Source organism: Zingiber officinale, chromosome 10A, assembly GCF_018446385.1.
Source record: "Zingiber officinale cultivar Zhangliang chromosome 10A, Zo_v1.1, whole genome shotgun sequence".
NCBI lineage: Eukaryota > Viridiplantae > Streptophyta > Magnoliopsida > Zingiberales > Zingiberaceae > Zingiber > Zingiber officinale.
The window spans coordinates 53,323,470-53,395,558 of record NC_056004.1 but is presented as its reverse complement, the minus strand read 5'-3'; positions in this window follow the sequence as shown (position 1 = coordinate 53,395,558).

The following is a 72,089-nucleotide window of genomic DNA, read 5'->3' as shown; positions in this document are numbered from 1 at the left end:
AGAAGGGTCACTTTGCTCTGGAATGTATTAAGCCAAAAAAGGTAGATCCATGTTTATCTTCTTTCCATGAGCATTATATTCCTAGTTCAGTGTTGTTTGCTGTTTTCTTATCCTTTATAGATTATAGATTCAGGAGCAACGAATCATATACCTCATGATCAAGCTATATACATGGAGTACCATCGAGTACTAACTGGTAATAAATAGTTATATGTGGGAAACAATGCAAGGATTGAAATAAAAAAAGTTGACACTTGCAAACTCAGCCTATGTGATAGATATACCTTGTTTCAACATGATGCCCTATGTGCTCCTAAGATTCGACAAAATCTGGATTCTATTACTAGTCTTTTTTATTTAGATTATTGTATAAACTTTTATAGTCTTTATGTAGAACTGAATATTAACTTTGTATTAATAAGATATGGTTATGTATCAAATTATTTCATGGTTCTTGACATAAACCTAGATATTAATTATGGCATTAACGGTTTTTTTTTTCAAATATTGGTCTTACTAGCGATGCTAATGTAAAAGATGAAGTTTGGAATGCTAGATTATGACATATATGACAAGAAAGAATGAATAGATTAGCTAAAGAGGGTACGCTCAACCCTTATGCTAAAGTTAAATTGTTTATATATGAGCATTGTCATTCTAAAAAAGCAATTAAGAAACCATTTGTTAAGGTAATTAGAGATAAATTACCATTGCAATTAATTCATTCAGATATTTGTGGTACAATGAATGTGAAGGCTAGACATGGAAGTTCTTATTTCATTACATTTATTGATGACTTCACTCATTTTGGTTATGTGTATTTGATTCTCATAAATATGAAGCATTAGATGACTTCAATCGTTATTTAAAAAAAGTTAAGAATTAATTAGAACGTAAGGTTAAAATCATACACATTGACTGTGGAGTAAATATTTGTCTGATAATTCAAGATAATATGTAATGAAAAAGAGATTATTAGACAACTAACTATTCCTAAAACTACATAGTAAAATGGAGTTTCTAAAATAAAAATTGAACTTTTTTAGATATGGTTAGGTCTATAATGACTCAAGCTAATGTGTTGTTCTCCTATTGGGGAGATGTATTATTAGCTACTACCTATATACTTAACTGAGTACCTTCTAAATTTATTTCATCTACTCCATATTAACGCTGGATAGGTAGAAATTTAGATTTGAGTAATCTGAGATCTTGAGGGTCAGTTGTTTACATTCATGATAAGACTCACAAATATAAAAAATTAGGACCTAGAGGTAAGAAGTGTATCTTTATAAGATATTCTAATACTTCTAAAGATTATGTCTTCATTGGTCAGCAACAAGATGGTACCATATCTGAAATAGAGTCAAGAGATGCTACTTTTCTCAAAATTGAGTTCCCAACAAGAGGTGAAGTTGATAAGACCATTCCTTTATTTGTAATAGATGCGGAGGATAATGTTCCTTTATTAATGGATGAAGTATCACGATAGATGCCCGAATTTAGACAACCTAGTGAGAGTGATTTACTGATGAATGATTTAGTTTCTCAATAGTCTAACTTTCAAAGAAGTAGTCGTCAGGGTGCCCGGAACGTTCCGCCGAAATACGAAGGGGATTTTGCAACCTGGAAAAAACTGATGCAGGTATTTTTCACAACAAATTTTGAATTAATTTTAACAATGAAACTTGGCTTTGTAGCTCCAGAGGGCAAGGAAAAATGTCAATGGATAAAAAAGGATCAGGCTGAATACGTGGTGAACTGCAAAGCAGAAACAATCTGTTAACCGTTCTTCCGCAACAAGAAGTCAATCGAATCGGCAACTACAACTCAGAAAAGGAACTTTGGGAGAAGTTCCTCGAGCTACATGAAGGAACGTCCGAAGCCAAGCTCGCCAGAAGAGATCTACTTCGCAATCAGCTCACCAGCCTGCGACTTGGGGAAGATGAGACAGTTGCACATCTGCACTCAAGAATCAAAGAGATCATCACCGGACTATCGAATCTTAGAGAAAAGGTAAGTAACCGAGATTCATTAAGGTACACGTTAAATTCATTTCCGAGAAATTCAAAATGGGAATCACTAGTAGATGCCTTTGACATCTCAAAAGACTTAGAAAAAATTTCATTAGAAGAATTTTTCTTGACTTTTGAAATGCACGAATCAAGATGTGTAGGTTCGAAGTAGCCCAAGAACAACGTCGCCCTCAAAGCTTCGAGAGAAGAACCTGAGTCGGAATCTTCTCTCGATGATGAGGAAATGGTAATGATGGTAAGAAGATTCAAGAAACTTTGTAAATCTAGATCTACTAGCCATCCGCAGGGGAAAAAGAAAAGGGTGATCCGTTGCTACCACTGTGACGAAGAATGGCACGTCAAGGAAACTGCCCCAAGCTGAAGAACAAGGACAAGGAGAATAGTAAGAAGCCTATCCAAAAGCGAAAGGCCCTAAAGGCGACGTGGGACGATACGTCGTCGGAGTCGGAAGTCGAGGCATTCTCCGGACTTGCTCTAATGGCAAGCCATCAAGACGATGTCTGCGAGTCAAGCTCTTCTGAAATGAGCATTGAGAGCATTGATGAAGGGGGAGCCACGTCGGAAGAAAGCAGCAGTTCAGGGGGAGAAATGGACAACGAGATCGACAAGGTAAGTGAGGTACGATCACTTCCTCCCGATAAACTCTTTAAGTTTGTTAAACTATTAACAAAAGACTGTTGCAAATTAGAAAAGGAGATTAAAAACTTAAAAATAATTTTGGCAAAATCCTGTCCCTTAGAAGAATTAGACAAATCAAAATTAGAAAATGAGAAATTGAAATAAAAAAATAAAGATCTAAAAATTCAAGTAGATAATTTAAAAAATCATGCATGCTCATCTAATTTTAGAAAATTTTAAAATTTAAATTCGTATTATAGATATCACCAGGGATAAATTAGGAATATTTCAAGAAAATATGTACCTAAGAAATATTTAGTTAAGCCAGTAGGTTGGAAACTATATTGGGTTCCTAAAGCTTACTTAGTCTAAATTTTAAACGAAATTAATGCTTTCAGCGAGAAAATTAAACAATGAATTTCTCTATGAGGCTTTGTCTAAGGAAGTGGTTGTTACTCCAATAACCACGAAGGCCTAGTGTCTCACCACGACCTGGAAGCCAAAATATTGAAATAAATGTTTAATTAACTTTCGGTCAAAGCATTAAAATTAGAATTAATTAATGCTTTTAAAGTTTTTTCAAACATTTTTTTCAAAATATGTTTTCTACTTAGAAAAATACTTATGTGAAATTTTTACTTAGAAAATTTTACCAAAAAAAAAAATCTTAAGTTAGAATTTTTTTTCTTTCAAAAATAATTTTTGCAAAGACTAAATTTTTTTTTTTCAAAATTTTTTTTTACAAAGCTGTCTAAGTTAGAATTTTTTTTAGAAAATTTTTTTACAGAGCCTGTTTATTATTGCAAATTTTTTAAGAATCTCAAAATTTTCTAGGTTTTTACCCTTAGATTTTTTTTCAACCCTATTTTTTATGTGATCCAAGGGGGAAAAGGAAAAGTATAAGTCTAGGGGGAGGTAGACTAAAATATTTAACTTATTTTATTTTTGCACTTAATTGCAAATTTAGTTAAGTTTATTTTATGTATATTTTTACCCTAGCTTAACTTGGGTTGCTCACACCAAAAAGGGGGAGACTGTTGGAACCCCAAGGTTGTTTTGGTGTGATCAACAAGTTAAGTTAGGTCCTATGTGTTTCTAATCTTGTGTCTAAGTGTGCAAGAGCTTAGGAGCACAGGTAGTCGAGTAGAAGATGTAGCTAGCGAGAAGGACGGCACACAGTGCGTCCGAGGGACGAGACGCTGCGGAAGAGTACACTGGCGGACGAGAAGGAAGAGTGCGGTGGTTCCGAAAGACGAAAGCCGGAGTGGAAGACTGCTGAAGGAGCAAGAGACGTAGCTAGCGAGAAGGATGACACGTGGTGCGTTCGAGGGACGAAGACTGCGGATGAGTATGCCGGCGGATGAGAAGGAAACATGCGGCGGTTCCGAGGGACGAGAAGCCGGAGCGGAAGCCCACTCGAGAAGACCGGAAGTTGGGTTCGGGTGAGCCCTTTTCCGGATGTCTGAGATCACCCAAGCGAGCGGATCCGGAGTTAAAGACCTGGACCGAGGTGACCAAAGCCAGAGTAGAGGACCCGGATCGAAAAAGTCAACTGGAGTTGACTTTTGGGTCCGGGGCACCCGGAATGTACCGGGGCGCTCGGAAGTTGATATTTGACCAGATCGAGTTAAAACTCGATCTGAACGTTGGGGGATAAAATTTATCCCCTCAGGGCGCCCAAAACCCTTCAGGCTCGCCGACCAAGGCTATAAATATAGCCTTGGTCCAGAAGCTTTTAAACAACTCAGAGCAATTCATTTCCAACGCTTGTATGCTTCAATTTTAGATTAGCTTTGTTTTGCGCTTTTCACTGTTATAAGAGGCTTCTCCGACCGAAGGAGATACTAGTACGACATTCCTTGGATTAACAACCTCCTTGGTTGTAACCAAGTCAAATCTGGTGCCTCGTTTTTCTGATTTACTTTCTCCTTACTTTAATTTACAAGTGTTAGTTTAAGAGTTCGAGAAGGGTGTTTTTGTTTTTGTTTTATTGGGCTATTCAACCCCCTTCTAGCCGGCCGCAACAATGTTATTCTCTTTACTAAAAAGAGCTCATGTTTTTTCCAATGTTTAACATCGTACAGATTTTGATCTAGACATACCTAATGTCAAATCCTGAATTCAACACATGAATTCCAATCTGGCCTTAAGCAGATTCAGTAAATGGTGGGTGCATTTACTCTGATCATTACATAAATGATCTCATCTTAATACAATTATCAAGGAGACCTTAACTTACGGGTATGTCTCTATTCATAGCTACATAAGCTATCCCATGAGCAACGGTCTTATACCTTTATTCATACTTAACAAATAGAGATGATTGTCCATGTGAGTAGACCAATCTCAATCTGTCAACATGCTTATCGAGACTTTATTCGAATGTAACAAAGACATATACACTGAATAGATCATGACATTTTTCATTTATCAAAATGTCTTTACAATACGTTACATTCTTCAAAGTCCCAAAGACTTCACATATCCATGAAATTACTCTTTAGTCAATGACTTAGTAAAAGGATCAGCAAGCATATTTCATGTAGGGATGCATTGAAGAATTATCTTTTTCTTGTCAACAATATCCCTTACAAAATTATACTTAATTTCTATATACTTGCCTTTGCTATGATATTTGGGATCCTTGGAAAAAGCTATTGCAGCTTGACTATCACAGTAAACTGTAATAGGAATCCCACTATCCTCAGTAATCTTGAGATGCTTCAGGAACCTTCTTAGCCATACAACCTCTTGCATAGCCACTGTACAAGCTACATACTCAGCTTCCATTGTCGACAAGGCTACGCAAGCCTTCTTCTTCTTGTTCCATGAGATGGCGACACCATTCAGCAAGAAGACATAGACAGATGTGGATTTTCTGTCATCAAGGTCCCCTGCCCAATCTGCATCTGTGTAGCCACTTAGGCTCATATCTGATCCTTGGAAACAGAGGCAATAATCCGCTATTCGTTTAAGATATTTGAATATCCTCTTCACCACTTTCCAGTGTCTCGATCCTGGGTTTGATTGAAAATGACTAACTAATCCAACAACATAGCTTATATCAGGACGAGTACACGACATAGGGTACATTAAACTACCAATAGCACTGGCATATGGTGTTTTCTTCATTTCAGCTATTTCCTCAGAAGTCTTGGGATACATACTTTTGCTCAAAATAGTACCTCTTGCTATATGCGTCTGTTCGATATTGCAATCTGACATATTGAAGTGTTGTAGCATCTTAGTGATATAAGTTTCTTGAGACAAACCCAAAAGCCTTTTTGATCGATCTCTAATGATCTTCACTCCTAAGATGTACATTGCTTCTCCCATATCTATTATGTTAAATTGTGATGAAAGCCAACATTTGACATCTATCACACACTTTATGTCACTTCCAACTATTAGCATATCATCAATATATAATGATAAAATGATAAACTTTCCTTTTTTCTTTTTAAGATAAACACAATGATCGTCATTGATCATTTTGAAACCATAAGACAAAATGACTTCATTAAATCTTATGTTCCATTGTCTTGACATTTGCTTTAGCCCATATATAGACTTCTTAAGTCTACATACTCTTTTCTCTTGGCCTTAAGCAACGAAACCTTCTGGTTGTACCATGTAGATTTCTTCGTCAAGATTACCATTAAGGAAAGTCATTTTTACATCTATCTGATGTAATCCATGTCAAATTGTGCTACTATAGCTTGGATGACACGTATTGACACAAACTTCACAATTGGGGAGAATGTCTCTTCAAAGTCAATACCCTCCATTTGAGTATATCCTTTTGCAACTAATCGATCTTTGTATCGATTAATCGATCCATCTGCTTTCCTCTTTATTTTGAGAATCCACTTATTCCCAATAGCCTTTCGACCCGGAGGAAGATCGACTAAATCATAAACTTAATTCTTTCTCATTGACTCCATTTCCTCATCCATTGTAATTTTCTATTTTTCTCTTACTGAGCTTCTCAAAGCTTCCTCAACTATTCGAGGTTCCTCATCATCAACTGGGAGAATCATCAATGTCTCATTCTCAATATCAAACCTTCTCCGAGGAATAATCTGACGACTACTTCTTCGTAGGTTAGATTATTGAGAAACTGGCTCATTCAGTGGTAAATTACTCCCACTAGGTTGACTAGATTCAGGCATCTCCTGATTTGTTTATAAAAGAATATTATCCTCCTCCTCTATCTCATATAGAGGAATTGTTTTATCAACTTCACCTCGTATTGGGAACTCAGCTTCAAGAAAAGTAGCATCACTTGACTTTATTTCAGAGATGGTTTCATCTTATTGCTCACCAATAAAAACATAACCCATAAAAGTCTCAGAATACCTTATAAAGATACACTTCTTACCTCTGGGTCATAATTTTCCATGTTCGTGAGTCTTATCATGAACGTAGGTAGTTGACCCCTAAGGTCTCAGATTACTTAAATCTGACTTTCTACCTGTCCAACGTTTATGTGGGGTAGATGGAACTGACTTTGAATGCACTTTGTTAAGTATATAGGTCGCAACTAATAATACATCTCCCCAATAGGAGATTGGCAAATTAGCATACACTATCATTGACCCAACCATTTCAAGAAGAGTCATATTTCTTCTTTCAGCAACCCTATTTTGCTGTGAAGTTTCAGGGATAGTTAGTTGTCTAATAATCCATTTCTTCTTACACATTATCTTGAACTGATCACACAAATATTCACCTCCACGGTCAGTGCGCAAGGTTTTAACCTTACGTTCCAATTGATTCTCAACTTCGTTTAAGTAACGAATAAAGCAATCTAATGCTTCAGATTTATGAGAAATCAAATATACATGACCAAAACGTATGAAATCATCAATGAATGTAATGAAATAAGAACTCCCATTTCTAGCCTTCATATTCATTGGACCATAAATATCCGAATGAATTAATTGCAATAGTGATTCAACCCTAATAGCCTTACCAAATGGTTTCCTAGTCGTCTTTCTAGCAAGACAATGCTCACATATAAACAAGTCAATCTTAGCATGAGTGCTAAAAGGCCCTCCTTAGCTAATATATTCATTTGTTCTTATCCTATATGTCCTAATCTAGCATGCCAAATTTCATCATTAACATCAACATTACTAGAAAGAGCAATGTTTGAAAAACAACCATCATTATTATTTGGTTCTACATCAAAAATCATAAAATCATTTGTTACATAACCATGCCCAATTAACACAGAGTTAATTCAGAGTTCCACACAATGGCTATAAAAATTTACACAATAACCTAAATCAAGAAGATAAATGATGAAAATCATATTCCATCGAATCTCAGGAGCATACAGGACATTATGTAGAAACAGGGTATGTCCACCACGTAGGTTGAGCTTGCAAGTGTCAATCCTTTGACATCAATTCTTACATTATTTCCTACATATATCCATTTGTTGTCAGCTAGTACCCAATGATACTCCACATATGTAGCTAGATCACGTGCTATGTGGTTCATTGGTCCTGAATATTTTTAGGCTAAGTACAATCCTGAGCAAAGTGGCCCTTCTTGCAACAATTGAAGTAGGTCAACTTTCTCCTAGTTTTTGTCCATACCTCTTTCCTTTCTTCTTGATTTGGTTTTTAATAGCAACAACACTAACCTCCTTTCCTTTTCCCTTTCCTTTCTTAAACCATCTTTTCTTATTCTTGGAACCAGAACCTTCAGCTACAAAAGTTTGTCCAGAAATCCTTACGGATTCAATCCTCTCCGCCTCAAGTTCAACATGGCGTGAGATATCGGTGAAAGTCTTGATACTCTCACTGTGGGTCAGATTCTGTTTCATCATTTTCGAAGAATCGGGAAGGGAACAGATAACTACTCAAACCTGTTGTTCATCGGTCAACGCATGACGAGCAGTCTTAAGCTCTCGAATCATGTTACCCATCTCCCTGAGATGTTGGGCCATGGTAACATTCGAGCATTTTTACAGCTGTCAAACTTAATTGTTAGCTGACGGATCTTACAGAGACTTACTCCACTATACTTCTCTCTAAAGGCTACCCAGATAACATGAGCCAATGGTAATGGCTCATACTCAAATCCAGGTCATCCACCATTGAACTAATCAATATTCCCTTAGCAATGAAGTCCTTCCTTTTCCATGCCTTATAGGCATCAAGGTCACATCTGTGCTATGCTGTAGAACCATCAACCGTTCCTCCATGAATTGATTTATAGCCTCTAGAACTTCTTCATCCTCAAAAACGTATTGTATCTTGAGATGACAGATTTTGTAGTTATCCCCATATAATTTATCACCCTTATTGAGTTCAGCTATGATGTTTTTAGTTGCCATGATCTACATAAATAAATACATTATTTATTATTTCAATGTAATTCATATATGCGTAATTATTTATTGACTTATTGTAAATTAGAATTAGTTTACAAAATCAAGTGATAACATTATTTCCAGTCATCATTTGTATGTTCTAATCAAATCAACATTGATCAATCATATTATGCATATCCCATCTAATGAATGAATCATTATTAAAATGAACTAATCATTTTTCATATGAACTAATCATATGGATATATGAACTAATCATATTCACATGAACTAATCATGAGCAAGTTAGTTAACATATAACATAACTTTTTATTATATAATTCTGTTCGTACATAATGATAGAAATTATTACATGACTCAAAAACTAAATGGGTTAATACTGTTCGTACATAACGAAAGTAAATAGAACACTAATAAATTAGATAGGCCAATACCGCTCCCACTAGGACAAATGCTAGTACAGCGCCCAACATTATCCCTATTAACCTGGACTCATTTGGGATAATCTCATATGGGGTAGCTTTAGGATTATTCATTAGATCCATTTCTGTATCTTCCTCGAACATTCTTGGTTCTCTTCAGACTCTTCAGGCTCTTCTTCACCCATATAGTGAAGTAGTTCCTTACACAGTTTTGAATATGTGACGCGTCCTTCATGACGTCCCAAGATATAGTCTGCTATTACCCTAGGATACTCTGGCAATGATTGCATCAATGCCCAGATTCTATAACTATCTAGGACTGGAAACTCTTCTTGCTCAAGTTTCCAGAATAGTCTATCAAGCCTTCTAACATGTCCGTTGACTCCATAAGGAGACTTATACTCTATCTCCTGAATCTCCTCCCAGAGTTGGTTTTGCCGCACTTCGTAACGAGTCAATGTGGTAATCGTTCGTGCTATCTGAAAAATTGAATATAAATAAGTTAGTACAAAACTAGTTTAATTCAATTTATACAGATATAGAACCATTATTATAAATCAAGAAAAATAAATCTTCTCAATTTTTAGGAGTTTAAATCGATTGACCCATTGGACCGGTCAATTAGGAATCCAGATGTTAAACTTAGTCTATCATCCTCATTAGAACTAATCTAATCTAATTGGACAGAGATTTCTGACCTATATTCTGTTATTGTTTAAGCTCATTTGAGTCAATCTCAAACTTATTGATCAAACTTAGGTCTGTTTGATTCATCCAATGGCTATTGGATTAATTCTGACCCATTAGAACAAATCTATTTTTTTTATGATCAAATTTGACACAACAGAACTAATCTGGTCATATTTGATCAACGCAACTTCTGTAATCAAGATCACCCCAATTAATTCAATAATAAACCAAACTAGCTAAACCAACAAATAATTTGAACCAGATTTAGGTATCATTGAATCAAACTAGTCTGCTTAAATCAACTAATAATTTAAACCATACTTGGGTTTGATTGGATAAGTTGGTCTGGTTCAATTTTTAGTTAATTGAACCATAAATTAATTAAATATCTATTTATTAATTAATAATACATTTCTATATATATTTAATTAATTAATAAATATATTTAATTAAACTTTAAACATGCACTTGTTTATATATGTGAAGGAAAAAAACAAACATACACTGTGCTTCGTCAAAACCTACTGTTCATCTTGTTTTTTTTCTTTCTTCAATCGATTCATGAATCGATTAAGTCATTATGCATCTCGAGTTTTTTTTTTCAATCGATTAAAATCGCATTCAATCGATTGATGAATCGATTAAGTCACTGTGCCGTGAACTTAATCGATTTAATTTCCTTCCCAATCCATTCAAATGCATGAATCGATTGAGTTATCGATTAAAACAAAAAAAAAATATGCACTATTCATCTTCTATCTCGCGACAAACGCGATTCTTCCCACGTCGACTTTCACCGGCATTTAAACAGGGTCGCCAACGCTTCTCTGCCACGACTCTATACCACTAAGGACTACACGATTTCCACGCAGCCGGGTGGAAATCGTGATTCGGGATGCGATTATCGCTGAAATCGCAACGTCGCGATTTCTCCATGCTTTCAAAAAAAAAACTCGCTCTGATACCAATGTTGTTTCTTTTTGACTGCATGGGACAAACACAAAAATAAAGCGGTAACCACTCACAGTGATCTCCCGAAGAAATCGATGAAGTTGTCGTGCTTCGCTGCTGTCCGAAGCATGATCACATGTAATTGGAAAGTGCTTCAAAGTTCACGAACCAAATCCCCACCTCTCGGATGTTCTTCTTTGCTCGACACACACTGATCACCGTCGCCTCTCTTCACCTTATGCTCTTCCCCCGATTGCTCTTGAACGCCATCATAAATAGTAAGCAAAACATCATAAATGAAAGCTAAGTATGTGTCTTGTGCAGCGGTTGTGCAAGAAGTTGTTTGGTTAAGAATATTCCTGATGCATTTGAAGATTGGGACAGCGAGAGTCCTATTACAGTGTACTATGATAGTCAAGCTATTATAGATTTTTCTAAGGATCCCAAATATTACTGCAATGGCAAACATATAGAAATTAAGTATAATTTGTTAGGGATATCATGGACAAGAAAGATATAATTCTTGAGTATATTCCTACACTTGTAGATCTTTTTACTAAGCCATTAACTAAAAAGTTATTTTAAAGACATATAAAGTCTTTGAGACTTCGTAAAAGGTAACACTATTTAAATACATAAAAATTCTTTGATCTATTTAGTGTATATGTTACATTTTGGATAAAAGTCTCGGTGAGCATGTTGGTAGATTGAGATTGGTCTACTCACATGGACAATCATCTCTATTTGCTAAGTATAAATAGAAGTAAGACCATTACTTATGAGACCGTTTATGTAACTATAAATAGAGACATACTCATAAGTTAAGGTCACCTTGATAATTGTGTCAAGATGAGATCATTTATGTGTTAACAATGATTGAAGTAAATGAACCCATCATTTACTCTGAATTTGCTTAAGGCCATATTTGAATTCATATGTTGGACTCAGAATTTGACATTCGGTATGTCTAGATTAAAATTTGTACGATGTTAAATTTTGAGAAAAATATGCACTCTTTTTTGTAAAGAGAAAAATATCGTAACATGTGATTCATACCACATATACTATGATAATAATAAGGATAGTAGAAGAGTGGATTCCTACTTCTCTACTATATAAGACCCTTAAGATTATAAGTTAATCTCAATCTTATCATAAATTACTATTTAGCCATCTACTTGAAGTTCTAATCAGTGTCTATTACTTTATCATATTTCTTATTGGCTATGGATGATTCAGTCTATGAAGCATAACTAGGAAAATGACAGATTAGAATAAATAAATTCTAACTAAAAAGAAATATTAATATTGATTTACATCTTTGACATAATTCACTGGTCGAATAGTTGCATTTTTTTATTAAGTACTTAAAATGTGATTGTAAATAATTGTATTGATTGGAGATCTTGAACATGCTATTGACATAATGGTAATTATGAGGAATTAAAGATGTCATATTAATGTAAATAATGTAATCTAGGTTAAAGGCAAGTTATTGATATCTCTGATTCAGTTGATAGAGTAGCTAAGTTAAGTTTAACAACTTTTTTAGCAGTATTTGCTCAGTGTGTTTGTTACCGCCAAATTATTTTTTCTGAAGTATGAATTGAATATTCTTACATGATCTTTGTGACTAAATAACCTTTATGGATTGACTTAGATGAGCGAGAGATATTGGAATTAAGAAGTTGAAAGAGCACCTCTTCCCCTTCATCTTCTAGCCCTTTCACCTTTCTCCATTAATGGAGGTAGGGGAAAAGTCATCTTCCTCTTATAAAAGGGTGTCCAAGACAATTGGTGAAAGATGTGCGATCAAGAGAGAATATTAAGAGTAAATAGAGGGTTTTGGTTTGTGGAATTTTGAAGATCTTTTTGATTCATTTGTGATTATTCTTCCAATGACATATTCTTCTTCCAATTTTCTTCTTCGAGCACTGTAAGTCTTGTCGTTTCATACGAATTTATCTTACTGTCAACAAGAAGGACTTGCAGCTAGGTTTTGCGGCTGGAGAAAGGAAAAAGTTGAGAAAAAGAGGAAGGTAACCCCAGGTGATGGCATTGGCGTCGACAATTATGGCCCACAGCCCGAGATCAACCCAGGTAGATCAACTTACTCCGCCATTGACTGTATCAAACTAAAAAAACTCACAAGGATCACGCATGTTGAATGCTTACTATAAAGAAATCTTGAAGGGCATAAATTTGTTGCCTTTTCCTTAAGTTAGAGGTATTTATATTATAAAAGGGATGTAGAAGTGTGTGCCTTCTGGTGTGTCTATTGATAAGTTTTGACTCATCAACTTTGTAGTTCTTTCCATCAAGAAATGAAGAGTTTTGAAATTGACCTTACCTTACTAGGCCTGCTAATTAATTATGTGGGAATAACATTTTTTCTATACTTAAAAAGGTTGTCATTTAGATACGATCTCACAGTTTGCTGTAGCTTTGGCCTTGGGTAAATTTGAAGTTTAAACATTAACATTATCTAAGGATGTTAGTAGCTACAAACACCCATCACTATTGTGCACAACAAAGCTTCTCATTTATTATGAAAAGGAGATTGTCATAGATCATGACAATCATTTTCTAATCCACATTTAAAAATAGAGAAGTACACAACACATTTTAGATATGTGGAATGTTAGGTTGGATGTTGATGGGTTGTTCGACATTAGGTCATCCTTGTCTTTTTTGTTGTCCAAATATGTTAGGCATCAAAATCATGAAACTCTATTCATGTAAAGATGATTTTGATCTTAATTTGTATTACAATTCTAAGTCTTGTTTGATGTCGTTGTATCATTGTCATCTTTGTGTAAATGAATGCTTCCTTTGGTCTGATAGTTCAAAAATAATTGTTGACAACAAGCATATGTGATTTCTTATTGATTAATTAATCATGGAAAACCTTATTCTATGGTGTTTGGTGTAGTTGACATCGAACACTTAGCTTAATTTGATAGGCTACTGGTTGAGGCCCACCACAAATAGTTATATATTTTTTTTCAATCCTAGTCTTAATTAGAATGGTGGCTTTAGTTGTTTTAGAGTGTACGTGGAAGTTATAAAAATTACTATAAGAAAGGTGATGAAATATTTACTCTTCTTTTATGATTAGGCCTAATTGTAATAATGCTTTAATAATATGCTTTAAATTAGTCTTTATATTTTCCCACTTTCATAGATTGTGTAGAATCCTTCATTTATTATTTAAATATTCAGGTTATCAAACTTGGATGATGATTCCAAAGGATCAAGTGTGGAGCGAGGTGGAGTTTTTGAAAAATTGTCTTCAAACTTAGAGATGGATAAAAAAATCCACTGTGCTACAATCTTTTAGGTATTTTAGGTAGAATAATTCTAATCATAGGATTTAACTTCTAAGTAGGTTTTCTATTTAGAAAGTTTTATCCTAATACTTAGGTTAGGTAACCTAACACTAACTAGTCTCAACTTGAACTCTAACTTTCAAAATGATGAAGGGTTAGCCGATCCTAATAGTGGAGATGACACCAACCAGAATAATGATTACTTTGGATGCAGAAGTTTAGAGTGGAATTATAGAAATTTGGCAAAGAATTCAGTAAATAAAGAAGAGTCGCCTCTAGGTTTAAAAGAAAAGAATTTTTAAAAAAAAAAAACTCAAAAGAGAATATCTAATATCAATCCAAATGAGTGTTTAAATATACTCAAAATTTTAAGATGCAAAAGATGAAAATAACCCTAATAAAAAAATAAATCTTAATATGAAAGGAAAAAATCTTTGGAATCTTTGAAAATATCTTAAACATTTTTTTTTTGGCTCAAGATTGGGTTGTTATGGATTCCACAATTAAGATTAGGATTTTTTTGCTAAAGGGGGAGGGAGTGAATAACGTACCTACAATTAAGATTTTTTCTCTCTCTTGACTTAGCAAAGTCACACACATATTAAAAGAAAAACATATACAAAGAAAGGATATAAAATTTTAGTTGATTCACTATCCCTCAGGATTTGCCACTCAAGACCTATACACGACATTGGCCGCTAGTTTTCTCTTCTTGGATAAAGGGTCGGAGGTGATGAAACCTCTTATACAATGTTAGAATAATAGGATAAGAAAAAGAGGCTTTAATAATGAAGTAAATAGCAGTTGGTACATGTATTTGAAGTGTGGTACTTTGCCTTCAAGCCTCAAACCTTCTTTTATAACTTCTAATCTCTAAAAGTAGACATGCAGATGTGGCACTACTATGGTCTCTAGAAAGCTCTTTTAGTCACTCAAACCTTGCTTAATTATCACCTCAGCCTCTCAATGAATAGATTGTCCTTTATCTAATCTAGCCAACATGTCACACTTCTAGTTGTCTAAACCATCTCAGGTCATCTAAACATGTAGTCAATGTGGATTTCTGATCGTCTAATGTAGCCCTATTCTCGATGTGTGCTTCTAGTTGCTTTGGCCACCTTAATCAATGGGATATCAAACTTGTTCAAAGAGTAATCGCTACAATGCATAGGGTCTCTTCGACTCTTTTTGATCATCCGAAGTTCAATTGCTCAAAACCCTATTTTGGTTGCCCAACTTTGACTTAGTCCACTATGACTTAGTCCATTTAAATTGAGTTTCTGCCATCATCCCTAGCATAATTTATCATGACTCATGCGAGCTAGAGGGGGATGAATAGCTCTGATCACTTCGTCTCGATTGTGTGATCGTCGTTAAAATGCCAGTCGAATACTTGAATCAAACTTGATGCCACATGCACAACATCTTAGATTTTACTTGGTATAAACCTCTTAAGGTGACTAATCCAAGGCTTTGTTAGTATTAACCCTAGTACCAATTATGAGATGATTGTAAAGGACACATTTTGTATCATATATCACTATTAATAAAAGGCAAAGATTTTAGTTATTATATTTATTTCAATTCAGTGCCAATTGAATAAGTATAATAAAGTTCTTGGGTAATAGGTTCTTATCTATAGTATATCAATTGGTTGAATTGATAGTGAAATATTTTAGAGAACACTACTCTTAACTATTCCTAGTCGAGCATTAATATACAAGGACAATATTAATACGTTGAGACTAGCATGTAGGTTAACGGATGACTTGATCTCACAAGTCATTGATATGAGATATCAGGTTGACACATGGGTATATATTAGAGAATATATACTGAATGACCCGCCATGAGAATGTTTCATGGATCGTCGTATGAGTGTCATAAATATTCTCATGTAACTATTGGTATGAATAGTCCTTAGACCTGAAGTCACTATGGTTCCCTACATAAGGAGTTGTATACTTTGGTATCGTCAAACGTCACCCGTAACAGGGTGGACTATAAAGTCGATCACTGGGTATACAATGAATTATGAGGAGAGATGTGAGTGATGTAGATGGGATCTATCCCTTCCATATGACGGAAGTGATATCTGTGGGTCCCTTGATTAGTAGGATACAAGAAAGCATGACCATGCATAAATAAGTCAATATAAGATATTAAGCTTATTTGATTAAGTGTGTCTACTTGGAGATCAAGAAATACAAAGATTGATAAGAGGATGACATGGTCTATGCCTCATTGATCAATCTAGACATCAAGGATAGAGGGACCAAGCTATACATGATGATAGTCATGTACAGGTTAGGTTGAATCTCGACGTTCTCATCACTTGGATAGCAATGATGTCTTGCTAGATGCCACTCATTGTTTATGTATCGTAAATGTTGATTTGGGTACATTGGCAATGTTATGAGAGCCTATAGGGTCACACACAAAGAACAAGTTGATATGGAGATGGGTTCATGTGATGAATCAATGGATTAACTATAATCCGAATTTGACTCATTGAGTTAGACTCAAAGGGATCCAATTATTAGATTGAGTCGAGTTGCTTGAGAATCAATGGGTTGGACTCATTGGTTGAACTTGAGTTCAGCAAGGAAGTTGAATGGTCAAAATTGAATCATTGGACTGAATGGTTAATTTTGAGCCATTAGATTAGAAGATGAAAGGGTGGAGACTCTTGGTATACCATGGGATGGTTATAAATATCATTTGGATGATAATTTTGAAAAAAAATGAACAAGTGTTGAGACCCTTGGCATTCTTCTTCTTCCTACTTCCCTTTCTTGGCCGAAATCACCATTGTGGATTCTAGCACAACCTTGTGATTTCTTCTCCATCTTGCTTTGTTTGTGAGACAAGCGAAAACAAGGCTTGTTCGTGTGGATACCGTAGAAGCGCGGACGCTTGAACATGCTGAGATCTACATCTAAATAAAGGTTTCTGTCGGGATTGCGAAGGGCACGCAACAAAGGTATAATCCTATCATGTAGGTTAGTATAGATTATGAATAGAAAATGTTTCTTCCCTTCGTATGGATATGCTGGATAAGAGGATCTAGTATTTTTTTCGCTGTGTTTCCGCGTCTTTTGTAACACTCGTTAATATCCATTAGTTTACAAAGCGCAAAAAGAAATAGAAGAAGAGAAAAGAAATAAAAATATATGCATAAATGGCTCAGGCTAAGATTTAAACCCGAGACCTCTTGCTTGAAATTTATTTAAGTTGCCATTATGTGGTGGTAAAGCATCACATGAGAAATATGAAACAATTCCTTATATGTGGGTTATGTGGGAAGAGACGCTCCAATTTTCACTTAGTATAAAAGGAGTTGGATGAGATCAAAAACCTAATCTTCCGCCTCCTTTTTCCTCTCTAGCTGAATCCTCTTCTCCCTCCCTTCAAGTTTCGGCCAAGGAAACCTAGGGCTCCAAGTCTTAAAGCTTTCAAAGGAGGGAATCTAAAGGAGAGTTTCTCCGAAGGAGGTAGGACGCAAAAGGAGGGTGACTCGAAGATTAAGGCACACGAGGGAGGATTTTGAGGTCTTCCTTGCACCTTATAATCGTAAGATCTAGCGAAAGGATGTAAGTACCTCTCACCTACAGTATGAGTAGCTTTGTTAATACATGTTACGATATGTTAAACATGTTGCATGTTAAAGGAGATAGATGCTATGAGATGTAAGGTACCCTGTAAAGTTTTGGGATTAAGAGCATGCTTAGATCGTTTTGGTTTGCTTGCCATTAAGTTTTAGGACTAAGAAGTATAATCAAGTGCCTAAAGTGCTTCCCTATAAGTACGGGGCAACACACATAAGTTTATTGGTTAAATACCAACCAAGTGAAAGTACAAGAAATTAATAGTTAAAAGGAAGTATTTTACTTTAGAAAGACATGTACTGTACACAAGGTCCTTGGGTGGGCTCCTAGATCACCCCTAGGATCCTAGACCGTCTAGTAGTACCTTAATGGGTTCGGGATTAGCTACCTCGGATTTTATTAAGGATGCATGCAAAATGGTACAATGTCGGGCCCAAGCAAGTGAGTATTATTTTCTCTATTACGTAATATAAAGTTTTTAAACTTCATGGTTAGTCTTAGTGGAAGTTTCCTAAGTTGATAATTGAGTTATGTAGTGCAGTAGTGATAAACTCAATAATATGTCATGATGATTGTTTTATTTCGTTACTAGCATGGTTTTCGTGTTGATGGTTTGCATGACAAACTGGTTTGAAAATACATATCATGTGCATATTTTCGAATTACGATTTTAGTGTGAACTACTGGCAAAAATATGTTTACAATGTTGCATTTTTCTTCAAGCAGTTTAAAAAGCATGTCTTCTTTTAATATCTCATTTTGTGAGTAGATGGTACTTACTATGCATCCGCTTATAGATTTGCATTTCCTTGTACTGCAGATAAAGGTAAAGGAAAGCTTGAGTAGGAGGAGGTAGCAGGAGCAGTGCTTGGGGGTGTGTGCGTGTGTGGCGGAACAATGGAAAGAGATCAGAGAGTTTGTTACTTTGGGGAACGTGTAGAACTTTAGTTTGTTTTCTTCTCTCCGTTTTGTATAAGATATTGGCACTAATCGGTTTAGAATGAAATTGATTGCTTGGCAGAATTTGAATGGCAAGTGAAAGTGAAAAAGAGGAGAACAAGCTTTTCCGATAGTGAAGGGGGATCCTCTGCACGGCCCGTGGCACGACCGTGCGGGTTCGCACAGCCTTTCCCTTTCTCCTCTCGGCCAAGGTGACACGGCCGTGTGATTCCACACGGTCGTGCCCTTCTTCCTCTCGGACGAGGTGACATGGACGTGTGGAATCTCACGGCCATGCACCTCCTCCCTTCGGCTAATGTTACACGGTCGTGTGATTCCACACTGCCGTGTCTCTCCTTCTCTCGGCCGAAGTGACACAACCGTGTGGGTTCGCACGGCTATGCCCCTTTCATCCTCTACCAAGGGTCACAACCGTGCGACCCTCGCACGGTCGTGCCCAGTGTCAGTTGGGAGTACAATAGCTGTTAGGGTCACACGGCCCAGACTCACCAGAAGCTTCAAACTCCCTTCAGCCCTACGTTGCTGCAAGTCATGTCCTACCAGTCATAATAGGTTAGAATAGATTTAAGGACAAAGCAGCATGTAACAGGTAAGAATGTCGAAACAATTAGATGTATGAGGAAAGAGTAACGTTTGTCCTGTAGCTTAAGGGTATGAGTAAGGGCGAGCGTTACAGTTTGGTATCAGAGCAAGTTCCATCCTTCCTTCACACACCTCAAGCATTGATCCTGCAGCTTCCAAGAAAGAAATTACCGTTTTCATAACTTTATTCATTTAGTTTTGCTATGATTACTAAGAATATTTGTTAGGATTTAGCATGCTTATACATGGAAGTATTAATAATAGTAGATAAGAATAACGATAGGCTAACTAAATATCTCACTAGTTGGTATATGGATATGTAGAATGGCTAGAGGACGACCGGTTAGACAGCCGAGAGTTAATGAACCTCAACCAGTGGAGAATGAGTCTGCACCCCAGCCCAATTTTCTAGAAGTAGTAGCTCAACTGCAGAGACAATTGGCGGAGCAACAGTAGGTTATTGCCACCCTGACTGCTAATCAGCAAGCTCCTCCTGTTGTCCCACTGGAAGCCATTATAGTGACGCCTACTACAGTCGAAGTTCCATCAGTTACACTTGTAGCACCAGCAAAAGTAGTGAGGCAAGGAGCGTACCTCATCTAGTGGCAGAAACTGAAACCAGAGAATTTCTCTGGCGCCAATGAACCATGGGATGCTCACGCACAGTTCAAAACCCTGGAGAGCATAATGGAGCTACTGGACTGGCCGGAGATAGAAAAGATTAAGTGCGCTTCCTTCTACTTTACTGGTGATGCAAGAATGTGGTGGGAAAGGGTTAAGGCAAAATGAAAAGTGGATCAGATGACCTGGTCCGACTTCGAGACTAAGTTCTTTGAAGAGTTCTTCCATATGCGAGTTACGAATAAACATTATGACGAGTTCATGGAATTTCGACAAGGAAATTTATCGGTGGATGAAGCCGTGAAGAAATTTAATAGACTAGCTCGCTTATGCCCCGAGTTGGTCAGCACGGAATGAGAAAGGGTGAGACTAATGCTTAAGATGTTGAGGCCAGAGATAGCTCTGAATATAGCTAACGGAATAAATAGACCACAGACTACAGAAGATCTGATTAGTAGTGCCCTGATCACGGAGCATTACCTGAACACCATCAAGCAACAGAAGCTAGTACAGATTGAGAACAAAGGTCAAGGGAGTTCTGGCACTCAGAATACTCAGAGCCAAGGTTTATCCTGGAAGGGGAGCTCCAAGAGAAAACAGTGGAGTAATAAGAAGGGAGGATCCGTAAGCAAGTAGCCTAAGTATGCCACGTGTGGAAAGATGCATCCGAGAATCTGTCGCAAGGGCACTAGTGGTTGTTATACGTGTGGTCAAGAGGGGCATATAGCCAAGTATTGTCCGACCACGAGCAACTTACCTCCAGTATAACTTGTTCAGTATGGAGGCAACCAGGCACAGTTACACCAGATGTAGGCCATGTTGGAGGGTCCTCAAATTAGCCAGGGCAAATTGGAAGCTCCACCAAGTGCTACTAATGCTCGAGTCTTCTCCCTTACCAGAGAGGAGGTAGCAAATGCCTCCACGGTTGTCACAGGTCAGATACGCATTTTTAATCTATATGCAACTGTGCTATTTGATACTGTGGCAACCCATTCATTTGTTTTCATAGTATTTGCTGAAAGTATAGGGATACCCCCGGATGTCCTAAGAGGACAGTTCTTAACGACACTACCCTCAGGACAGATAATGACATCTACGCAGTGGCTACATGCTGTGCCAGTCAAAATTTCAAACAGAGAACTGTATAGTGATCTGATAATGCTGAACATGTCTGACTACGATGTTATTTTTGGGATGGACTTTCTGAGTAAGTATGGTGCTTCCATCGAGTGCCATAAGTGAACAGTCCTATTCCAACCTGAGGAAGAACCTAAGTTTGAGTTCATCGGAGAATCCAAGAAGAGGACTCAAAAATTCTTATCGGCCATAAAAGCTGAGAAAATGTTAGCCGATGGATGTGCCAGGTTTCTAGCTCACGTGGTTAATACCCAGCAAGAAAGAGACCAAAAGCTAGAGGAAGTTAGAGTTGTATGTGACTACCCAGAAGTGTTTCCGAATGAGTTGTCAGGCTTGGCTCTGGATAGGGAAGTCAAATTTGAGATTGAACTTATCCTTGGTACCCATCAAATCTCAAAGGCACCCTACCGCATGGCTCCGACAGAATTGAAAGAACTTCAGGGACAACTACAGGAGCTGCTTGACAAGAGTTTCATTCATCCTAATCACTCACCATGGGGAGCTCCAGTGTTATTTGTAAAGAAGAAGGATAGGTCCATGCGAATGTGTGTGGACTATCGAGCGCTGAACAAAGTAACCATTAAGAATAGATATTCCTTGCCTAGAATTGATGATCTGTTTGATCAGTTAAAGGGTGTCACGGTCTTTTCCAAGATAGATTTAAGGTCCAGATATCATCAAGTGAAAGTGAAAGTGAAATCAGATGATGTGTCGAAGACGACATTCTGAACGAGGTATGGGTACTACGAGTTTGTGGTTATGCCTTTTGGAGTGACGAACGCTCCTGCCACTTTTATGGATCTGATGAACAGGGTATTCAAGGCATATCTGGACAAGTTTGTAATTGTCTTCATAGACGATATCCTTATATACTCCAGAACTCAGGAAGAACATGCTGAACATCTAAAGATAGTATTACAGATTCTTCAGCAGAGCCAGTTGTACACAAAGTTCTCCAAGTGCGAGTTCTAGCTCGATCAAGTGTCCTTCCTAGGCCACATTATTTCCAAGGATGAGGTTATGGTAGACCCGACAAAAATAGAAGCTGTGAGTAACTGGAATAGACCTAAGAATGTCAGGGAGATCAGGAGTTTCCTTGGGTTAGCAGGATACTATAGGAAATTTGTAGAAAACTTCTCCAGGATCGCCTCACCACTGAAAGCACTTACCAGAAAGAACCGAAAGTTTGAATGGATAGAGGATTGTGAGAAGAGTTTCACTGAACTAAAAGGGAGACTGACCAGTGCCTCAATCCTGACTCTCTCAGAGAATAATGAAAGCTTCGATATTTACAGTGATGCTTCTAAATTGGGACTCGGGGCTGTACTGATGTAGAATGGCAAGGTCATCGCTTATGCCTTAAGACAACTCAAAGATTATGAGAAGAACTATCCTACTCATGACCTTGATTTAGCAGTGGTAGTCTTCGCTCTCAAGATTTGGAGGCATTACTTATATGGAGCTCAGTGCAAGATTTACACAGATCACCAGAGTCTGAAGTATTTCTTCACTCAAAAAGACCTGAACATGAGATAGCGGAGATGTTTTGAACTGATCAAAGACTATGATTATGAAATCCTCTATCATCTGGGGAAGGCGAACAAAATGGCAGATGTACTAAGTAGGAAAGCTTGTGTCGCTCTATTGTCCTTATCTGCCATGGCCACTCTCCTCCAGAAAGAAATAGAAAATTTTGAGCTTGAAATCATTACTGGGCAACTCTCCACTTTGACATTAGTGTCAACTCTGCTTGATGAGATACAGAAAGGGCAAGATGAAGATTCTAATATTCAGAAGATCAAGCAGAGAATATAGGACGGAGAAAATGGGGAGTTCCGAGTATCAGACGGTGGGATACTATATTATGGTCATCACCTTTGTGTGACCCTAATCAAGAAGAACTACGAAAGAAAATTCTAGACGAAGCCCATGGAGCACCCTATGCAATGCATCTTGGTTCCACCAAGATGTATCAAGATTTAAAGAAACACTTCTGGTGGTCTAGAATGAAAAGAGATATTGCAAGATATATCAGTACCTGCCTGACATGCCAACGGGTTAAAGTAGAACATCAGAGACCGGGCAGAGTTCTGCAGCCTATCCAGATTCCGGAATGGAAGTGGGAGGATATATCGATGGACTTCATAGTAGGACTACCCAGGACTACGAATGGATTCAATGCTATCTGGGTAATAGTGGATAGATTGACTAAGTCCGCTCATTTTCTAGCTATCAGAACATCCTACTCCATAGAACAATTAGCGCAACTGTATGTTAAAAAGGTTATCAAATTGCATGGCGTCCCCAAAATCATAATTTCTGATAGAGATGGTCGCTTCACTTCACACTTCTGGGAGTGTGTTCAGAGAGCTCTTAGCACTAAGCTGCAGTTTAGCACAGCATTTCATCCTCAAACAGATGGGCAAACAGAATGAGTAAATCAAGTGCTGGAGGATATGCTACGGGCCTATGCCTTAAACTTCAAAGGGAGCTAGTGTCGATACCTATGCTTAGCAGAATTTGCATATAATAATAGCTATCAAGCTACTATTGGAATGACACCCTATGAGGCCTTATATGGGAGGAGATGTAGATCTCCTATATGCTGGTACGAAGGCGGTGAAAAGAGAGAAATGGGACTCCAGACAGATTTTATCGAGGATACCACCAAAGCTATTTGGAACATTCGCCAGAGGATAGAAACTGCTCAGAGCCGGCAGAAGAGCTATGCTGCGATGTAGACCACTAGAATTTGATGTGAGGGATTTAGTGTTCCTTAAAGTAGCTCCTATAAAAGGAGTAATGAGGTTTGGAAAGAAGGGAAAGTTGAGTCCACGTTATGTGGGGTCATACCGGATCACCAAAAGGGTTGGCAAGGTAGCGTATGAGCTGGAACTACCTCAAGAAATATCAGCCATTCATAATGTATTTCATATCTCAATGCTAAAAAAGCATGTTCCCGATGCAAATCAAATGATTGAGCCATAGACGGTACAAGTTCAAGAGAACCTCAGTTATGAAAGTCGACCTATTCAGATAATAGATCAAGAAGTTAAGAAGCTGAGGAACAAAGAGAAACTGTTAGTAAAAGTGTTGTGGCAAGGACAACAGTATGAAGAGGCAATTTGGGAACACGAGGATGATATGAGACGGAAGTATCTGTTGGATCGAAGCGCTAGAGGGGGGGTGAATAGAGCTCGTGGCTATTTCGTTTCGGATTCGTAAAAATGTTCGAGTAAATGCAGCGGAATTAGAAAGAGAAGGGAACAACACAAGAACACGATCGTTTATTTGGTTCGGAGCCTGTGGTGACTCCTAATCCAAGGCCCGCGGTCGTTAACCGCTTTTGGTGGGCAACAACTATAAGCTCGAAAGATAGTTACAAGATTATTACAATTAGAACTATAGAAGAAAACAATATCGACAGTAAGAATATCAAAATCTGGAGTTCCGAGTCATCGGTATGTCGTCATAGCACTTCGGGATGAACTCGTTAGCAGTTGAACGCAGAAGAATCGCTTGTGTTTCATTGTTTTAAGCTGCTGCTCGAAGTCCCCTTTTAAATAATGCTGGAGGCGCCTCCAAGCCTGTTCGAGGCGCCTCCAGGCCACCAAGTCGCACGCGTGGATCAGCTCTGATCTGGTCGCGCCTTATCCCTCTGAAGGCGCCTCCAAGCTGCTCCAAGGCGCCTCCAACGCCTGGTCCAAGGCGCCTCCAGTGAGCTCCGAGGCGCCTCCAGCGTCTCTGGACAACTGGCTTCGGCTAGCACCCGAGGCGCCTCCAAGCCCCATGGAGGCGCCTCGGACACTGTTCATCCGAGGTCTAAGTTGCTCTTTTGTTCCTACAAAATGTGTTAGTCCCAAACACAAAACCTGCAAAACAAAGTTAGCACAGAAACAATATGATAGACATACTTGACAGTAGTCGGACTGTCCGGCTCTGAGTTCAGATTTCCAACCGGAAACCCTAGGTTGACCCGACGCCTACTGTTCCCTCTACGGGGAACGCGTCCTCACCTACTCCACTCAGGAGATTTATCTTTTGCTAGTGCGATCCTCCAGATCGACTGAGCTTTTGCTCAACGTTCGAAACTTCCGAACTTTCTGCTGGACTTCCGCTTCCCGGCTGGTCCAGTCTTCCACCTGGTTCGTGGCACCAGGACTTTCCACCTAGGGTTACCCCCCCTTAGGACTTTTCCCTGAAGCTGTCGACCCGCCAAGACTTTCTGCATAGGGTTATCACCCCCTATGACCTGGGGTTACCACCCCCTAGGGTTTTCTACCTGTCTAACCGCAGCTAGGACTTTCCTGAAACACTCAATTAAGTACATTAGATCACAAAACAACTTAACTTTGAATTCTTTTGCCATTATCAAAACAACTGTCGATCGTCGGATGCTTCCCGCACCAACAATCTTCCCCTTTTTTATTATGGCAACTGAAATTCAAAGATAAGTAAAATAGATGCATAAAGTTTAAGTGAGCAAGCTTAATAAATTAGAATGCAACCATGGTTAAGCTAAAACTTAAACTTTGTCAGGCTCCCCCTTAATAAAGGCTAAAATTAACCTTTCTTTTGAATTTCTCTACTCTCCCCCTTTGCCATTCATAAAAAAAATAAGCACGTTTGAAAAAAAAAATCTTGACTTTTTATAAAATAGTTTGAGCTTGAAGTTGGTTTTCTAAAACTTTATCTATTAATTTTGCTAGAAAAAAAAATTCATAGTAAAAATTATAGTTTCAAACATTTTCTTTAAAAATTCCTTAGGACACTTAGCTTCTTATAAGTTATTATAAAAGTCTTAGCTAATAAAAAGTCATTCTAAATAAAAAGTTGACTTTGAAATATATCTTTAGCCAATTTTGAAACCTAGTTGAGGTCTTCGAAGGATATGTTTTTGAAAGTTTTAGCTAAATTTTGTGAATATGTTAGAAAATACTTAGCTAAATATTCAAAAATACTTAGTTAAGGGAAAGTGTGTTTTGAAGAGATTTGAAAGACTTAGACAAATTTGAAAAGCTTTGTTAACAATTATTTCAAAAAGACTTTTAAAACCGGCTAAGGCTAAAGCAGACCAAAATAACTTTTGAAAAGATTTTGCGATGACTTGGCCAGAATTTTGAAAGCTTAGTACAAAAATGACTTTTTGAAAGTTAAAGTTTTGAGGGCAAGGGAGGAGCTTAAATCCTTAATGTCCAAGCATGAGTTGAGTTAGATTGATTAGTTAATTTTTCTTTAAGTAAGGTATCAGAGCCCTAATGTTCATGCCTAAGTAAACAAAAAAATTTAAAAGTCAATCACTTAGGTTTTGGCCACATGTCTAACCATCTAGCTACTGGCTAATTACCTAAAGGGCAACAACTTTCACTTGGTTAGTCAAGTTAAGTCAATAAGTCCAGTTAGATTTGACTATGGCTGGATGACTTGACTTGATTACTGTTAATTATGTGTTTAACGCCTAGACTCATATTGATGCATAGATATAAGCATTCTTGAGTCCAGGCTGTACCCTATGCATCTCACGCCATTCTATGTTTTTCAAACACAAGCAAGGTAAGCCTAGGTGTTTGTGAGATGCTCTGGCTGAATTCTAGGGGAGCATGATTTCTAAGGTAGAGCCTAAGCTAATTTCATATTTTGAAAATCTAGTAAAATGGAATTTTGAAAAGAATATTTTCCTAGAATTTTAAACCATAAGATGATTTTCAAAACAAGTAAGAGAGTGTAGGAAACTGATCAAAAACTATTCTACCCAACATGTTATCACTAAAAGTAGTAAACATAAATAAGTAGAGGTCAACCAAATACTAGTACAATCAGAGAAGACAAATAGGTGTCTATCCAAGATACATCAAGTGATAGTGTCAAAAGGCAGGATCATCGAGAGCAGGATCATTAGCTGGATGGTCGTCAACTGGAGGTGGTGCAAGAGGCTGCTCGGGTGCAGGCTTAGGCTGTCCCTAGCGCCGTATCTCTCGCCTCGGAGAGACGCGAACCCTGCAGCTATCTCGGATCGAAGAGATTGAAGGAAGCGATGGCAATCTAGCACAGCCCGTTGCATCTGAATGGACTGGATCTCGAGCCGAGCGAGTCTGCCCTCGACGGAAGGAGGTGCCGAAGTCGAAGGCCCGGCTGATGTGGAGGGCCCGGCAGAGGTGGAAGGATCTGCGAAAAACTCCTCGGCTAAGAAGTCTGGCCACTCCTCACCCTCGCTTGGTACGTCCTCGGCCTCTGGAGCACCAGGAGCAGCGACTGGTGGTGGCCGGCCCTTCCAGGCCAGAGTCCCCTCGGCAGTGACCTCTACACCCGCTAATCTAAGACTACGCTGACATAACTCATCATATATGGTAAGTGTGATGAGTGTCCCTCTGGTAGTGTCTATCCTAGAGGTGGAGAAAATATGGGTCAGGATATGGCAGTAGGGCATATGGATCACTCCAGACGTGACTGTACTAGATGAATGAATGATGTTATGAAACATATGCAGTGCAATGTCTATATCTAGGCTCTGGCTAAGAGCGTACAAAAAGAATGAGTGGGATGGTCGCATCTTCGAGACGTCTCGAGATGTGATGGGCAGAATGCAGGCTGTCAGGACTCTGTACATAACATAGTCCTGAACTCTAAGAAGGGTCGACCTGAACTCAATCAGTCCAAGAGGTCTCTCCTCCCCAAAAAAGTGCATATAGATGTCATCTAAGGTAATATGGGAATAGGGATCACCGAATGGTAGATCCCTACTCAGGTAACATAAAAATGTACACTGAGACTCCCTAAGTTCTAAGCTAGTGCGAAGCAGGGAGGGAGTAAACTGAATGTCAGTTCCACCAACTCTGGTGGAATAGGTACTATCATCAACCTTTTCAAGGTTGTGATAGAACTGGGCACACAAGTCTTGATTTACTGTGGTGTTGCAGTCAACTAGTTTTCTTAGGTGATAGAAATCTATCATCTGGACTGCAGGGAGACAAAATTGGGCAAAAAATACCCTACCTATATACCTAGGTTTAATGGACTCAAAGGTAAACCTAGCAAAATCTATCCTATGCTATTCCAAGGGGAATCTAGGGTCCGTAGAAGGGGCCCTAGCCGGTGTAGGATCAAGAATACGATGTTTCCTATTTTTGACAATATATATAAAAAGATGCAGAATAACTGCAAATAAGGACAACAGGGAGGTTTGAGATATACCTAGGAGGCATTGCTAGGAGTAGAGAAGAAAGAGGTGCGTCGAAGGGGCCTTTGAGTACGAAATCGCATGTTTTGGAGAGGAAATCACGGAGAAAAAGAACGAACAGAAAAGCTTCTGTTCGTTTATGAAATCTTGGGTTGGAGGCGCCTTATACGGTGCTTAAGGCGCCTCCGGGGGGAAGTTAGAGGCGCCTCGGAGACCATCCGAGGCGCCTTTGGTTAAGGTGGCGGGAAATTTCCCGCCGTGATTAAGGGCGCCTCCCTCGTGTGGGAGGCGCCTCCACTAGGCGCCTACATGTCCCCTTTTTAAGTGAATTTTATTTAAAAGTTAGGTTTAATTAAGAAAAAAAATAAGTTAATTAATTTTAAGTTAATTAAATTTTTGAAAAATAACTTCAGGTTAGTTAAATTTTGAAAAAAATATTTTAAGTTAAATTACTTTTGAAAAAAAATATTTAAAGTTAAATTAATTTTGAAAAATTATTTTAAGTTAAATTAATTTTGAAAAAATATTTTAAGTTAAATTAATTTGAAAAAATTATTTTAAGTTAAATTACTTTTGAAAAAAATTATTTTAAGTTAAATTAATTTTGAAAAAATTATTTTAAGTTAAGTTAAATTTGAAAAAATAATTTTAAGTTAACTAAATTTTTAAAAAAATATTTTAAGTTAAATTAATTTTGAAAAAATTATTTTAAGTTAAATTTCTTTTGAAAAAAATATTTTAAGTTAAATTAATTTTGAAAAATTAATTTAAGTTAATTTAATTTTGAAAAAATATTTTAAGTTAAATTAATTTTGAAAAAATATTTTAATTTAAATTAATTTTGAAAAAATTATTTTAAGTTAAATTACTTTTGAAAAAAAATATATTTTAATTTAAATTAATTTTGAAAAAATTATTTTAAGTTAAATTAATTTTGAAAAAATTATTTTAAGTTAATTTAATTTTGAAAAATAATTTTAAGTTAATTAAATTTTTGAAAAAATATTTTAAGTTAAATTAATTTTGAAAAAATTATTTTAAGTTAATTTAATTTTGAAAAAATTATTTTAAGTTAATTTAATTTTGAAAAAATATTTTAAGTTAAATTAATTTTGAAATTTTATTTTAAATTAATTAAATTTTTGAAAAATATTTTTAAGTTAATTAAATTACGAATTTTAATTTCAAATTTTAATTATGAATTTTAATTTCGAATTTTAATTATGAATTTTAATTTTGAATTTTAATTACGAATTTTAATTTCGAATTTTAATTTTGAATTTTAATTATGAATTTTAATTACGAATTTTAATTTCAAATTTTAATTACGAATTTTAATTTTGAATTTTGAATTTTAATTTAAAATTTTAATTCGAATTTCGAATTTGAATCTTAATTTAATTTTGATTAGGAATTTTAATTTCGAATTTCAAATTTTAATTCGAATTCCGAATTTCAATCTTGAGTTAGAATTAATTATATTCCTTAGTCATCTCACTCGATCTAAATGTTCAATCAGGTAATCCTACAATTTTTGTGAGATGAATTAAGTTCAATTTTTAGGTTTAGTTTAACTTTATGTTAGATTCAAGTTTAGCTTTGGGTTTAACAAGTAGGCGTTCTTTGTGTTGATACAGTCTGACCTGGATGTTGTTTTGCTGTTGACACTGATTTAAGTTTGTATCAGATATTTAACTCAGATTAATTACTAATCTAGGTTGACCTGATTGAGAAAGTCCTAACTGAGATGTTAGGCAGTTGGAAAGTCCTGGTGAGTGAAGCCAGGCAGATTGGAAATCCTGGTGAGTGAAGCCAGGTGAAAACCCTAGTGAGTAAAGCTAGGTGCAAGTCCTGGTGAGTGAAGCCAGGCAAGGGAAAATCCAGATGGATCAAAGGTGATCGGACATCTGGTGTTGAAAAGTCCAAGAAGGAAGCTTGGCATGCGAAGTCAGAGAGGGCTCGGTAGCTCGTTCTCTAGGACCAGATGAAGTCAGAGAGAGCTAGGGAGCTCGTTTCTCCGGACTAGGTCAGAGAGGGCTCGACCGGATCGAAGTCAGAGGTGGATCGGTCGCAGACCGATCCGGTGAAACTGGACACTGGATCGGTGCGGACCGATCCGGTGGGCTTTATACCGATCGGTGCCGACCGATCGAGGTGTCGATAGCTACCGAGCGCGATCGACGTGCGGACCGATCGAAATCGATCGCAGCCTCTCATGATATTCGATCGGTCGAGACCGATCGAAGTATAAACATTTGGGAAGAACGCTATCTGATCGTCTGGGGACCGATCAGATTAGTTCTGATCGGTCCGTAGACCGATCGGGGCTATCGCGTATTCAAACACGCTATCGATCGATGCGGGGACCGATCAGATTAGTTCTGATCGGTCCGCAGGATCGAGATGAAGCATGGATCGGTCTGCAGACCGATCCACAGTATTGTTTGTTTTGCATGTACTTTTTGTGATTGCCGTATTTGTCTTCACCATCTGTTTTTAACCATCTGCTGTGAGTCTTTCTAGCTTGCAGGTTGCAGGTCACATTCGCATGTTTGGATTCAAATTAAGCTTCATTAATAGAAGGAGACAAGTACCCTTTTCACTGTAATTTGCTGCAACAGATACGTTTGGGGCATCAACGTTCACTGGCGAAATCCGATTACGATTGGGCTGCTCAGTTTGACTTCTACCCATTGGTTGGTATCCAGAGACGCCAGTGATTTCCATTGGCATGTGTTCAGAGAATCAGAAGAGGAGGAGAGGTGATTGGCTACGCCTTGCTGGCAGCAGCGATTCTGCAGACGGCGGTGATACGAGCAGAGAGACATAAGTAGGAAGAAGAGGAGTTCAGAAAGTTAATTCTGAATGCTCTGTCTTTTGTGATCAAGCCTTCGAGAAAGCAAGTTGGTGAAGCTGTGAGCTTTTTGCTGAGAAGGTTGATTGTGCGCTCTCTGCTCTGTTCTCTTCTCCGCGTGGCTGTAAGCTCATCTTAATATTTTTCTCAGCCACTGTAAGTCTTGTGCTTAAATCTATAATCATCTGAGACTTTGTTGAGAGGTTGCTCCACCGAGAAGGAGACATCTTTAGCCGGATCTTGTCCGGGGTGTGATCTACCGAAAGATCAAGGAGTCGTCCTCCTTACGGACACGCCGAGGAGTAGGGGCAAGTTATCCCCGAACCTCGTATATCCTTGTGTCTGCTGTGTTTGTTTTCTTTCGTTTTAGTTTTTCTATTTCCGCTGTGCTGTGCTAACAAAGTTCTTGAAGAAATTTCTGTTTAGTGTTTTTCAAAGAGGCTATTCACCCCCCTCTAGCCATCTAAGATCCCAACAAGTGGTATCAGAGCAAGGGGCTCTTTGATTCGGATTAACACCCAAAAGAGCAAACAAGGATGGCTATGAAGGAAGGCTTTAGCACAAATCGACCACCCTACTTCGAAGGAGCAGATTTTCAATATTGGAAGGGCCGCATGGAGTATTACCTCAAGACCGACATTGCCATGTGGTTCTCAGTCAAGGAAGGTTTCACACCACCAAAAGATGAAGAAGGTAAGGAACTCAACTCATCAAGGTGGTCTACCGAACAACTCCGCAAAGCACAAGCCGATGCCAAGGCTATGGTCACCTTGCAATGTGGAATCGCCAAGGACCAACTCATCAAGGTAGGTCCGTTCTCGAGTGCAAGAGACCTATGGAACAAACTCATCGAGCTCCAAGAGGGAACTCGAGATTCTCGGATTGCCAAGAGGGATCTATTCTTGAATCAGCTCCAAAATCTAACCATGAAGGACAATGAAACGGTAAGTGAACTTCATGGGAGATTCAAGGAAATCATCAACGGTCTACACTCTATGGACGAACGAGTGGAGAATCGCGATCTAGTAAGGTACGCTCTTAAATCTTTTCCTAGGAATGCCTTGTGGTCATCTATGGTAGATGCCTACAAGGTATCCAAGGATCTTTCCATTGTTAAATTAGATGAATTTTTCTGTGAGATGGAACTTCATGAGCTTGCTAACAAAGGTCAAAAAGAGAAGGGTATTGCTTTATTTGCAGGACCAAAGAGCAAGGATGGAAGAAGGAAGAAGGAAAAGAAGAAGGAAAGGGAGATTTCCTCATCCACCTCTTCTTCTGAATCTGATGATGAAAGTGGGTCATCGTCAAGTGAGATGGCGAACTTCGTAAGAAGGATTATGAGAAGAAGCCGAAGATACAAAGGAAAAGGTAAAACTAATGATCAAAATTTTGATAAATCTAATGTTACATGTTATGAGTGTAGCAAGAAAGGACACATTCGGAGCGAGTGTCCGAAGTTAAAGAGGAAGGAGGAACGAACCAAAAAGAAGGAGGAAAGAGCCAAGAAGAAGAAGGCTCTCAAGGCCACTTGGGATGAGTCCTCATCAAGCTCATCGGAGGAAGAAGAGAAGATGGAAAAGAGCACACGACAACTAGCACTCATGGCAAGGGAGGTTTCGGACTCCGAAAGTGAGGGAGATTCGAGTGACGCTTCAACCGCGGCTTCATCATCGTCGGATGATGAAGAGGTAACCTCCTCTCATATAGAAAAGTGTTATAAGACTATCACTCAATTATCTACATTGCTTAAAAAGTCAAAAACAGAAAATAAATTGTTAAAAGAAGAAGTAAAAACCTTAAGGACCCTTAGGGAAGATGAGGTCGATGACCTACATCTAGAAGTCCTTGAGGATGAGAACAAGGCTTTAAAGGGTGAGGTTGAGAAACTCAAGAAAATGCTTGAGAAGTTCTCAACTAGCTCTAAGACTCTAGACATGATTCTAAAGGCCCAAAGGGCAGTCTACAACAAGGCCGGGCTAGGGTATCAACCCAAGGAGTCGAGTTTCATTTCCCTAATGTCTAGAACTCAAAATAGTAGATCACATGTTTCTAGAGCTCATGGAACTAGGAAAGGTATGACCAAGGCATGGGTTCCTAGGTCTTTCGTTGTAGAAGCATTAGGTCCCAAGATTTGGGTACCTAAAACCTCTATCTTCCGTGTCTTGTAGGCATTGGTCGAGGGGGAGCATCTATCAACTTGGTTTGTTGATAGTGGATGCTCCAAGCACATGACCGGGGACAAATCACTGTTTACAACCATTCAAAACAAAAGTAGAGGTAATGTGTCTTTTGGTAATAATGGTAGCCTTAAGGTTGTAGGAGTTGGAGACATTCATATATCCGAATATCTCCATATCAAGAATGTCCTTCTAGTCAAGGGGATGACTTTTAATCTCCTAAGTGTCAGTCAATTGTGTGATACGGGTTACACAATTGAATTTCATTCAAGTCAATGTTTGGTTAAACACATTGACACACTTGACACAGTACTAGTAGGCACAAGGGTTGATAATATTTATCAAGTATCATTTAAAAGTGCTACTAATGCTTTGATTAAGTGTTTCATGTCAAAAGAAGAAGAGTCTTGGCTATGGCATAGAAGGTTGGCACATGTCAATATGAAGAACATCCGGAAGTTGGCCAACCAAGGATTAGTGCGAGACTTACCCAGCATCAAGTACCACAAGACCAAACTATGTGATGCATGTCAAAAGGGTAAGCAAACAAAAGGTGTTCATAAAGGTAAAAGCATTGTAAGTACATCTCGCTTTAGATTTATTGCACATGGACCTATTTGATTGCAGTAGTGTAATATCATTGAATGGAAGTAGATATTGCTTGGTAATCGTTGATGATTTTACTAGATACACATGGACTTTCTTTTTGAAACATAAGGACCAAACTATAGATATTTTTATTTCCTTTTGTAGAAGAACTGAAAATGAAAAATCAACAACAATTAAAACCATTAGAAGTGATCATGGTGGTGAATTTCAAAACCATAGGTTTTTAGAATTTTGTCAAGAAAAAGGGTATAGACATGAGTTCTCAACTCCAAGGACCCCACAGTAAAATGGGGTTGTGGAGAGAAAGAATCGAGTCTTACAAGAGGCTGCACGAAGCATGCTCAATGAGTACTCACTACCGAGTTACTTGTGGGCTGAAGCTGTGAATACAGCTTGCTATGTGCAAAACCGAATCCTGATACATAGGTTTTTAGGAAAGACTCCCCATGAACTTTGGTTTGGGAAACCACCTACAATTAAACATCTTAGGATGTTTGGTTGTAAGGTGTTTATTTTAAATACCAAGGACCATCTTGGAAAATTTTCGGCCAAGGCTGATGAAGGGATACTGGTCGGGTACTCGCTCACCAGCAAAGCCTATCGAGTCTACAACAATAGGACTAAATTGATTGAAGAGTCCTCTGATGTAGCTTTTGAAGAAATCCCTAAATCAAATGAACAATAAAGGGATGTAGGAGAAATTCAACTTGAACTTAGAAATCTAAGTTTGAATGATCAAAATGAAGAAAGAGTCGAGGTTGACTCTGATGACGATGAGCAAAGGCAACAAAGGGCTCCGGTTGATCCCTTGCCCGATATTGAGTCCTTGCACGTGCCTAGTGAGACCATTCATGAGGCACCACCAACACCAAGACAATCTAGGATAACCACTAGTCATCCCCAAGACCAAATTGTGGGAGATATCCAACAAGGGGTTAGGACTAGGTCATTCTTTAGAAATGAGTCTAATGAAGTTGCATTGATTTCAGAGATTGAACCAAGACTAGTTGATGAAGCATTGCATGATCCTGATTGGATCATAGCTATGCAAGACGAATTAGGTCAATTTGAAAGGAGCCAAGTGTGGGACTTAGTTCCTAGACCTAAGAAGACCACCATTATTGGAACTAAATGGGTCTTCAAAAATAAGTTAAATCAAAAAGGAGAAGTTGTAAGAAACAAGGCAAGACTTGTAGCCAAGGGCTATAGTCAAGTCGAAGGTCTCGATTATGATGAGACTTATGCTCCCGTGGCCCGATTAGAGTCCATTCGTTTGATGCTAGCTTTTGCTGCACATAGAGGTTTCAAGCTCTATCAAATGGATGTTAAATCTGCCTTCTTAAATGGTTTCATTAAAGAAGAGGTCTACGTTGAACAACCACCGGGGTTTGTGAGTACCGAAGCTCCAAACCACGTATACAAGCTCAAGAAAGCACTTTATGGGCTTAAACAAGCACCACGAGCTTGGTACGAAAGGTTGTCAACATATTTACTAGAAAAGGGTTTTGTGAGAGGCCAAATAGACCCAACACTATTTCTGCGTAGAGATGGTGAAAATATTTTTGTAGCCCAAGTATATGTCGATGACATAATTTGTGGCTCAAATAACAAGGGCTATTTGAATGAATTTATTTCTCACATGGAAAGTGAGTTTGAGATGAGTCTAGTAGGAGAATTGACATTCTTCCTTGGACTTGAAATCAAACAAACTCGAGATGGAATTTATGTCCATCAGGCAAAATACACTCAAGAGATGCTTAGAAAATTCAATATGAGTGATTCTAAGGAAGTGTCCACTCCAATGGCGACAAGCACTCGCCTTGACAATGATGAGAGTGGAAAACCAATTGATCTAACGCAATATAGAAGCATGATTGGTAGTCTTCTATATCTCACAGCTAGTCGACCGGACATACTCTTTGTTGTGGGCATGTGCGCTAGGTATCAAGTCTGTGCCAAGGAATCTCATTTAATTGCAGTTAAGAGAATATTGAGATACCTTAAGGGCACAATTCGAGTTGGTCTATGGTACCCTCGTACAGAGTCTTTTGACTTGATAGGCTATACCGATTCCGATTATGCTGGGTGCAAATTGGATCGGAAAAGCACTAGTGGGGGTTGCCAATTCTTAGGTTCATCATTAGTTAGTTGGTCAAGTCGGAAGCAACATTGTGTTGCTCTCTCCACGACCGAGGCCGAATATATTGCCATGGGAGAGAGTGTATCACAATTGTTGTGGATGATACACACCCTAGAGGATTATGGACTTTCTTATAAGGGTGTACAAGTGCTATGTGACAACATTAGCACGATCAACCTAACTAAAAATCCAGTCCATCATTCAAGGACCAAGCACATTGAAGTGCGTCATCACTTCATTAGAGATCACGTAGCTAGGGGTGACATTGTGCTCACATATGTGGAGTCAAAGTCAAACCTAGCCGACATTTTCACCAAACCCCTTCCGGAGAATGAATTTAGTCATTTAAGGAGGGAGTTGGGAATGTGTTTGGCTCTTTAGGTCATTAGAACTTCACCATGATCAATAAGGACTATTAAAATGACAAGAGTAATTGGGACAATAATTTGGGCAACTTGGGAACATCTCACACAAACTATAAGGTTTAACAAAATATTTTTGTTTGCTAGAAATGGGGTGAGATGCTAGGATCAACCTAATTATTCAAAATGTATCATGCATCCCTTGAATAATTAGGTTGAAGAGACATTAATGGAGTATGGGGAAGGCCATTACATAATTCATGTGTATTTGGCTCCTAGATCTTACTCATATATTCCAACCAAGGAATCTTGGTTGGACTTTTGCCTAGAAATTTTTCTAATCATGGTTGATGGTTGATGTGTTGATTGGTATTGTTGTTTGGTTCATGTCATGACTTTTGATTGATAAAACGATAGGTTATTAAAGGAAATAATAATAAATTGGATATATTTTGACAAACTTGAAACTAAACATAACAAGAATCAAGAATTTCAGCTTTCATGCCTTGATTGCAAATTAGGACAAGTTGTCTATTTTGACAAACTGGAAACTTGTCTGAAATCTCAGTGGTTGTAGTCGAATTTGAAAGTCTCAAATTATAAACAAATTCACACCATAAGAGCCCATCGTTAGGACATAGTTATGCTTGTAGATTCTCAGGGTTCTAGATATTGATTTTGAAAGTTTTACTGGAGAAACTTCTACGAACTATCAAACATATCTAGGGATTTCGGTTACTGAAATCACTGAAAATTTCAGTATCAGACACTGATCGGGCTACAGCCCGATCAGGAGAAGATGGATCGGTCGACAGACCGATCCAAAAACTTCCCAACCTTTCTGTCTGTAATCTGATCGGTCCAGGGACCGATCAGGTTATTTTTGTGCGGCTCACTGATCGGTCCAGGGACCGATCAGGATAATCTGATACGCATAAGGCTCTTCTGATCGGTCCATAGACCGATCAGTGGTTCCATTGGTTAAGGCTGTGACTTAGGGGCTTACTGTTCGATCTCTGATCGGTCTACGGACCGATCAGGAAGTTCCCTGATCGGTCTGGTGACCGATCAGGGGGCTTCGCTGAATGCTACTGATCACCTTCTGATCGGTCCACAGACCGGTCAGGAGGTTCCCTGATCGGTCTGGTGACCGATCAGGGGCTTCGGATACCTTCTGATCGGACAACCGTCCGATCATTTCTTCACTGTACACCCATCTTAACCCTTAAAACCTCCCGATCCCTTCTTTCCCTCATTCACGCGAACCCTAGCCGACTCTTCCCACCAGCCCACCCTTTCTCTTCTCCTTGCACGCCGAAGCTCCAGCCCTCGGAAGCCCTAGCCGAGAGTTCCATGGCTCCAAGGTAACTCCTACCTCTATAGAACTTGGCATTGTGTTTTCATTTCTCATCTTCTGTTGTTGTGTTTGTCTCGGTTCTTATTTGTTGGTGGCTCCGGTGCTCACTCATTGCCCCATCTTACCCCATTGTGTCCCCTTAGGAAGAAACCAGTAGGAGAGGGTACTTCCAAGTCCAAAGATAAATCCAAAGCTACTGCTGCTCCCTCTCGACCCCAACCAGCTAGTTCCAGTAGATTCCCAAACCGTCAGACTGAGCAAGCTTTTCAACAAAGGACATTCAAATTACTTCCTTGTAGGTCCGTGGATAGAAAATTCATGGACGAATTTTGCCCACAAGTGTCCGAAATCATAGCATACTACAAACTCGATTCACTAGTCTACTTGGAACGGGATATCAACTATGACTTGGTCTCTGAGTTCTATAATAACCTTCATGAGACTAATGATCAAGGTTTTAAAACAAGAGTTGCTAAGCGGACCCTTGATTTCAGTATCTCATCTTTCTTTGAGTATCTCGATTGTCGGAGGTGTTCCGGTGATGTCTTTTCAATATTTCCTGACTTACCAGATCAGTTACTTCCACCGTTTGATATCTCATCTGACGATATATATGAGTACTTCTTCAGACAGCCTCGACAAGGGCTAGATGAGCTAGATGTTGACTTCCCTACTTTTCCAGCCTTGAGATTATCTCCTCAAGATTACATTCTTTTTAAAATTGTCACGAACTGCCTTCTACCTATCACATCTAAACCATTATCTGAGATCCGATCATATCATTGTCTTATGCTTTATGGTTTGCGTCGGCGTCTCGATTTTGATATCATGTCGAACATCTACTCCTCGATCGTATCATATTCTCAGCCTAGCGGCTTCACTATTTATATGCCTTATGGGCATATAATTACTGATTGGCTTGAGACCCTTCAGGTTGATGTCTCTAAGGGTAGAATAATCAAAATGGTCAGGCAGGATTGCCGACTTGGGAAACGGGCATTTTCCAAGTCTGGAATCATAGGGCGAAATGGGGATGTTCAGTGGAAGGATGGGAGAGCTTTAGGTGAGTTACCACGACAGGCTGCAGCTGCTCCTCCTGCTGACATTGGCGAGGCGGATCCAGACCTGCGCTGGCAGATCGCTGAGTTGGAGAGCCGATTTGATCGTCACGAGGAGATGGTGGCTGCTGAGTTCGAAGGACTACGCATACGGATTGACCGACGCTACGATGACCTGTGCGGGCATATTGACCAGCGCTTCGATGATATGCGCAGTCATCAGGTGGTGACACAGCAGTTGCTACTCGGATGGATGGCACGCTACCCGCCTCCGCAGTCTTACCCAGGCTATTCATCCTCCAGCGTGCCGCCTCAGGATTTCACCCTTCCCGCCGATGATGATGATGCTCCTCATGTTGAGGACGTTGATTGATATACCTTGTCTGTATGTATTTTGGATGTTATTTGTTAGTCTGATCTGGATGTTTGCACTTCTGATGCTACTCATATATTTATGCTACTCAGTTTTATATTTGCTTGCTCCTTATTATGCTTCATTTTCTATTTTTTTTTAATAATATGCTGTTCCTATGCCATGATTTGATTGTATCTTTTGTCTTTCTTACTGTCGTATTGTGACCTTAGAGGGAACTCTAGGTTAGTTAAAAGAAGGCAGTATGGATTAAGGGGAAGTCTTTTGAGTTTTTGTCACCTCATTTGCACCTTTTCGGTGTTTGACAAAGGGGGAGAGGATACCTAAGTTTAGAAATGTATGAAAGCTTGATTTTAGGGGAGAGGATAACGGGAAGGATCTTGATTCCCGTCATTGACTTGGTGGTGTATCCGTCTTAGGGGGAGGATCCCGATTTCCCTAAAATTATGGGTAAATGAACATTTCTGATCTAAACTTAAATCGTGTTGTCAAACAACAAAAAGGGGGAGATTGTTGATACAGTCTGACCTGGATGTTGTTTTGCTGTTGACACTGATTTAAGTTTGTATCAGATATTTAACTCAGATTAATTACTAATCTAGGTTGACCTGATTGAGAAAGTCCTAACTGAGATGTTAGGCAGTTGGAAAGTCCTGGTGAGTGAAGCCAGGCAGATTGGAAATCCTGGTGAGTGAAGCCAGGTGAAAACCCTAGTGAGTAAAGCTAGGTGCAAGTCCTGGTGAGTGAAGCCAGGCAAGGGAAAATCCAGATGGATCAAAGGTGATCGGACATCTGGTGTTGAAAAGTCCAAGAAGGAAGCTTGGCATGCGAAGTCAGAGAGGGCTCGGTAGCTCGTTCTCTAGGACCAGATGAAGTCGGAGAGAGCTAGGGAGCTCGTTTCTCCGGACTAGGTCAGAGAGGGCTCGACCCGGACTGAGTCAAGAGGCTGGATCGGTCAGCAGACCGATCCAGTGAAACCTTGGACACCTGGATCGGTCTGCGGACCGATCCAGTGAAACCTTTATACCTGATCGGTCTGCCGACCGATCAGGAATTGATCAGTAGCTACTGAATGTTTACTGATCGGTCTGCAGACCGATCAGAAATGGATCAGTAGCCTACTGTGATGTTACTGATCGGTCAGGAGACCGATCAGGAAGCTGTAAACATTTGGGAAGAACGCTATCTGATCGGTCTGGGGACCGATCAGATTAGTTCCTGATCGGTCCGCAGACCGATCAGGAGCTGTGCGTATTTTCAAACAACGCTATCTGATCGGTCTGGGGACCTATCAGATTAGTTCCTGATCGGTCCGCAGACCGATCAGAGATGATCCAGAAAGCATGGATCGGTCTGCAGACCGATCCACAGTATTGTTTGTTTTGCATGTACTTTTTGTGATTGCCGTATTTGTCTTCACCATCTGTTTTTAACCATCTGCTGTGAGTCTTTCTAGCTTGCAGGTTGCAGGTCACATTCGCATGTTTGGATTCAAATTAAGCTTCATTAATAGAAGGAGACAAGTACTCTTTTCACTGTAATTTGCTGCAACAGATACGTTTGGGGCATCAACGTTCACTAGCGAAATCCGATTACGATTGGGCTGCTCAGTTTGACTTCTACCCATTGGTTGGTATCCAGAGACGCCAGTGATTTCCATTGGCATGTGTTCAGAGAATCAGAAGAGGAGGAGAGGTGATTGGCTACGCCTTGCTGGCAGCAGCGATTCTGGCCAGTGAAGCAGAGAGACATAAGTAGGAAGAAGAGGAGTTCAGAAAGTTATTCAGAATGCTATGTCTTTTGTGATCAAGCCTTCGAGAAAGCAAGTTGGTGAAGCTGTGAGCTTTTTGCTGAGAAGGTTGATTGTGCGCTCTCTGCTCTGTTCTCTTCTCCGCGTGGCTGTAAGCTCATCTTAATATTTTTCTCAGCCACTGTAAGTCTTGTGCTTAAATCTATAATCATCTGAGACTTTGTTGAGAGGTTGCTCCACCGAGAAGGAGACATCTTTAGCCAGATCTTGTCCGGGGTGTGATCTACCGAAAGATCAAGGAGTCGTCCTCCTTACGGACACGCCGAGGAGTAGGGGCAAGTTATCCCCGAACCTCGTATATCCTTGTGTCTGCTGTGTTTGTTTTCTTTCGTTTTAGTTTTTCTATTTCCGCTGTGCTGTGCTAACAAAGTTCTTGAAGAAATTTCTGTTTAGTGTTTTTCAAAGAGGCTATTCACCCCCCTCTAGCCATCTAAGATCCCAACACTTTGGATAAACTTCTGGGCTATGGTGAGTCACAAGGACATCATTAAAGTAACCATGCCTTCGAGGTTTTCCAAATAGTCCTACCCATTGAAGTGTAATGCCCGAAAATTCTCAAACCTAGTTTAGGAATATTCTATGATTTTTCTGGAATTATTAGATATTTTTCCAGAATTTTCCGAGTAGCGGAAGTAGCAAAAATTATTAGAAAAGTAAAATGGCTTAAGCGGGAATCGAACCCAGGACCTCTCGGGTCCGCTAAACCTTTAGTTAGCCTTAGTAACCGGTGAACCCAGCAGGGCCGTGCTGAAAGGAAAGGGAATCAATTATATTTGTAATTGGTTTGGCCGAATTAATTACTTAGTGTAAATAGGAAATTTAAGTTGGGGTTTGGTTTATTTTTAGAACTTGGTTCGGCAACCCCTCTCCAAAACCCTCACGCCGACGCCAACCCCTCTCCCCTCTCCTTCTCTCGGCGCCACAACAAGGGAAGAACTAGGGTTCCATCCCTAGGGTCCCAAGGTCACTTTCCGGCGACGATTTCAGCACAAGGACGTTCCCCTCCGCGAGTAGAGCACGTGGACGCGAGCGAATCGTCGAGAACTCGTCTCCACTGGAATTTCTAGCGATTAGATTTGTAAGAAATCTAGCACACAAGGTAAGAAACCCCTCACCTGCAGTATAAGTAGCTCTCGCGTGTTTTCTTTTATGCATTAGATTAGTTTTATTGAATTTTGTCAGCATATAGTGTGTATTTTAACTCTTCTCACAGATTTAGGGATTAGTGAGCATCTCTAGATGGGCCGAGCACGTGTATCTTCTGTAGATAGGGGTTTAGACGCTGCTGGGTGCCTAGAGGTGGTCTCCCTGATCGAGAGGAGAGTTTGAGAGCGCCAAATGCTCGACAAAATGCCTAGTACAGCCTTATGATACAGTGGGCATTTAGTTAAATGCCATAGAACATGTTAATTAGCATGATCAGTTTTAATTTCAGCTTTTACGAGACTAGATGTCCAAATGGGTGGGCTCCCACAGTCGCCTCTAGGTTCAGACAACCTAGTTCTAGGTTCAGATAACCTAGTTCTAGGTTCAGATAACCTAGATTCAGCAAAATAGTATTAGCTATTTCAGTATTTTACTTTTCAGTGGTACTGTACTGGATTAGATATCCATTGGGTTGGGCTCCCATAGTCGTCCCTAGGTTTAGCTAACCTAGTAAACCCTACTAGATTCGGAACTTGCAATCCCGGGTCTAGTTAGGGATGCGCGCATAGCGGCCCATCAGCAGCATGTTTAGTATTTTCACTTACTATATGTATATGGTTTTCAACCTTTCACAAATTAGTTCGTGAATTCAGTACAGTCCTAGCAGTAGCTCAGTATTAGCTTAGCTCAGTTTTTAGTATCAGCTTAGTTCTTCATTGATACCATGTGATTGATATCATGTTCAGCTTTAGATATGCCATGATTGTATGCTTATATGCCATGCCATGTTTAGTTTATTCAGTATACTTAGCATATCCTTTCAAACAGCATGATTTAAAATCATATTTGCATCGTATGCATGTTTTAGTGAGGTAGATGGTTTCTTACTAAGTTTTTTAGCTTACAGATACTATTTTCCTTATATTGCAGATACAGGTAAAAGGAAAATGGACTAGCAGTGGAGGCTGGAGGTCAATGCAGATCAAGATGTGTGTGGAAGGAACTGGAATAAAGATCCTAGGGATCTAGTTTTATTTTATTATGCATTAGAACGTGTTCAGTATGCATTAGTACTTATAGCAAGCGTTATCTTATGTTTCTGTTAGTTAGCAAGAGAACAGTTTAAAACCTTGTTAGTTTTGGTTTCCATATGTTTACATGCCATGAATTAGTATTCTATGCCTTAATCATGTTTAGTATGTTAGCCATTACCTAGTAGAATGTTTCTCTTAGCTTTTATAGTGTTGTGTAATGACTTTGGCACGCATCAGTGCTGATATCAGGGGCCTGATACGAAATCAGAAACCCCTGATCGGTCGGTAGACCGATCAGGGACCTGGTTTCTGCGAACAGAAGCTTTCTGTTCGTTCCCTGATCGATCCGTGGATCGATCAGGAGCTGGGTCGCGAAAAAAAAAGTGGCTCACTGATCGGTCAGCAGACTGATCAGTAAGCCACTGATCGGTCTCATTGACCGATCGGTCGGCAGACCGATCCAGCAACGTACTGGATTTCAGTGTAGTTTATGGATCGGTCGGTTGAGCGATCCGGAGTTTCCTACCGTGCGAGTATCAGTAGATCGATCCGAAGTTTATTATCAGTTGTAAACACCTCCCCTAGCATGTGTACAACTCCTAGGTACACCCAGAACACTAAGTTAAACTTTACAGCATTTAGTTCAGTAAAATTTTAAACTAGCCAGTTTTCATTCCGCATTAATAGTCCAGCATAGCATAATGTAGCGATCGGCTTCGCAGCCTAGCTAGTAGGAGGCGGGTCGTTACATAAACTTAGTACAAAACCTTGGTCTAACTGGTTAGGATCCATAAAGGGTAGCTTCGGTCAGTTCCACTTAGCCAAATGCACCAGGTCGAAGCCATATCTTCCTAGACATGCGATGACTAAGTTTCCCCAATGTACTATCATCCAATACTTCACCAGTACCGTGGGTCAAGTTAAACCCAACCCATTTTAATCTAACCTTAATTACCCTGCCGGGTAGTCTACTCTTGGTTACCCTTATCAGGTGGATTAAGTTCGGAGGTGCCAGCTATTCTAAAGCCTTCCTTTGGATTTTAATTTGATTTTAATTTAATTTAATTTGAATGTTAAGTTTATATAATTTAAATTTTAATTTAATTTGAATTTTAATTTATTTAATTTAGCTTTATTTTTATTATTTTTCTTCTAGCTCCCCTTGGATCATAGCCTCGATATGATCTATCAAGGTAATGTATTTGATCCTTAGGGACCCAATATTAACCAAGTCCAACTTGATTAACCAGGTTGGACTTGGGTACCCATGCTTGGACTGATTTAATATTTTATCTATTTACTAAGGACAAGTAAGATTTATATTTTCTTTTAGTTTTAAAACCTAGCCCAGTTTTGTTGTAAATGACTCTTTGTGTCCCAAGAATTAGGTCAACCTTCTTGGAGCCCAAAGAGAACCGTTCTAAAGTGTTTTTCAAGTCCTTGACCTGAGTTTTCAGACTAGAATTTTCTTTCTCAAGTTTTTAAACTCGAGTTGAACTTTCAGTCTGAACTGGGTCAGGTAAGGTCTTGTGGTTAGTCACTTCTTTAAGGACTGCTACTTCCTTTAGAAGTGACTTAACCTTTAGGTTTGACTTAGCTAATTTGCGTAGTAAGTAATTAACTAAATTGTTAAGTCGAGGAACACTTACAGCGGGGGCAGGCCCTTCGAAAATGGATACGGATCCGTGGCTTCGCTCGGACTCGGCTTCTAACTCGCTCTCGCTCTCGGACAGTTCAATCTAGTCCCGGGCCATCAGCGCAAGTAGACTCGTTTGATCGAGTTCATCGTCGGTGTCTTCTTCTGAGGATTCTTCCCAAGTCGCTTTCAGTACCTTCCTTTTCCTCTGCTTCTTTGCATCCTTTTGGTTTGGGCAGTTGGCCTTGATGTGCCCTTTCTGGTTGCATCCATAGCAGATCACCTCAAACTTGACTCTTGGGTTGGGTTGACCCTCCTTGGATTGTACTGCTTTCTTTAGGTCTCTCTTGTTGAAGTCCTTCTTCTTCTTGTAGAGTTTCTTTACCAGATTTACTAGTTTGGTTGTCAATTCATCGCCTGATTCGGGTTCGACTTCCGATTTCAGTTCGACTTCCGATTCCGGTTCAGTTCTTCGCCGTGATTTTGGTTCGCGTGTTCGACTGGTACCTGCAATCAAAGCAACCCCCTTCTCGATTGCCCGTGTATTAGTCTGTTCATGCAATTCAAACTCACAAAATAGCTCATCTAATTTTATAGAAGATAGATCCTTGGAGACTTTATAGGCATCTACCATTAATGCCCACAATGTACTCCTTGGAAACGAGTTTAGTGCGTACCTTATGATGTCTCGGTTCTCGACTTTCTACCCGATTGCATGGAGGGCTTTGAGAACGTCTTGTATGCGTGCGTGGAGTTGACTTGCCGTCTCTCCTTCCTGCATTTTTAGATTATACAGTTTATTGAATAGTAGATCTCTTTTACTGACCTTGGTGTCAGAAGTGCCCTCGTGGAGTTCGATCAGCTTCTCCCAAAGCTCTTTTGCACTGGAGAACGGTCCAACTCTGTTGAGCTCCTCCTTGGTCAATCCACACTGGAGGGTGCAGGTTGCTCTGGCATCAGCTTCCACCTTCTTGATTAGTGTCGGTTCCCATTTTTTGCAGGGTGTCAGCTTGCCGTCTTCGTCGGTTGGCATTTGTATTCCAATCTTGATAATCATCCAGGTATCAAACTAGATCTCCAGGTCAATTTCCATTCATCCCTTCTAGTACCTGAAGTCTTCTCCAGAGAAGAGTGGGGGACGAACGGTGTTGAAACCCTCTTGTTGGGCCATTTGTTAAATATGCAAAAACAAAGAAATAATAGAAATGTCCCAAGACTATGTCTTAGATTAGTAGTGCAGGAAATAAAGTTAGCAAATAACGAACTTGAGTGGTGTTGCACCAGCCTCGAGCAAAAACCGATTCGAAAAAAAATCGAAATATAGCTATTAAGCTAATTCTAATTGACTCCATAAAACTGAAAATATCATGAAAAATTGCGCGATTGGTGGTTGCACCAGATCAACGCGACCCCGCTCTGATACCAATTGTTGGATCGAAAGCGCTAGAGGGGGGGTGAATAGCGCTCGTGGCTATTTCATTTCGGATTCGTAAAAACGTTCGAGTAAATGCAGCGAAATTAGAAAGAGAAGGGAATAACACAAGAACACGATCATTTACTTGGTTTGGAGCCTGTGACGACTCCTACTCCAAGGCCCGCGGTCGTTGACCGCTTTCGGTGGGCAACAACTATAAACTCGAAAGATTGTTACAAGATTATTACAATTAGAACTATAGAAGAAAACAATACCGACAATAAGAATATCAAAATCTGGAGTTCCGGGTCGTCGGTATGTCGTCACAGCACTTCGGGATGAACTCGTTAGCAGTTGAACGCAGAAGAATCGCTTATGTTTCGTTGTTCTAAGCTGCTGCTCGAAGTCCCCTTTTAAATAGTGCTGGAGGCGCCTCCAAGCCTGTCCGAGGCGCCTCCAGGCCGCCGAGTCGCACGCGTGGATCAGCTCTGATCTGGTCGCGCCTTATCCCTCTGAAGGCGCCTCCAAGCTGCTCCAAGGCGCCTCCAACGCCTGGTCCAAGGCGCCTCCAGTGAGCTCCGAGGTGCCTCCAGCGTCTCTGGACACCTGGCTTCGGCTAGCACCCGAGGCGCCTCCAAGCCCCATGGAGGCGCACGGACACTGTTCATCCGAGATCTAAGTTGCTCCTTTGTTCCTGCAAAATGTGTTAGTCCCAAACACAAAACCTGAAAAACAAAGTTAGCACAGAAACAATATGATCGGCATACTTGACAGTCGTCGGACTGTCCGGGTCTGAGTTCGGATTTCCAACCGAAAACCCTAGGTTGACCCGACGCCTACTGTTCCCTCTACGGGGAACGCGTCCTCACCTACTCCACTAAGGAGATTTACCTATTGCCAGTGCGATCCTCCAGATCGACTAGACTTTTGCTCAGCGTTCGAAGCTTCCAGACTTTCTGCTAGATTTTAGCTTCCCGGCTGGTCCAGTCTTCCACCTAGTTCGCGACACCAGGACTTTCCACCTAGGGTTCCCCCCTAGAACTTTTGTCTGAAGTTGTCGACCCGCCAAGACTTTCCGCATAGGGTTACCACCCCCTATGACCTGGGGTTACCACCCCCTAGGGTTTTCTACCTGCCTAACCGCAGCTAGGACTTTCCTGAAACACTCAATTAAGTACGTTAGATCACAAAACAACTTAACTTTGAATTCCTTTGCCATTATAAAAACAACGATCGATCGTCGGATGCTTCCCGCACCAACAGTATCCACACTTGTTCTAAGTTTGAGGACGAACTTTTTACAAGGTATGGGGAATTGTAACACCCGTAAATTTTCTTGATTTTTACAAAGCGCAAAAAGAAATAGAAGAAGAGAAAAGAAATAAAAATATATGCATAAATGACCCGGGCTAGGATTTGAACCTGACACCTCTTGCTTGAAATTTGTTTAAGTAGCCATTATGTGGTGGTAAAACATGACATGAGCAATATGAAACAATTCCTTATATGTGGATTATGTGGGAAGAGATGCTCCAATTTCCACTTAGTATAAAAGGGGTTGGATGAGATCAAAAACCTAATCTTCCGTCGCCTTTTTCCTCTCTAGCCGAATCCTCTTCTCCCTCCCATCAAGTTTCAACCAAGGAAACCTAGGGCTCCAAGTCTTAAAGCTTTCAAAGGAGGGAATTTAAGGGAGAGTTTCTCCCAAGGAGGTAGGACGCAAAAGGAGGGCGACTCGGAGATTAAGGCACACGAGGGAGGATTTTGAGGTCTTCCTTGCACCTTATAATCGTAAGATCTAGTAAAAGGATATAAGTACCTCTCACCTACAGTATGAGTAGCTTCGTTAATACATGTTACGATATGTTTTAAACATGTTGCATGTTAAAGGAGATAGATGCTATGAGATGTAAGATACGCTGTAAAGTTTTGGGATTAAGAGCATGCTTAGATCATCTTGGTTTGCTTCCCATTAAGTTTTGGGGACTAAGAAGTATAATCAAGTGCCTAAAGTGCTTCCCTATAAGTACGGGGCAATTAAGCGCATATAAGTTGTTTGGTTAAACGCCAAGCAAGTGCAAGTACAAGAAATTAATAGTTAAAAGGAAGTATTTTACTTTAGAAAGGCATTACTGGACACAAGGTCTTTGGGTGGGTTCTTAGATCACCCCTAGGCTCCTAGGCCCCCTAGTAGTACCTTAATGGGTTCGGGATTAGCTACCTCGGATCTTATTAAGGATGTGCGCAAAATGGTACAATGTCGTGCTGAAGCAAGTGAGTATTATTTTCACTATTACGTAATATAAAGTTTTTAAACTTCATGGTTTGTCTTAGTGGAAGTTTCCTGAGTTGACAATTGAGTTATGTAGTGTAGTAGTGATAAACTCAATAATATGCCAAGATGACTATTTTATTTCGTTACTAGCATGATTTTCATGTTGATGGTTTGCATGACAAACTGGTTTGAAAATACATGTCATGTGCATATTTTTGAAGTACGGTTTTAGTGTGAACTACTGGCAAAAGCATGTTTACAATGTTGCATTTTTCTTCAAGTAGTTTAAAAAGCATGTCTTCTTTTAATGTCTCGTTTTGTGAGTAGATGGTACTTACTAATCATCCGCTTATAGATTTGCATTTCCTTGTACTGTAGATAAAGGTAAAGGAAAGCTCGAGTAGGAGGAGGCAGCAGGAGCAGTGCTTGGGGGTGTGTTCGTGTGTGGAGGAACAATGGAAAGAGATCAGAGAGTTTGTTACTATGGGGAACGTGTAGAACTTTAGTTTGTTTTCTTCTCTCCGTTTTATATAAGATACTGGCACTAATCGGTTTAGTACGAAATTGATGGCTTGGTAGAATTTGAATGGCAAGTGAAATTGAAAAAGAGGAGAACAAGCTTTTCCGGTAGCGAAGGGGGATCCTCCGCACTACCCGTGGCACGGTCGTGTGGGTTCGCACAACCTTGCCCTTCCTCCTCTCGGCCAAGGTGACAGAGCCATGTGATTCCACACGGTCGTGCCCTTCCTCCTCTCGGCCAAGGTGACATGGCCGTGTGATTCCACACCGTCGTGCCCTTCTTCCTCTCGGCCGAGGTGACATGGTCGTGTGGAATCACACGGCTGTGCACCTCCTCCCTTCGGCCAATGCTACACGGCCGTGTGATTCCACACGGTCGTGTCTCTCCATCTCTCGGCCGAAGTGACACGACCGTGTGGGTTCATACGACTATGCCCCTTTCATCCTCTACCAAGGGTCACGGGCGTGTGACCCTCGCACGATCGTGCCATGTGTTAGTTGGGAGTGCAATAGCTGTCAGGGGCACACGACCCAGACTCACCAGAAGCTTCAGACTCCCTTCGGCCCTACGTGGCTGGAAGTCATGTCCTACCTGTCATAACAGGTTAGAATAGATTTAAGGACTAAGCATCATGTAACAGGTAAGAATGCCGAAAAAATTAGATGTACGAGGAAAGAGTAACGTTTGTCCTGTAGCTTAAGGGTATGAGTAAGGGCGGGCGTTACATCTTTAGCACGCTAGATCCCAACATGCTTAGTCCTAGCGATCTATTACAACTAAATCTTCTCTTCTTAGATACCTTCTAGAGATGGAGAAGCCTCTTACAACTCTTTCACAATCAATATAATAAGAAAACAAATATATAAAAGCAAATATAATGAAAGTAACAACTTTACAAGAATATCTCTTTTGATCATTGTTGATTTCTTTGGAATGCCTCTTGTTGGTCTGGAAATGTATGAGCACTTCATCCTCAAATCTCCAAGAACCGACCTTGAAAATCTTCTTGAAACCGCTCTTTTAAAGCCTTTAGATCTGGGCTAATTTCTTCCTATCAGTCGTCTGATCTTACCCATCAGTTAATTGATATAGTCTACAATACTGTTCTTGTTGTTGAACGACCTCTAAACTTTATAAAGTCTATCTAGTCATTTGAACATCAGTTAACTGATTCATCTGGGCAATCAAACCTCATAGTCAAATCGGCATGAATTTTTTCAATTCTTGATCAACATAAGTCGATTGATATTAACCATCAGACGATTGATGTCATTAGTCTATTCGAACAATCAAATCAAATTGCTTCTATTCGATACTAATCGACATCAGTTGACTAATATCCATAATCAGTCGACTAATATTGAGTTTTACAAACCCAAAAATCGAATAGAACCCATTTTTCTATTTGCTATGGTACTACAATAAGTAGATTGATACTATAGATCACTGTAGCAAATATTATTCATGAAACTATAGCAACACTTAGCGGTACTATAACAATTGTATTTTTGGGATTTTAGGGATTTTACGTCTATTAGTTGATCGATATATCTTTTCAATCGACTAATACTCCTGTTCCAATTTTATCAATACTAAATTCTCATCTTGTCTAGTATCCTGTTGACCTCAACTTACCAAGGCTTCCTTTACTCAATATTCGATCAACTTTGACCCACCGAGACTTCCTGTTGCCTGACATCTAGTAAACATTGACTTGTTGGGGCATCCTCATTGCTTAGTATTCAATCAACCTTAATTTGCTAGGACTTCATCGTTGTCTAACATCTGATCAATCTTGACCTACAGGGACTTCATGCCTTATGCCAACTCTTTGTTGAACTTTCGACTACCAAGCATCCAGTCAACCGTGACCTACTTAAATTTTTTGTCTCATGTCAACTCTATGTTGGATTTTCGACCGCCAAGTATCTGATCGATTGTGACAACCTCAGACTATTCATATCTTCTCAAATATTTAGTTAACCTTGACTTACTTATCTTTTTGCTCAATTAACTTAATATATCGATCGACTATCAAGTATCTAGCCAACCTTGACTTACCTAATGTCTAAATTAACTAACATATTGATTAGACATTGAAACCCCAACTTGAGTCAACTCAAGGTTAGTTAACCTGGTCAACCTTGAGTAGGGGTCAATTGCACCAACATAATTCACTCAGCTATGTTCACTAGCTTACCTTGCGTAAACTTTCTCTTAGTTTCTCATCCCTCAGATGCATCAAGCCCTTTTAGCTCACACCCTGTGCGCCATTCTCACTCTACCAACCTACACTTTCACCAAGCTCCTTGTATCTCGGATGAACTAAACATATAAGCTTTCTTCCTATGTCATCATTCTCACTTTCTTACGTCTTCTGCCCCAAGTCTCATTGTCTCTAATACTCTTTATCCCTTTTGGACTCTCAGGTGTCTCGTAGCCCCTTCACAATACTCAATTGGATCTTGAATCATCGAATACTTGTGTATTCTCTTAAGTCCCTATAGACTTAGACACATATATCAAAAACATAATAAAATATAACTTAAACTTACTTAATAAAACATTGAAATTGTGGTTCACACCACTTGAGGTTCCAACAGATCCAACATTTTTAATGGGTCAACATAAGACTAGATTGACCCAGGATCTCCCAATTATCTTAGGTTTAACATTTCAAATGTGAATCCAAAGACTAGGTCAGGGTTGATAATTGGGGTTTGGTTCAGCACCTCATTAGAAAATTTTGAAACCCCAATCATCAACCCTAACCAATAATGTCCAATGCAGTGTTGATTTTAGTCTTAGGTTGACAGGGGAATCTTGGGTCAACATTTGTAACGGGTCAACACTTCATTAGAAATTAGGAAATTTAAAATTTTGTTTGGGTTGGATAGACTAATTTGGGATATTAAAAAATTTATAGATTTCTAATGGAGTTTCTAACATTCCCCAGTCTACAACATATATGTTGGGTCAATCTACAAATTTTGATAGCTCAAACTATGTTGGTTGAGGTTATCTAAGTTTTCTTCAAGGACAACACAAAAGTATCCACTGAGGTTCTAATTATTACGATTGGAGCATGACCAGGGGGAAGGCAGGGAGGGGATGGGGGTGGGAGGCGTGTATACAAGTGAACCTGAGATTAAAAAAAAAAATCTTTTTAATTCTAATAAAATACTTAAAACATTTGTGTTACTTTAACATAAAACAACAAGCACAAACTAACACAAAATGTTTAATGTGGTTCATAACCCTCATATTTCTACTCCAAAACTTATACACTCATAAGGTGAGTTGACTCTCATAAAACTACTATACTTACTTTTTCATAGAATTTTTCGGAGACCGAGAAACATCTTACAAAAAGTCTTTACAAATAACTAAAAATAATGTGTAGAGAAAAGCTTTTGTAATAAGTATGGAGTTTGAAGATAGATACTTTTAGCTCTTAAATGAAAGACTGTAAATATTCTAATAAAAAAGGTGAAGCAGTAGAATGGAACCTTTAATATTTTTTTCTTTTATTATTATTGTAGCTTCATTGTTGGATAAGCTCCCCTTACCCCTCTATTTATAATCTTCAAAATATACTGGGATAAACTCCAACCAATTGTTCTATTTAATTTTATTTGACTCAAACTAGTCTCGGTCATTAAAATATTGACCACAAGATCCTTATCTATTAGTTGTTATTTTTAGTTGATTCATCGACAATCTAATCGATTGAAATTCATTCCAATTAACTCAAATTTTATCAATCAACTAAACTTGATAGGATTTACTTCAAATAGTATTTTTTTTTTTAAGTTCAACTAGGAACCAATCTATTCAATTCATGACAATCAACTGAAATCGAAAAAGAACCTTTCTATTTGTAGTAGACTGTCTTGAGTTAGCTACTCATTCAATTCAACTTACTTTTCTTGAATAAATTCATGTCCAATTGACTCAACTCAAAATAACATATTTTTGTTTGCAAGTAGAATATCTTGGGTTGACTACTTGTTCGACTCAACATATTAGTGGACAGATATTAACCCACCCCCAATCAACTTATCATTGACAATGATCCTAAAACATCTATTTCTTGGCCCAATCCATGTCTAAGTAAAAGTCTATCAAAACCCCAAGATTACATTTTACAAGTCACTTATAATCTCTCGAAACTCATTTAGACTTCACCTGCCAAAAAATATTGTCTTTTGGTCTTTCTCTACCATGTAGCCTCGCTTCAAAGTCTTCTTCGTCTGCTAAGAAGCCTTGCTTCTTGGTCTTCCTTGTTTGCCAAGAAGTCTCACTTTTGGGTCTTCCTAGTTTGCCAAGAATCCTCACTTTTGAGTCTTCCTTATTGCTAAGAAACCTTACTTTCAGCTTCCATGTCTAACAAGAAACCTTACTTCTAGGTTTTCCTTGTATACCAAGAATTTTCACTTCCGAGTCTCCCTCGTATTGAAAGAAGCCTTACTTCTAGATCTTCCTTATTTGTCAAGAAGTTTCTCTTTTGAGTCTTTCTCATCTGATAAGAAACCTTACTTTTAGATTTTCCTTGTATGCTAAAAAACCTCAATTTTGTATCTTTCTTATCTACCAACACCTATTGGACCTTTTCGTATTCCAAGTATTTGATGAACATTAACCTACTTAAACTTCTTCATCTACCAACTTCAGTTGGACTTATTTATTTGTCTGTCCTCCCAAGTATCCAATCAAACATAATTTACTTAAACATTCCTAACTTATAAAGATTTCTACAACTACACTCTTGACAAATCTCATTAGCAAACACAGTATGAACATAACTTAAACCTTTTCCAAATATATTAAAAACTATTTAGTCAAACTCAACCACTTGGGACATGTCCGACAGAACACCAATGACTAGAAATCAAGCATAATTCAACTCACAACTTTTGGTAGTTTTGTTAGGACCCATATGAGCTAGAGAGGGATAGGGGATGAATAGATAGGGAATGAATAGCTCCGATCACTTTATCTTGATCTTATGCTCGTCGTTTGAACGTGAAGTAGAAACTTGAGTCAATATGGGCGCCACATGCACAATTCATGGATTTACTTTGTATCCACCTCTTGGACAACTAATCTAAGGTTTATTCCTAGTGGTTTCCCTCCATTATTAACTTCATCTTTTCAGATACCTTTCGGAAGCAGAGAACCCTTTTACAATATTGGTACAATCTACCTCTAGCATTTTAATGTTTGTTTAACAATATATTTAATGGAGACTTGTCAAGATTGGCTTGGTTAAGTGAGAAATCTAATCAGGTCAAGGTTGATCAGGTAACTAGCAAATAAAAAGTTCAAGCAGGTCAAGGGTGACTAAATGCTTGGCAAGAGGAAAATTATAAGGGAGTGAACCTTAGGTAGTGAGAAGTCTTAGAGGAGTAAACTCCAAGAAAGAGGAAAAACCCTAAAGGAGTGAACCTTAGGTAGGAATAGTCTTGGAGGAGTGAACTCCAAGCAAAGAAAAAATCCTAGGGAAGTGAACCTTAGATAGTAAGAAGTCATAAAGGAGTAAACTCCAAGTAAAGGAAAATTCCAAGAAGAGTGAACCCTAGGTAGTGAGAAGTCTTGGAGAAGTGAACTCAAAGAAAGTGTGACCAAATAATGTTTTTAGTCAATCGGGTGTTGTTGATCGGACTAATGTATTTAGTAATCAAAGTATACTATTTTACCTTACTACTTCTATCTATTGTAATAGCTTGGTGTTATAGGAAAATTTTAGTGGAGCAGGAGGAAGTCTGAATAGGTTAGCTGGACCTGATGTTTGTTAGGTAAGCAAGGTAAGAATATGGAGAAGAGAAGTCCTTTCGAAAAGAAGGTGTGAGGATGTGTTCTCATTTTGAGAACAATCTTAGGTGTTGATCCGAATGAAAAAAACCAACGGAGATTTTTAAGTCGAGCTCAAATAGTCCTCCTACCTATCAAATTCACTTATACATGTTATCTGTTATCTAACTCTATTTTGGAAGATGATTATTATTATTATTATGTTAACTTTGTTCTACAGAAAAATAAAGATTTGAGTTGACCGAAGGGTTCAGTTGACACAACATGGTAGTGTTGGTGCAGCGGAGCTGGCAAGAGGGGGTGAATTGCCTATTAAAAACAAAAGTGAACCTTTCTCGTTCTTTCAACTCTAATTAGTAGTACAAGTATACTAAACAAAATAATAAAACTGAACAAAAAATAAGAGGACAATCTATTTACTTGGTTACAACCTAAGTGGTTGTTAATCCAAGGCGTTGAAGGCAGCTCCACTAGAAAAACTCCTTTGTTGAAGGCAGAGTAGCCTCTTATAAAATTATTAAAAAGTGAATACAAGACTTGTAGTTCAATTGTTATATTTTTTTTAGGTCCAAGGATAACCCCTGGAAAAACTTATCCAAGGCTGGAAGGTGCCTTCAATAAGGTGGAATGCGCCTCCAGCATGGCAAATCCTATCCATGTGAAGATAAAATTGTTGGTCCCTTTGGAGGCCGGCAAGAGAGGAGGGGTGAATTGCCCTACAAAATAAAACTCGAACCTTTCTCGGATTTCAACTATATAATGAACACTTGTAATAAATAAATAAAAGAGACTAAGTAAAGAAAAGCAGACACCAGAGTTTTACTTGGTTTGCAATCAGGGGATTGCTAATCCAAGGAATGTAAGTGCACTATGTGATTCTCCTCTGGGCGGAGTAGCCTCTTTACAACGTTGACAGCACAAATGAAAAGAACAGAATTGAAAGCACAGAAGGAATTGATTACAAGTGAGTTGAATGATCTGTGCAAGCCAGTGCTATATTTATAGCACTGGTCGGGGCGCCCTGAAGGGGTTCCGGGCGCCCTGGGGGATAAAACTTTATCCCCAATGTTCAGATCGAGTTTGACTCGATCTGGTTAAAATCTTCGGTCCGGGTGCCCCGGACCCAAAAGTCAACTCTGGTTGACTTTTTCCGTCCGGTCGCTCCGCTTCGGTTCAGCTCGACTCGGTCCAGGTCTTTTGTTCCGGCTCCACTAGCTTGGGTGATCTCGGCCATCCGGAATAGGGCTCACCCGAACCCATGTTCGGGTCTTCTCCTCGAGCAGCATTCCTTCCCGGTTTCTCGTCCCTCGAACGCCGCGCACGTTCTTCTCGTCCACCGGTGTACTCTTCCGCGGTCACCTCGTCCCTCGGACGCACCGAGCCCGTCGGCTCTCTCCCGTGCCGTCCTTCTCGCTAGCCGCGTCTTCCGCTCGACTTCCTGTGTTCCTAAGCTCCTGCACACTTAGACACAAGGGTTAAACAAACACAGGACCTAACTTAGCTTGTTTGATCACATAAAAACACCTTGGGGTTCCAACAATCTCCCCCTTTTTGATGTGAGCAACCCAAGTTAAGTTAGGGTAACCATATGCAATAAAAACAATTTATATTCAAATAAGTCCAAATATTTTTCAAGTGAAAAATTATAGTATTATAGTACCTCCCCCTAGACTTAACATACTTCTCCCCCTTTGATCACATAAAAATTGGGGTTATAAACAAGTCTAAGGTCAATTCAAACATGAACTTTTAAGTGTAAAATAATGTCTAAGTAAATACACTCTTCAGAATTTTTTGTTCGAAAAAAATATTTTTCAGATAAGAACAGTCATAAGTGTTAAAAAAAATTTAAGTTTTAAAACTTATCTCAGCATTCCCAAAAAAAAATTTTCTAATTAAAAAAATTCTAAGTGAATATTCATAAGAAACAATTCTAAGTCAATTTTTTTTTAAAAAAAATGATAAGGCAATATTATAAAAAAAACTCTAAGTTTACTTTTATAAAAAATATAAGTCAATTTTCATAAAAATTTCTAAGATAAAAAATTTCTAAGTTAAATTTTTTTTTAAAAATATTTTCTAACACAAATTGAATAACTCTTTTAAAGTATTAAGTAATTTAAATTAATACTTTTTCAGTTAATTAATTAAACTTTTCATTTCGATACTTGGCTTCCAGGTCGTGGCGAGGCACTAGGCCTTCTTGGTTATTGGAGCAACAACCACTTCCTTAGACAAAGCCTCATAAAGAAATTAGTTGTTTAATTTCCTTGCTGAAAATGCTAAGTCTAATTTTAATTTTAAATTAAATAGGTTTTTGGAACCCAATAGAGGTTCCTACCTACAGGATTAACCAAGTATTTCCTAGGTATATAGATTTTTGATATATTTCTAATTTGACTTTGATGAAATCTATAATACCAATTTAAACATTTATAATTTCTAAAAGTAGAAATATTTGAACAATTAGATTTTTTCAATCTTTCTATTTCTTCTTTTAGTTTTTCAATTTCAATTTTCAATTTTTCAAAATCCTCAATAAGACATGATTTTGCCAAAATTCTCTTTGTTTCTAAAATTTCATTTTCTAATTTGGCTTTTTTATTTTCTAATTTATATATGGATTTAGTCATAGCTTTGATACCAAAGTAAAGTTCATCAGGGGGTAAGAGGCATACCTCACTTACCATATCAGACTTGAAGCCTGAATCTCCCCCTGCTTCGCTACTTCCATCTGAAGTCGCTCCCCCTTCATCGATGCTGGGTTCTGATGTACTTTGTCCTTCGTGTCTTGCCATCAGTGCAATCCCCGCATATTCTTGAGCTTCTGATTCAGATGAAGAAGTGTCATCCCAAGTTGCTTTTAGGTTGTGTTTCTTAGGTGCCTTCGTTTTGACCTTCTTGAGTTCTGGGCAATCTTCCCTTAGGTGTCCCTCCTTCTGACACTGGTAGCACTGTACCTTTCTTCTACCTTTTTGATTCTTTTTATTCTGTATTTTAAATTTATTAGATCTAAAAAACTTTTTAAAGTTTCTTACCATGTACGCTTCTTGATCGTCTTCGGAGTCTGACTCGAGTTCATCCTTGTTGGTTGCGTTCAGCGCCATAGTCTGGGTTGTGTCTTTTGATATCTCTGCATATCTAGTTTCGTGTAATTCAAGGGTAGAAAACAACTCTTCTAAAGTACTTACCTCCAGGTCTTTTGAGATGTAGTAAGCATCGACGATTGATGTCCACTCCGGAGTTCTTGGAAACGCGTTGAGCGCGTAGCGTATAGTGTCTCGGTTTGTTACCGTTTCACCAAGGTTTTCGAGACCAGTAACTAGTTCTTTTACCTTTGCATGTAGACTGGCTACTTTCTCACCTTTCTCCAGACGGATATTCATCAGTTTATTGCGGAGGATGTCCCTTCTAGCGAGCTTTGCTTCGGACGTACCTTCGTGGAGTTCCAAGAACTTCTCCCAAAGTTCTTTAGCAGATAAATAGTTTCCGATGCGGTTGACCTCTTGAGGTGGTAACACGCTCAGCAGGTGATGTTCCGCACGGCTGTTTGCTACCGACTCATTCTGCTCCTTCTTTGTCCAATCGATCTCTTCTTTTTCTTTTCCATCTTTATCTATTGGAGCTAAAAAACCATATTTCATAATAAACCGAATTTCAAAATCTATTTTTAGGAATACCTCCATACGACGCTTCCAGTCTGCGAAGTTCCCCTCGAATTTTAGTGGGACGATGCTTGGTCCGACCATCTTGTTGCTTCGATCGGCGGTTAGTCCTCCTGAAGCGTGCCTTGCTCTGATACCACTTGTTGGTCCCTTTGGAGGCCGGCAAGAGGGGAGGGGTGAATTGCCCTACAAAATAAAACTCAAACCTTTCTCGGATTTCAACTATATAATGAACACTTGTAATAAATAAATAAAAGAGACTAAGTAAAGAAAAGCAGACACCAGAGTTTTACTTGGTTTGCAATCAGGGGATTGCTAATCCAAGGAATGTAAGCGCACTATCTGATTCTCCTCTGGGCGGAGTAGCCTCTTTACAACGTTGACAGCACAAATGAAAAGAACAAAATTGAAAGCACAGAAGGCATTGATTACAAGTGAGTTGAATGATCTGTGCAAACCAGTGCTATATTTATAGCACTGGTCGGGGCGCCCCGAAGGGGTTCCGGGCGCCCTGGGGGATAAAACTTTATCCCTAATGTTCAGATCGAGTTTGACTCGATCTGGTTAAAATCTTCGGTCCGGGCGCCCCGGATGGTTCCGGGCGCCCCGGACCCAAAAGTCAACTCTGGTTGACTTTTTCTGTCCGGTCGCTCTGCTTCGGTTTAGCTCGTCTCGGTCCGGGTCTTCTGTTCCGGCTCCACTAGCTTGGGTGATCTTGGCCATCCGGAATAGGGCTCACCCGAACCCATGTTCGGGTCTTCTCCTCGAGCAGCATTCCTTCCCGGTTTCTCGTCCCTCGAACGCCGCGCACGTTCTTCTCGTCCACCGGTGTACTCTTCCGCAGTCACCTCGTCCCTCGGACGCACCGAGCCCGTCGGCTCTCTCCCGTGCCGTCCTTCTCGCTAGCCGCGTCTTCCGCTCGACTTCCTGTGTTCCTAAGCTCCTGCACACTTAGACACAAGGGTTAAACAAACGCAGGACCTAACTTAGCTTGTTTGATCACATCAAAACACCTTGGGGTTCCAACAAAAATTTATCTTTGCAACGGTCACTATTTGAAGGCACCTTCAAGGGGTTGAAGGTGCCTTCCATAGATGCTCGAAGGTGCCTTCAAGGGTTGAAGGCGCCTTCCTCCCGAAATGTGCGAGGGTGCCTTTAATACCATTGAAATCGCCTTCAGCAGCTGCTACCAAACTCTGAACTTCTCCTTTGGTTCTTCCGCTGCTCCGCTCGCTTAGGTGGTTTCGGCTATCCAAAATAGGGCTCATCCAAACCCATTTTCCAATCTCCTCGAGCAAGCTTCCCCCTGGCTTCTCATCCCTCAAATGTCGTGCATGTCCTTCTCGTCCACCGGTATACTCTTCCGCAGCTCCTCATCCCTCGGATGCACTGAGTCCGTCGGCTCCTTTCCCGTGTCATCTTTCTCACTAGCTGCATCTTCTGCTTGACTTCTTGTGTTCCTATGCTCCTACACACTTGGACATAAGGATTAAACATAACAGGACCTAATTGAACTTGGTTGACTACATCAAAACTATCCGGGATATTAACAATCACTCTCTTTTTGATGTGCATCAACCCAAGTTCAAGTTAGAGTTAAAAATGCAATAACATAAAAGTAGATAACAAATTGTTTTCAAAATAAGTAAAAAAATACTTGTAAACAAATAATTAAAAATTTTAAGTCCTACCTCCCCAAAACTTGTACATATTTCTCCTCCTTTGATCACATAAAAAATGAAAAAAATAATATAAACTTTTAGAAAATTTTAAAATATTTTTCTCATGGTAGTCTACGCAAATAACTGGACAGAATTTTCAGCAGAAGTCTAAGGGATAGAAAAAAACAAGAAGTTTTTAGAATTTTGAAAAAAAAAAACAATCTGAAACTTTTACTAATTGAATGGTCATAAAAACTTTAAACAATATTGAAATTATTTTAAGCGAAAAATAAAACCAAAAAAGACTTCTATTTTAGTTAGGTAATTAAACATTTATTTCAATAGTTGATTTTCAGACTGTGGCGAGGCACTAGGCCTTCTTGGATATTTAAACAACAACCACTTCTAGACAAAGCCTTTTAAAGAAATTAAATATTCAATTTTCTTCCTTAATATTCTAGGTCCATCTTTCAAATATAACACTTTAATCTAAGCATTTTTTTGGAATCCAATAGAAGTTCCTACCTACTGGGTTATTAAAAATTTCTTAGGTATATATTTTTGTGATATTTTCTAATTTGGCCCTAGTGATTTCTAATGTACCAATTGGTTTTACCATAATTTTTAAATCTTTGTTTGTGATAGTAATTAGAATATGCATGGTTATCTTTTAATCTCTCTATTTGTGTTTTTAATTTTATTTTTCTAATTTCAAATTATCAAATAATACTAGTGGGCATGCATTGGCTAATTGTCTTTTCAAATTAATTTTTTTTCTAATTTACACATATTTTTAGAGAGCATTTTGATAAACTCAAAAGATTGCTTAGGAGATAGTGTACGTTCCTCATTTATCTCGTGTTTTGATGCTCCCCCTTCATCACTGCTTTTTTCATAGGATCCTCCCCCATCGTCAATGCTCATCTCTGAGGAACTTTCAATGTCCCTCTAGTGCTTTGCCATCAAGGCTAGTCTGGTGTAGGCTTCAATCTCAAACTCGGAGGACGATTATTCATCTCATGTGGCCTTCAAATTCTTGTGCTTCGATCTTGTTGGTCTTTTGCCCTTCTCCTTTTTCTTTAGTTATGGGAAGTCATATTCGATGTGCCCTTCTCCTTAGTAGTTGTGGTATGAGCCCTTTTTTTTTCTTCGAAAGTGCTTCTTTGCCTGTGACTTATTAAATTATTAGTTTTAATGAATTTACTAAATTTTCTTACCATTAGAGCTGCTTCGTCTTCATCAATTGATGCTTCGGAGTCTGGATCATCCGTTCTTGCCTTCAAGGCAGTGTTCTGACTAGGCTCTCTTTTCATCTATGCACATCTAGATTCTTGAAGTTCAAAGGTGGAAAAAAGATTTTCTAATGAACTAACTTCAAGTTCTTTAGATATATAAAATGAGTCAACTATAAAGGTCCACTCGGGTGTCCTAGGAAATACATTTAAAGTATACCTTAATAAATCTCAATTTGTTACCTTTTCTCTAAGATTTGTGAGTCTAGTGATGAGTTCTTTGATCCTCGAGTGCATATGTGCAACTGTTTCTCTTTCTTCCATCCGGAGGTTCATCAGTTGGTTCCGGAGTAGGTCCCATCCCGCAAGCTTTGCTTCGGAAGTTCCTTCGTGAAGCTCTAGGAACTTCTCTGAAAGTTTCTTTGCTGATTTGTAATCTCCAATCTGATTTACTTCATAGGGTAGAAGTATGCTGAGTAGGCAAAACTCAGATTGCCTGTTCGCTACGGAGTCTGCTTACTCCTTTTTGGTCCATTGGTATTCTTCCTTTTCATTTCCTTGTGGGTCTTTAGGAGTTACAAATCTATATTTACTTATTAAAATATTTTCAAAATCAATTTTAAAAAATACCTCCATGCGTTTCTTCCATAATGTGAATTCTCCCTCAAACTTTAGTGGGTAGATGCTTGGTCCGACCATCATCCCAGTGCTTTAGTTGACGGTTAGTCCTTTTGAGACGTTCTGGCTTTGATACCACTTGTTGGTACAGAGCGGCAGACAAGAGGGGGTGAATTTCCTGTTAAAAACAAAGTGAACCTTTATTGTTCTTTCAACTCTAGTTAGTAGCACAAGTATACTAAACAAAATAATAAAACTAAACAAAAAGTAAGAGGATAATCTATTTACTTGATTACGACCTAGGTAGTAATTAATCCAAGGTGTTGAAGAAAGCTCCACTAGAAAAAACTCCTTTGTTGAAGGCGGAGTAGCCTCTTACAGATGTTTACAGCTCATAGAATGACTAGAAACTGAATACAAGACCTGTAGTTATTGAATTTTTCCTAGGTCCAGGGGTCTTTTCTAGTCCCTAGAAAAACTTATACGAGATTAGAAGGTGCCTTCAATAGGGTGGAAGGTCCCTCCAGTGTGGCAAATCCTATGCATGCGAAGATAAAGTTTATCTTCACAATGGTCATTGTTTGAAGGCACCTTCAAGGGGTTAAAGGCGCCTTCCATAGAAGCTCGAAGGCGCCTTCAAGGGTTGAAGGTGCCTTCCTCCCGAAAGACATCAGGGCACCTTTAATACCATTGAAGGCGCCTTCAGCAGCTGCTATCGAGCTCCAAACTTCTCAATTGGCTCTTCCGTTGCTCCACTCGCTCGGGTTATTTCGACCATCCGGAACAGGGTTCACCCAAACTCATTTTTTGACCATATCCTCGTACAGGCTTCTTCTTAGACTTCTCGACCCTTGAACATCACACACGTCCTTCTCATCCACCAGTGTACTCTTCTACATCACCTCGTCCCTTGGATGCACTTAGCCCGTCAGCTCCTTTCTCATGTCATCCTTCTCGCTAGCTGCATCTTCCACTCAACTTCTTGTGTTCCTAAGCTTCTGTACAATTAGACACAAAGATTAAACACAACATGACCTAACTGAACTTGGTCAACCACATCAAAACTACTCGGGGTAGTTACAGGTAGTTTGGTCGACCGATCTAGGCAGTCATGCTTAGAAAAGATCGAGATATAGTAAATAAGGAAATAGACATTCAGTCAGCTGATAAGTGTTAGAACCAAAGGAATTTAAATATCTTCATAATGGTATGATATTGTCTACTTTAGATCTAAGCCCTCATGATTTTATTTTTAGACTTTACCTAAAAGGTCTCATACTAATAGAGATATTTTTCCCTATAAGCCCATGATCTTTCCCATGTATTTTCAATGTGAGACTTGTTGGGTTTTTCGGGCCGCGAAAACCGCTTTTTCGCGTCGCGGAAACCCCTAATCACCCTAGCCAACGGATCTCGTGCGAAGAAAAATTCAAAAACATACGAGTACGAGTTACAAAACTTCTAGATCTACATGATGAAGATCTTTACCCTTGTTGCGTGCCCTTTTGCGTATCCCGCTCTTCCTCGGTACGCCGGATCTCGAAGTTGTCAATGTAGACAACTCTCTACACGTATCCACACGAACACACTAGGTGGAGGTGACCAAAAACCAAGGTGTGCTAGCACCTATGTGGTTCGCCCAAGGAAGGAGGAGAGGGAGAGCTTGAGAGGAAGAAGATGCAAAATTCCACACTTGAATGAATAATGAAAATCAATTCACACCCCATTCAAAATGTGGCCGGCCACCTTTCTCATGTGTAACTCCCCTCATTAATGCATTAAGTTGTCATCAAGGAGAGAATGTAACCTCCATGAGGTGGCACTCACTAGTAACTCCCATGAGGTGGCAACCATGATGATGTGGAGTAACATCATTAGTCCACATCAATGCCAACTCACCAATGAGGTGGCATAAAGTCAAGTCAAACTAGACTTTTAATCTTCCTCTCAAGTCAAGTCAAACTTGACCAAATCTCTTCCATGGTTGATCTAATCTAACCATTTGATTCAAGCTAATTTAATATATAATGAATCTAATTCATTAAATTAAATTGATTCAATGAGTCATAATCTAAATTAGACTCATTGAACACATGAATCAACTTGAGTCCAACTCAAGTTAGCCCAATTAGGATTACTCTTAATCCAATTTGATTGATCAAATGAATCTAATCCTCTTGGTTCATCATATGAACCTAATCTCCATCTAATTGTCCTTAGTGTGTGACCCTATAGGTTCTTGTAACGTTGACAATGCCCTAAACCCATTTAGGAGCATAAGTAATGAGCGGTATCTAGCAACACATCATTACTACCCAAGTTACAAGAATGTCGAGATCCGACATCACCTTGTGACTACTAATTGTGACTCCTCACAAAATATGACAAGTGTCCTTCTATCCTAGACATCTAGATTGATCAATGTGAGGCATAGACCGTGTCATCCTCTGACCAATCTAAATCTTGAACTCCAAGTAGACTCACTAAATCAAATGAGCTCAATATCCTATATTGACTCATTTGGGCATGGCCATGCACTTCGTGGTCTCACTCTATCAAGAATACCGATGTCTCTCCCGTCATATAGGAGGGATAGATCCCATCTACATCACTCACATCCCTCTGCATAATTTGTTATATACCCAGTAATCGCCTTTATAGTCCACCCAATTACGGGTGACGTTTGACGAAACCAAAGTACATAACTCCTTATGTAGGGATCTATGGTGACTTCAGGTCTAAGGACTAGTAGTCATACTAATAGCCACATGAGAAAGTATATGACACTCATATAACGATCCATGATACTTTCTCATGGTGGGTCATTCAGTATACATTCTCTAATGTATACCCATGTGTCAACTTGATATCTCTATATCCATGACTTGTGAGATCAAGTCATCGAGTTGACCTACATGCTAGTCTTATTGCATTAACATTGTCCCTGAATGTTAATACTCAACTAGGAATGATTAAGAGTAGTGTTCCCTATATCATCTCACTATCGGTTCAACTAACCGATTGATATAGGTGAGAACCATCTACACAAGGACATTATTATACTTAGTTTATTTGGCACCAATACAAGTAAGTATAATAACCAAAATCCAAATGCCTTTATTTATATAGAATATGATACAATAAGTCCAAAAATATAATCATCAAATGATTGGCTCTAGGGCTCTAGCTAACAATCTCCCACTAGCACTAGTGCCAATCAGTGTAGGCTCTAAGCCCAAATGACCTAGTGTGACCATCATGCTTCCTCTGTGCCAAAACCTTGGTCAAGGGATCTGCGATGTTAGCCTCTGTAAGTACTCTGCAAATCTTCACATCTCCTCTCTCGATGATCTCTCGAATGAGATGGAAGCGTCGTAGTATGTGTTTGGTCCGCTGGTGTGAGCGAGGTTCCTTCGCCTGTGCTATAGCTCCATTGTTGTCACAATAGAGCTCAATAGGGTCAGCAATGCTAGGAACCACCCCAAGTTCAGTGATGAACTTGCGAATCCAAACTGCCTCCTTTGCTGCCTCTGATGCAGCAATATACTCGGCCTCTGTCGTAGAATCAGCTACTGTGTCCTGCTTCGAACTCTTCCAGCTCACAGCACCACCATTAATGCAAAATACGAACCCCGACTGCGATCTATAGTCATCCTGATCGGTCTGGAAGCTAGCATCACTGTAACCCTTTACAGCTAGCTCATCATTGCCTCCATATATCAAGAAATATTCTTTAGTCCTTCTTAAGTACTTAAGAATATTCTTGACCGCTATCCAGTGACTTTCACCTGGATCTGACTGGTATCTGCTCGTCATGCTCAAAGCGTACGAGACATCAGGTCAAGTACATAGCATGGCGTACATGATCGATCCTATGGCTGAGGCATAAGGGATCTGATCCATGCGATCTCTCTCCTCTCTATAAGAGGGACCTTGAGTCTTCGAAAGACTCACGCCATGTGACATCGGCAGAAATCCCTTCTTGGAATTCTGCATGGCAAACCAAAGGAGTACCTTATCAATGTATGTACTCTGACTTTGGCCAAGAAATCACTTAGATCTATCTCTATAGATCTGTAATCCTAGAATGCGGGATGCCTCACCTAAGTCCTTCATTGAGAAGCAACTCCCTAGCCAGGTCTTGACAGACTGAAGCATAGGGATGTCCTTCCCAATGAGTAGTATGTCATCCACATACAATATGAGGAACACAACTATATCCCCTACAACCTTCTTGTAGACACAAGGTGTAACGACCCGCCTTCTATTGACTAAGTTGTAAGGCCGAATCGTCACATTATGCTATGCTAACAATTCCATGACCATCATTAAACCTAGTTGCGGAACTGTACTATTTAAAATTTTGCTAAACTATCATCATTTCTTGGTTCTACATGTGCTAAGGGGTGTAATCTAAACTATTCATGACATATATTACATCCCCCAATGGTCAAGGAACTTAACTAAGAGTTTCTTGCTGATATCAGGCCTCCCAATCGATCCACGGATCGATTGGAATGGCCGGATCGATCCATTGATCGATCCAGGTGGCTACTGTATGCGGAAGTTAGGTTGGATCGATCCAGTGATCGATCCAGCACGCTACTGTGCTCGGGCCAATATTATGGATCGATCGGCTGATCGATCCAGACTGGCCAATCGATCCAGTGATCGATCCCAGAGCCTACTGTTCGCGACAGAATTTGCTGGATCGATCGACTGATCGATCCAGAAGCCTACTGTTCGCGGTATGAACTCCCCAATCGATTGGCTGATCGATTGAGAAGCCTCTAATCGATCGACCGATCGATTGGGGTTTCTGATTTCATACCAGAACTCTGATTTCAGCACTGTTTCGTGCCAAATTCATACACGTGAGTTCTAACATGGCTATAAACATACTAACAACATTTAACTGACATTCTAAGCATGATTACTAACAATCTAAACAGGTCTTTCATGATTCATGCATTAAAATAACTAAAAATGCGGAAATAACGTTATATAAAACTAAAGTTTTAGTTTGCTAGTTTCTCCAAGATCTCTACTCCAGGTTCCTTCCATACACATCTTCATCATTGCATTGACCTCCAGCCTCCGCTAGTCCACCTTTCCTTTACCTTTATCTGCAGTATAAGGAAAAAGCATCTGTAAGCTCGAGAGCTTAGTAAGAAACCATCTACCTCACTAAAACATGCATACGATGAGTTCATGCTTTTGAAAGATGCTGATTGAAAACATGATGGAGAATGCTAGGCATGGCATACTATCATACTAAATATAGAAACCAAGAGCTAATCATGGCAATAACTGAAGTATCAACAAGAAAGGACTAAACTGAAATATAACTGAGTTAAACTAGAGCTGAACTAGAACTATTTTAAAATATAATCACATGACTGATTGTGAGTTTGGAAAGCTATTATCATAATAGATTAAAATACATAATCATGTTGCTAATGGGCCCGACAACTGTACCTACTGTGCGCGCACCCTTAACTAGACCCGGGGTTGTAAATCCCGAATTTAGTAAGGTTTACTAGGTTATCTAAACCTAGGGACCGACTATGGGAGCCCAGCCCAAAGGACATCTAGTCCCGTAGAGTGCCTCTACTGAAAGTAAAATATTGGATCATAGCTAACTAATCTATCTTGCTTTTATTAGGTTATCTGAACCTAGAGGTGACTGTGGGTGCCCACCCATTGGACCGCAGTCCCATATATGCTGTAGCAAGACTAACTAAGCTATTTTAAATGCTTCTATTGCATTTACTGAGCTATTAAAAATGCCTACTGTAGCATTTTACTGAGCTAAGCATTTTATCGAACACTTAGTGTGCTCCAACTCTCCCCTCTACTAGGGAGACCACCTCTAGGCACCCGACGACGTCTAGAATCTCCAACTGAAAGGAGTAAACGTGTCTGACCCATCTAGAGGTGCTCAACTAAATCCCTAAATCTGCGAGGAGGGTTAAATACACCCTATGCGTCGAAAAATCTACATATAGCTAATTTAAAAGCATTCTATCTTACAAAAAGCTACTTATACTACAGGTGAGGGGTTTCGTACTTCCTGTTCATAATTTCTTACGATTCTAATCGCTAGGTTTCACGGAGGAGAGATCTCTTTGACGATCTTCTCGCGTCTATGCGTTCCTCTCGCGGAGGGGAGCGTCCTTGTGCCCTTGATGTTGCCAGGAGGTGCTCCTAGAACCCTTGGCTTGGTGCGCCGAGAGAGGGAGGGGAAGGAGGAGTGGGCGGCGGTGAGGGTTGAGGAGAAGAGAATCACGATTAAAATAAAACCCTCACTTAATAATTTCTTATTTATATTAAGTGGTAATTTCGGCCCAACTTGAATATAAATTTAATTGTTTCCCTTTCCTTTCAGCACGGCCCTGCTGGGTTCACCTGGTTACTAAGGTTCACCATAAGTCATAGAACCCAATAGGTCTCGGGTTCAATTCCCGCGTAGGCTATTTTACGGTTCTATTTGTTTTTGCTACCTTCGCTACTCTAAAAATTCTATAAAAATATCCTAAAATTCCATAAAAATCATAGAATATTTCTAAAATAGTTTTGAGAATTTTTGGGCACTACAATCCCCATACCTTATAAAAAGTTCATCCTCGAACTTAAAATAACTCTGGGTACTTCTGTCTTATGCTGGCTTCTGTCTCCCATGTTGCCTCTTCTACTGTGTGACTTTGCCAAATGACTTTTACTAATGGTACCTCCTTATTCCGCAATTTTTTAACTGCTCGGTCTATTATCTGAATAGGCCGACTATCATAGCTGAGGTCTTCGCGGACTTGTACCAGCTGGGGCTCAATCACCTGGGTGGCATCTGGGATATGCTTCTTCAGCATAGAGACATGAAATACGTTGTGGACAGCTGACATTTCCTGGGGTAGCTCTAACTCATATGCTACCTTGCCCACTCTTCTGCTGATAAGGTATGGTCCCACATATCTGGGACTTAGTTTGCCCTTCTTCCCAAAACGCATTACTCCCTTCATGGGAGATACTCTGAGGAATACGGAATCCCCAACTGAGAACTCTAAAGGTCTACGCCGTGTATCAGCATAGCTTTTCTGGTGGCTCTGAGCTGTCTCTATCCTCTGGCGGATCTGCTGTATAGCTGCTGTGGTATCTGCCACTAGATCTGTCTGAAGCTCTAGTTCTTTCTGTTCACCACTCTCATACCAGCAGATTGGAGATCTACACCTCCGCCCATAGAGAGCCTCGTAAGGTGCCATGCCGATGGTGGCCTGATAGCTGTTGTTGTATGCAAATTCTGCTAAACTCAGATATTTGCACCAACTTCCTTTGAAGTCTAGGGCACATGCTCGGAGCATATCTTCGAGTACCTGATTTACTCGCTCCGTCTGTCCATCTGTCTGAGGATGGAAGGCTGTGCTGAACTTTAACTTCGTGCCCAAAGCTGACTGTACACACTCCCAGAAGTGTGATGTGAACCTACTGTCTCTGTCTGATATAATGGTTCGTGGGACTCCATGTAGTCTAACGATCTCCTTGAGATACAACTGTGCTAGCTGTTCCATGGAGTAGGATATCCTGATAGCTAAGAAGTGGGCTGATTTAGTCAACCTGTCGACTATTACCCAGATGGTATCAAAACCATTCGTGGTTCTGGGTAATCCCACTATGAAATCCATAGAAATGTCTTCCCACTTCCATTCGGGTATCTGAATGGGCTGCAAAACTCCTCCTGGTCTCTGATGTTCTGCCTTAACCCTTTGACAGGTTAGGCAAATGCTGACATATCGAGCGATGTCTCTCTTCATCCCAGGCCACCAAAAACGTTTCTTCAAGTCCTGGTACATTTTGGTGGAGCCAGGATGCATCGCATAGGGAGTCTTGTGAGCCTCCTCTAAAATCTTGCTTCGTAGTTCCTCCTGATCTGGAACGCATAATCTGTCACCAAAGTATAATACCCCGCTATATGATATTCTGAACTCTCCACCTTCTGATTCTGCTATCCCTTGCTTGATTTTCTGAATTTCAGGATCCTGTTCCTGAGCTGTCTGAATGTCACCAAGTAAGGTAGACTCTAATGTCATAGCAGAGAGCTGTCCAACTATGAGTTCAAGACCGAAGTTTGTGATCTCCTTCTGTAGGGGCGGTGACATGGCTGCTAGAGATAATAGAGCAGCACTGGACTTTCTGCTAAGTGCATCTGCTACCCTATTTGCCTTTCTTGGGTGGTAGAGGATGTCTATATCGTAGTCCTTGACCAGTTCTAGCCATCTGCGCTATCGCATATTCAGATCCTTCTGAGTGAAGAAGTACTTCAGACTCTGATGATCTGTATACACTCTACACTGAGCTCCATACAAGTAATGTCTCCAAATTTTGAGGGCGAACACCACTGCTGCAAGCTCAAGGTCATGAGTGGGGTAATTCCTCTCATAATCCTTGAGTTGTCTGGAGGCGTAGGCGATTACCTTGCTATCTTGCATCAGCACTGCTCCTAGTCCCAACTTAGAGGCATCACTATATATATCAAAGCTATCTGCGTTCTCTGGTAGAGTCAGAATAGGTGCACTGGCCAATCTCCTCTTTAGCTCGCTAAAACTGTTCTCACAGTCCTCTGTCCACTGAAATTTTCTGTTCTTTCTGGTAAGAGCTGTCAGTGGGGAGGCTATCCTGGAGAAGTCCTCTACGAACTTTCTGTAATAACCTGCTAACCCCAGAAAGCTCCTGATCTCACTGGCATTCTTGGGTCTTTTCCAGTTACTCACAGCTTCTATTTTACTGGGGTCTACCATGATACCATCCCTTGAGATGATGTGACCCAGGAAGGACACCTGATCTAACCAAAATTTAAATTTTGTGAACTTGGCGTACAACTTGTTCTGCTGGAGGGTCTGCAGTACTATTCTCAGGTGCTCTGCATGTTCTTCCTGAGTTCCTGAATAGATAAGGATGTCATCGATGAATAGGATGATGAACTTATCTAAGTATTCTCTGAATACCCTGTTCATGAGGTCCATGAAAGTAGCTGGAGCATTTGTCACACCAAAGGGCATGACTACGAACTTGTAATGTCCGTATCGAGTCCTGAATGTTGTCTTGGGTATATCCCCTTCTTTAACTTTCACCTGATGATAACCTGACCTGAGGTCTATCTTAGAGAACACTGCTGCTCCCTTTAGCTGATCGAACAGGTCATCTATTCTGGGAAGAGGATACCCGTTCTTAATGGTGACTTGGTTCAGTGCTCTGTAATCTATGCATAGGCGCATGCTCCCGTCCTTCTTCTTCACGAACAATGTTGGATCGAGACGCGCTAGAGGGGGGGTGAATAGTGCTCGCGACTATTTTGATCGTATCGGAATCGTAAAACTATCAAAGTAAATGTACGCAGCGGAAATAACGAATGCAATCACAGAGGGACACAAGAAGTTTTACTTCGTTCGGAGCCTAGGTCGACTCCTACTCGAAGGCCCGCGATCCTTGATCACTTTCGGTGGGCAACACTTATAAGTACGAAAAGGAGTACAATATTTACAATTAGTACAGTAATTAAAAACAAGTATACCGACGACAGAATCGTAATCTCGAAGCTCCTGGTCGTCATGGACTCGTAACAGCACTTCAGGGTCGTTGATTGAGCAGCACGCAGCACAAGGATCGCTTGGAAGTTGTTGTTCTTCAATGCTGCTCGAAGTCCCCTTATAAAGGGCATCCAAGGCGCCTTGAAGGCCTCTCAAGGCGCCTCCATAGCTCCGAGTCCACCGTGCAGATGAGCGCTGACCATTCTGCGCCTTATCACCTTGAAGGCGCCTTCATGGGTCTTCAAGGCGCCTTCCAAGGTGCCTCCGTATCCAACTGAG